This window comes from Delphinus delphis, chromosome 13, assembly GCF_949987515.2.
Source record: "Delphinus delphis chromosome 13, mDelDel1.2, whole genome shotgun sequence".
Classification (NCBI taxonomy): Eukaryota; Metazoa; Chordata; class Mammalia; order Artiodactyla; family Delphinidae; genus Delphinus; species Delphinus delphis.
This window is the reverse complement of record NC_082695.1, coordinates 7728126-7796532: the sequence shown is the minus strand read 5'-3', so window position 1 is coordinate 7796532 and position 68407 is coordinate 7728126. Positions and strand designations below refer to the sequence as shown.

Here is a 68407-nt window from a genome sequence, read left to right as displayed (position 1 = left end):
CTAAGCCAGCTGAAATGGGGAGAAATGGGTTAGTCATGAAGGTCATGTCACAGCTGTCACGTTCTCTACTTAATCATTTTCATTCTCGCTCCACATGAGGCTTTTACTGCTGAGCTTAGCACCCTGTTTTCTAATATCCGGTGCTCAGTGCTATGCTTATTAAGCTTGGATATTTTTGGTTGGGGACCACTCCTGGGGCCGTTAACATGGTGACCCTCACAGGTCTTTCCTTCCAGGCTCTACTTAAATCTGGTTCTCGGCAATGTGAATGTGACCCTTCTCAGCAACCAGGCCAAGTAAGTATCCCAGACAACCCTCCACTTGGCTTTACAGAATCCAGGCATCTTGCTCTTGCAACTCAGGAGAAATGGGGCCAAGCTAGTATTTTTGCATAAATAAAAAAACGTTCACAGTTGGGAGTCTGGCTTTGGTCTTTTGGACGAGACTCTGAGGTCTCTTCCTCAGTGGGTAGACCACCTGGGGGAGGTTTCCTTCCTTCCTTTCACAGAGTCAATACCTGGGGTGGACAGGACTGCCACTTTCCCATGAGAAATGGCCCCTGCTCCGTTCCACGCCTTGTTACACACATTCCTCCTGGGAGGTAGGCAGTCCAGTCCTGTCCACCCCAAATCCATCAGTTACCAGGGGAAATGGAGCCGTGGCTTTTCCACTGAAGTAGCTGGTCGGGGGAGGAGACCCTGTCTCTGCTTCCTGCCCATCACAGGCTTGGAACGTTAAACCAGGAGTCCAGGGACATGGAAGCTTTGCACACTGGCCCTCTTTCCCTAACTAATCATCACCGTTAATTCAAAGTCTCTCCCTTAGTGTGATCAGCAGGTCAAGATCTGACGGGGTCAGGGTCCTTCCCCCAGGTGGGCTATAGTTATGTGACCTTTCCTGGGGGTGTCTGTCTCTGCAGATTTGCCTACAAGGATGAGTATGAGAAGTTCAAGCTCTACCTGACCATCATCCTGCTCCTGGGTGCTGTGGCATGTCGATTTGTCCTTCACTACAGGTGATGGGGTGTGGTGGTGTGTGTGTGTGGGCATACGGGGGTGAGGAGAGGGCCATGAGAGAGGGATCCAAGATCTCTCTTGCATCTACAGCCTTTGGTGTGATAAGGTGTAGGGTAAAGAAGGACCATTTCTTTTTTTTTCTTTCATTTTTTAAAAAATTAAATATATTTATTTTTGGCTGCGTTGGGTCTTTGTTGCTGCGCGCGGGCTTTCTTTAGTTGTGGCGAGCGGGGGCTACTCTTTGTTGCGGTGCGCGGGCTTCTCATTGCGGTGGCTTCTCTTGTTGCGGCGCATGGGCTCTAGGCGCATAGGCTTCAGTAGTTGTGGCTTGCGGGCTCTAGAGCACAGGCTCAGTAGTTGTGGCGCACGGGTTTAGTTGCTCCGCGGCATGTGGGATCTTCCAGGACCAGGGCTCGAACCCGTGTCCCCTGCATTGGCAGGCGGATTCTTAACCACTGTGCCACCAGGGAAGCCCAGGAAGGACCATTTCTTATGGGAAATAGCAGTCCTGTCTGCCCTACATCTGTCCAACAAGTATCTACTAAACGGCTGCTGAAGCGACCTTTTAACGTAGTAGTTAAGAAAGAGCCCAAGTGGTCCACCCATACAATGTAATACTATTTGGCCACAAAAAGGAATGAAGTACTGACACATGCTATAACGTGGATGAATCTTGAATACATGATGCTGAGTGAAAGAAGCCAGATGCGAAAGGTCACTTACTGTATGAACCCATTTGTATGAAATGTCCAGAATAGGCAGATACCATAGAGACAGAGAACAGATTAGTGGTTGTCAGGGGCTGCGGGGAGGGGAAACGGGGAGTGACTGCTCTGGGCGACATGGGTTTTTATTTTGGAGTGGTGAGAATGTTCTGGAATTAGATAGTGGTGATGGGTGCACAACTCTGTTAATATACTGAAAACCACTGAGTTGTATACTTTAAAAGGGTGAATTTTATGGTATGTGAATTATATCTCAGTTACAAAGAGAAAGGCAGTGGGGGGTAGGGTGGGGAGAAAGGAAGGAAGGAAGGAAGGAAATAAAAAGAAAGGAAGAAAAGAAAGAAGGAAATAGATTGACCACAGACTGCCCATGTTTGAATCCTGGCTTTGAAACTTACTGGCTGTTGCCATGGGCAGCTTCCTCTGGATGCCTCAGTCTCCCCATCTGTAAAACGAGGGTGACACCAGGCCCTGCCTCCCTGGGTTGTCATGACAATTCAGTGTGTTAACACGGTGCGTGGCTCTGCCCAGTGCCTGGCACCCAGCATTGTGGTTGAGAGTGCCGGCTGCTCTGTTAGCATAGGACGAGGCCAGTGAGCTGAGGCTGCGCTGCCCCGGGGGTTTCGTTCCTCTCTCTGGCCCTGGCTTTTCTCCCCAAGTGTGGCTTGGGCATTTGGCCCACGTGTCAAGGGTTTATTTCCTGACAGGCGCTTGGCTGGGAGTCCAGTTGCTGGTCTGCCCACTTGAGTGTCCAAACAAAGGCTCTTTCAGGCCCTGGGCCCGTGGCGGCCTGCTGCCTCAGACCTGGCGCATTTCCCTGGAGGGCAAAGGCTGCTCACGCCAGTAACGCCTGCTCACATGCCCCCTGAAAGGGGTAGAAGTTCTTGATGTGCAACCAGATTGCCTTGCCCTGGGGCCTCTAGGGCCCTCAAAGGGCAAACCTGTGGTGTGTTGTCAAGATCTAAGGCTCACTGAGGGCCTGGCATTTCCATGTCTCCCATCCCTTTCTGTATTCATTTCCTGGGGCTGTCGTAACAAGGCACCACAAGCTGTGTGGCTTAGAACAATAGAAATATATTTTCTCACAGTTCTGGAGGCCAGAAGGCTGAAATCAAGGTTGAAATCACAGTTGGCAGGGCGGTGCTCGCCCTGAAGGCTCTAGGGGAGGATCCTCCTTTGCCTCTCCCAGCTTCTGATGGTGACCGGCAGTCCTTGGCGTTCCCTTGGTTTAAGACTGACTCCAGCCTCTGCCTCCGTCGTCACGTGGCTATCGTCCCTGTGTCTCTCTCATGGTCTTCTAATGAGGACACAGTCATTGGATTTAGGGCTCACCCTAACCCGGTATGACCTCGGGAATTTCCTGGCGGTCCAGTGGTTAAGACAACACGCTTTCACTGCTAAGGGCCCGGGTTCAATCTCTGGTCGGGGAACTAAGATCCTGCAAGCCGTGCGGCATGGCCAAAAAAAAGTAACCCAGTATGACCTCATCTTAACTAAATTACATTTACAAAGATCCTATTTCCCAATAAGGTCATATTCTGAGGTTCTGGGTGGATATGAATTTGGGGGGGGGGACACTGTTTAGCCCACTACGCCTTCTGTGGGTTAAAAATAGGGCAGGCGAGGGGGCCTGGATGGGCAGCTCATCTCTGAACCTCAGTTTCCTCATCTGTAAAATGGGAAGTAGTACTGTCTTAGTTTGGGTTCCCCCAGAAGAAACCACCCCCACAAGACAAGTATTTGAGTGCCCATAGTTTATTTGGGAGGTGATCCTAGGAAACACTGGTAGGGGAATGGAAGTGAGACAAGGAAGGGTTATCCTGTGGGCACCTGGAGTTCAGTGCTGCTGGGGAACTGTGGGACAGCGAAGGATGTGTCTCACTTATCCCACCCGAGGGGCGAAGGAGCAGGTGGTATTTATCCTCCGACTGCTGTCAGTCTAGGAAGGATTGACTCCAGAGAGTGTTAATCCCTCTGCCCTCCTGCTCTGCCTCTGGCACCAGCAGGGTGAGCTCTGGTGGCCTGAGAAAGCCTCTAGGCGCACCAGGAGTTGCACGTTCCGGCTGTTGGAAGCCATGCAGATGGGAATGGGTGGGGTACATGCACCTGCCATGAGAGCCAGCCCTGTGGGGTTGTTCAAGGGTCCAGAGAGATCGTCCACGTAAAATGCCTGCAGCGTTGCAAGTTCCCAGTAGTTAGTGTTCGCCTAGTGTGTCAGGTTGAATAACGGTCCCCAAAGATGTGCGTGTTCCAGTCCTCAGAACCTGCGAACGCGTGACCTTACATGGCAGAAGATCTTTGCAGATGATTCAGTTAAGAATCTTGAGATGGGGAGATTCTCCTGAATTATCCGGGTGACCCAGTGTAATCACAGGGGTCCTAGTAAGTGGGAGGTAGCAGGGTCAGAGTCGGAGATGTGATGACAGAAGCAGAGGTCAGAGTGATGTGAGGCCATGAGACAGGGAATGCGGGCGGCCTCTGGAAGCTGGAAAAGGCAAGGAAGTGGATTCTCTCCTGGAACCTCCAGAAGGAACACGGCTCTGACCTGATGACCTATTTCAGACTCTGACCTCCAGGACTGTAATAGAATAAATGTGTTCCTTTAAGCCACTAAGTATGTGCTCATTTGTTACAGCAGCAACAGGAAACTCAAACACTTTGGCAGGGCAGACTGAGACCAGCACCTCAAGCATGTCCCTAACGTGCCAGGGCCATAAAACTATTTTCACTCCTCTCTTTACTGATATAGGAAGGGACCAGTGGAAACTATGCTGGTAACCACCGCTCGCTTCTGGGGCTGCCTCCTGTCTGGAGATATCTAAGTGACCCTCTGCAGTGGGAGGCCATCTTCACTCCCCCGTTTCCTGTGCAAGTCAAGTAGGCCTTTGATTTCCTCAGAGTTAGGCATATGAGACTCATTTCTTGGACTCTGGGCGCTCTGTGGTGCTTCCCAAGTTATTATGACGGGACACCCATGGCTCTTCCTAGGCTGCAGGCACTGTTCTAGATTCAGCAGATGCTCTCAGCAGCTTACCCGGGAGGTGCTGTGACTCTCCCCACTTTACAGATGGGGAGGTGACGGCACGGGAGAATCACTGACTTGTCCTTGGTCCCACAGCTGGGAAGAGGCAGAGACTGGCTTGGAACTCGGGCCCCGTGTCTCCAGAGTCTGTTCCTGACCCTCCCGAGACTACCTCTGCAGGCAGTGGTTCAGCGGGGCTGAGAGTCTGTCATCTGTGACCATGAAACAGGGTCACATAGCTTAAAAGACACCTTCCAATGTCTTTTTTAAAGACAGCATTTAGTATATCAAATTGATTATTTGGTCTAAGATTTAAACAGATATTTTAATATACACATTTATGCAATATGTAGCATTTGTGCTATAATTGTCTACAAAATAAAAAGCGGAGCATGGGACTTCCCTGGTGGTCCAGTGGTTAGGACTCCACACTTCCAATGCAGGGCACGCAGGTTCGATCCCTGGTCGGGGAATTAAGATCCCACATGCCTCACACGGCGTGGCCAAAAGATAACAAATAAATAAGTACATAATAAATAAAAAGTGGAACAATATAAGTGAGCATAATAGGTACAAGTATCCATTTCAACAGGTCAAATTTAGTTATTATCAACACTAATGAAAGCACATTTCCGTATATTTAACCTTCAAGGCCCTACTCAACTGTCATCTCTTCTTTGGGGACTTTACACATTTAAGTAATTAGGAGTCTCTCATCTTCATTCTCACAGACTCTCCCAGACGTCTCCCAACGTCTTTTATTATTGTTAAAGTTGTATCCTCCCATTTCCCTCCCAGGGCCTTTGTAGTTGGGGAAAAGGATCTCCCAGTTCAGGGATAGAATGGAGGAGATCGGGGGTGTTCTCCCTCCCCATGCAGTCATTTCTGTTCCCACGACAAATGGATCTGTGTGACACCAGGAGGTACAGAGCTGCTTCCTGTTGGGGTCAAAGATAGAGTCTTTATCGAGGGCCCGTCAGACAGAGCCAGTGGCAGGGGAGCCCTCTGAGGGGCTGTCTGTTGCTGGCTCTGTCCCAGGATCCTTCACCCAGGAATGCTCATGGAGGGGGTCAACCTTCCCATTGTACAGATGGCAAAGTTGAGGCCAGTCAAGGTCACGCACAGCATGTCTAAGGCTCTCCCCTCTGACCAGGGCACAGCACGACTCTAGCTGCCATGTTCTGCCTGCCTTTAAGGCCTGTTCTGCCCACTGTAGAGGAGGCAGGGGGGTTTTTTAATTTATTTATTTTATTTTTGGCTGTGTTGGGTCTTCATTGCTGCGCGCGGGCTTTCTCTAGTTGCGGCGAGCGGGGGCTACTCTTTGTTGCGGTGCGCAGGCTTCTCGTTGCGGTCAGTGGCTTCTCGTTGCGGAGCACGGGCTCTAGGCATGCGGGCTTCAGTAGTTGCAGCACGCGGGTTCAGTAGTTGTGGCGCACAGGCTTTGTTGCTCCGCAGCATGTGGGATCTTCCCGGACCAGGGCTCGAACCCGTGTCCCCTGCATTGGCAGAAGGATTCTTAACCACTGTACCACGAGGGAAGCCCAGGGAGTTCTTAAGTTCATCTTTTTGTATGTGCAGCAAAGTTTACAGACGGTTTAAGGGGATGGAAGGAGTTTACACTGGAGTTAACACTGCAGATAGTTTAAAATTGCAAATTAGGTTTCCTGCTTAAAGTCCTTCTCTTGTCATCCCACCGGAAATTTCATATCAGACAGATGTCAAATTTAGAAGGGAAACAGGTTGTCGTGGGCTGAGCGGTCAAGGAAGGAGGGGAAACCTCAGCTAGAGCCTTAAGGGCGGGTAGGATTCATGTAGAAAGGTGAGCGGGGGGATGGGCATTCTAGGTGGAGAGAAGACACGCCGCCGCCTTCCCGGGGTCACTGGGGGTTTCTGGAGGCATGCCTCTGTGGGCGGTTCTCGTCCTGGTTTGCTGTCCAGCTGTGGTGGCGGGGACAGCCGTCCCTGGTTCTCATGCCTGCCCCCTCCGCCCCGGGCGCTGTTTCTCTATGCCAGGGTGACAGACGAAGTCTTTAACTTCCTGCTGGTATGGTATTACTGCACCCTGACGATTCGGGAGAGTATTCTCATCAGCAACGGCTCGAGGTAATTGGGGGCCCAGCTTTGTGGCGGGTATGGGGGAGCCAAAGGGAAATCTGTCATGGAGGTGAGGGCTGTCACCCTCGCCTTGCGTTCCCTTCCTCCTTGTGGGGGTGGGGTATTCATGACCGTTCAGACCCAGGGAGGAGGAAAACGGTATCGGCTGCTGCACCTCATTTGCTGTGCTCAGTCTCTTGCTTACAAGAAACCCTAACTCAAATGCACTACTTAACACAGTAGGAAATTTATATTCTCATATCAAGGAATGGGTCCATTGGCACTGACTTCAGGTAAGGCTTAATCCAGGTGTTCAGACAATGTCATCAGGACCCAGTGTCTCTCTGTCTCTCACCTTTGCCTTCTACTGTGCTGTTTTTATTCTCAGATTCCAGGTAGGAGCCCCCGGCAGCTCCAGGCTCACATCTTTATTTCTAGCATTCCCAGCAAAATAGGGCACGTTCCTCTCTTCCAAGAGTCTCACTGGGTCCTACTGGCACTCACTGATCACGTGCCCATCTCTGAACCAATCGCTGTGGCCAGCGAATGCGCCGCTGTGATTGGCTGGTTGTGAGCCTTGTGCCCACCCCCAGGGCTGTCAATGAAAGCCTAGAAGCTGAGTGTCAGGAGAGGAATGGTTTCGCAGAGGAAAATCAGGGTACTGTCACCAGAAGGTTGAATGGATTCTGGTGAGAAAAGTGGATGGTCCTCTCACAGGGCAATGAGAGTCTCGGGACTGAGTTAAGATCCACGACTTGCCACTTGCAGGACCCATTTTCCACAGGTCGGATGCCTTTTGGGGGTGTCCATTTGAACCTCTGCACACCATTCTTGTCCGTTTTTCCTGAAACAAAAAGTAACAACCTCCCACCCCTCCCCACTTCCTCCTTCCTGGGGGCTGGTAAGGAACGGCCAGGAGCTGTGTGTTTAAGATTGGGGTGTTTGCCAAACCCCCAAATAATTTGCCACCATCTTACTTCTCTGCCCAGTGGTCTCTTATGGCATATCCCTGCCCTGCCGGGCCTTACCCTGAACGTAGAGCCAAGAGGTAAGGACCAGGGGAACAGCAGTTCTTAGGTATGCAGCCCTGTAGCATGTAGCCCTTTAGAAAAGATCAGTGTTTCTCAAACTGCATTCATTCTTGTCCCATGCACACCATTTTTACCATGTCCAATATCACCTGGATGATAATTTTCTCACATTTTAAATCCATCCTTCCTTTTTTTTTTCTACTTAAATAAACATTAATTTATTTTAAAAGGGAACTATTTCACCACCATATGTGGAAAAGCAGCATCAATTGCAGGAAAGAGGAAATAGTGTAAAAATAGATTTTCATTTTCATTGTCTAATTTATTGAAGTCAGTAATCTTCCTTCCTGAGGCCTGCTATTTCTCTTCAGCGTGTGTATGTGTGTAAAAAGGGAGATGAGCAGATCTCGAGAGGCATTAAAGGTGTCCTAGCATTTAACTGAGACTCTCTCCTTGACTTAATCAGGAGAATGGAAAGAAGAGAAAACATGACTTCTCACCACGTGATTCAGTATCATCTAGTGTTACACTCAGGTACCATCTAAAACTTGGTGGTACATGCCCCATGCTTTGGGAAACACTGAAGTAGAAAATCTTACCAAATAAATAACATTTGTAGTTTTCCTTAATTGTAGTGAATAGTGTCTTCCAGCTTTTGGGTGGGGTCGGAGGGGACTCAGAGTAGTACATAGTGGGGAAATGGGCCCAGGACAATGGGCCAGGCTTTCTTGTTACTAATTCTCTTTGTGCATCCCAGGGCTTGCTGTCGGCCTTGGAGTTTCCTCCTTCTGCTGGACTCATATTAAGAGTGTTCAGGGACATGCTACATCTCTAACAGTCACTAACACTTTAGTAAGAGTTATCCTGGTCACTTTTTTCTGTGGATGTGGTTGGGGAGGGGGTGGTGGTCCCCGAGAGGAGGGAGCAGGACTGAGTGGAGGTGCCTGCAAGTGTGGGGCACACCCAGAAAACAGGGAGGAGGGCTGAAGGGGGAAAGTGGGGTTCCAAAGCCCCCTCACTTTCCTGACACTTTAATGGGGCCTTTTCTGGGGCCTCCCTAGGGCTTGTGCTCTGATGGGACAACAGATGTGTTGGTGGTGGGAGTGTGGAATGAGTGGGGTGGGCCCGTAAAGGTGTCTCGTTTTCTGGAATGACTGTGGGAGTTGTGGCCAGTTTGTGGGGGAGGGAGGCACGGCAGGTGGATGGAATCTGGGTGATTAAAACTTGTGACTCATCCTCAACATCTGTTGCGTATTCAGCCTCCATCCTCCCCCAGCTCCTTCTCAGAGCTGATTCCTCTCCTGGGGGCGGGCAAGGGAGATGCCTGTGAGGTTTCCCCTCACACTTGGCACTTATTAGGGAATAGCTAAGAAACCCTTTCAAGAAAGCACAGTGAGGAAGAGGGAGTGGGTCCGGATTGGTATGAATACTACCTTTCTTATTTCTGAAGCATCTCAGGGCTACCTCTGGAGCTCACAGTCGATACCCAGTAAACACCCCAGGGTCTATGTAGAAATGAATTGAACCCAAGCTCTGCAATGAGGGGAAGGTCATTGGAGCCATACCTGTGTTCGAAAGACAGCTGGAACTGAGCCATATGGGTTTCCTGAAGGCCTGCTGCCCAAGTTTTGGCCTGACGGGGCCTTTTTCGTCCTGTTCCCAGTTGCATCCAAGACCTGAATTAGGGATGTATTGGGGGAAGAAGGCCTGGAGAGGTGGGGTGTGGGGAGGATGCCCCCCATCATGGGCTGGAGCCACCCTTGGTTTGTGTCTGATGCTTCCCATGTGAGATGTAGCTCATTAGCTCAATTAGTGTAATAAGCAAGTCAACCTCCCTTGCAAATTTTGCAAATGACAGAAAACCACCTGATAGGAGTAAACATGAGGGGTATTTATGGGAGCATATGAATCGTTCAAGGAGGTCAGAAGGGCTCAAACAATGTAACAGCCCCCCTCCTTCTCCTTATTCTGTTATCTCCTTCACTGGCTCCCAGCAGCCCAGGCCAGCATTCTACCAGATCAGCAGTCCGAGAGGAAAGAGCATCTTTCCTCTACTGGCCTAGGGGTGATCTTGAGACAGACTTCCAATTGGCTAGGTGCAGGTCACATGCTCATCCCTGCCCCAATCACTGTGGCTGGAGGGATGCAGAGCCCTGATTGGCTGGCTCTGGGTGATGTGCCCAGTTACTTAGCTCCACTGAGCCACCCAGACTGAGTGTGGGGGTGAGGTGATTCCCCGAAGGAACGATAAGGGGGAGAACCAGAATAGGGAGTGATTGACAGGCAGTCAAAACAGATGTCCTCTGCCCTAGTTCCGGGCCAGAATGAATAATGAATCAGGAATCACGCTGGCTTTTCTGGCAAGCCAACCCCACCAATGCCTAGATCTGATGGGTTTTTATAAGGGCCTTTCCTAGGATACAGAGGTGTAGGGGTGGCAGGGGCAAGAGGGTGCCTCCGTGTAGAAGCCATTCCCCCAGCCGCCCAGATTGACCCAAAGCTCAAAGCCAGCCAGGGGTTGAATAGTGACTGCTGCCCAGGTCTTATGCACACACGCAAACATGGCTGAAGGGCCCTGAAGGGAGCTCTCCGGCCACAATCCCCAGATACCAGGACATGCTGTCCCTACATGCTGGCCATGCAGTGTGCCACCCTTCCTGGGGCATCTACCGTCTGCTCATTTAAAAAGCCCACAGGCTGCTGCAGGCTTCGTTTCTGTGGCAGAACGGGCCAGAGGGTGACTGCTAACGGGTGCGGCTTTCTGTCCGGGGTGATACGGGTGATACAAAATGTCCTAAAACTGATTGTGGTCGTGTTTGCACAACTCTCTGAATATACTGAAAACCACTGAGTTGTATACTTTAAATGGGTGAATTGTACAGTGTCTGAATGACATCACAGTAAGACTGTCGTATAGACACACACATGTGAACGAAACCAGCCCAGAACCCTGGGGTGTGCAGATGGACCATGGGGCTGCTGAGCGCACGCTGGGAAGAGGCCATTTTTAGCCTCTCCCAATGCCGCTGAGCTGGGTTTATTGGTGGCATCTGTCAGCGCTGGGCTCTGGGCACAGTGAGCTGTGAAATTAAAAGCTGCTGCCCAGCCAAGCTTGTGGCCCAGAGCCTGTGTCTGCCTCCAGCCGTTCCCGTACAGAGAGGGCATTTCTCAAGGGACCTTTGCGGGTAGGACAAAGGACAGTGGGGCTTGCCAGGCCTCCAGGGCTTGCAGAAACTTCTTGGTAGCTCTTCAAGCTGAAAGGCTAAGGATGGGGCCAGCTGTGTTTTCAGTCAGAAAATTAGAGCCAGGGGTCCTTGTAGACTCTTGACGGGCAAGACAGGGACACAGGGAAGGGGAGACTGGGAACAAACAAGTGGACGGATGTCTCATCCTGTCCCTGAACTCCCGTGGCACCTGCATCAGTCTCCTGTCACCTCTGTGCTGGTGGCATCTAGACCAGCTGCACCTCCTGGACATCACTTTTTTGGTTTCAACATTTCTTGAGTACCTACTGTTTACCTGATGCTGTTAGTGGTGGGAATAAAGAGCCACCTAAAACCTTGCTCGTCAGCACAGCCCCTCAAGCATCCACAGGCCATTGCCTTAACCCCCAGTTTATGGCCAGAACTTGTTTTTTTTTTTGGCCACACCCTGCAGCATGTGGGATCTTAGTTCCTTGACTAGGGATCGAACCCACGCCCCCTGCATTGGAAGCACAGAGTCTTAACCACTGGACCGCCAGGGAGGTCCCTTTCATTCCTTTCTTTCTTTTTATTTTAATGGCCAGAACTGTTGAAGGGCTGCAAAGAGAAGACAGGGGTAAGATGCTGTTCCTGCTTTTATGATGTCTGTGTTCGGGCTGGAAGGTTTTAAGAGCAGTCAGATCCACTTATGAGGACAATGCAGATTAAAGCCTCCACGACACACCAATCGTCACATAATAAGACTGGGAGAAATTTTAAAACTGGGTATCCAACATTGGTGAGGGTTTGGGGAGCTCGACAGGCTCCACTGAGGATGGGAGTGGAAATGGGGATAGCCGTTTTGGAGGGTAATTTGAGAAGTAACCACGCACGTGCCCACCGACCCAGCCATCCTGCGTACTTCCTGGTAGCTGCCGTGGAGAAACAGCGTCATCGCACGGGGGGCTTCCACAGTGTGTCGTGGCATCATGGAGCATGATAGCAACATTTCAGGAACGGCAGAGCCACATCCTGAAATGTCGTGTCGCATTTAAGAAGTCAGTGACAGGTCCACAGATAGCTGCCTGGGAGTCGAGACAAGAAAGCAAGTTGCAGGATGATTTTAGTTCCAAAGAAAAGTCTAATCCAGCAGCTCGTCCCCCAAACCAGCAGACCCTCAGGTGCCACCGTTTGGTGAGCAGGAGCGCCCTGGACCCCATCTCCCCACTTGGCTGCACTCCAGTTCTCTCCCGAGAGAGTTCTGGAAAGACAAAGGTTGAGTGCTACTCGCACGTGGATGCCTCGGGGGTCCCAATTCCTGGCATCCCAGGGTGCATTTGACAGGGCAGATTGCTGCCACATCATGTTCCGATAACTGAGCTCCTGGAGAGGGGCCGGGGAGCCCAGCAGAGGCCTGAAACACTCGGGGACTTCGAAGGATAAAGGCTGCCTGTGACACTGCGGAGCGGGTGACAGCCAGGCTCCCTGTCCTGCTGTGGAGTGAGAGCCCTGAGCTGGGGGACCGCTGGGCTCTGACGGCACGGTTCCCGCAGCTTCTGGACTGACTGGGGCGAGGGCCTGCTGTAGACGGAGGAGCAGATGAGCCTAGGGCATGGGGCTCCCAGAGAGAAGCTGCGTCGGGGATGGTGCGAGATGCAGCGTGTACAGCCCGTTGTCTTTCTGCATCTGTGTGGGGTAACGTAGGTAGCTACAGCTCTGCATAAACGTGTGCGAGTGTTCTGTGTTTATTCAACACGCTTACTGAGCACCTGCTCTGAGCCAGGTGTCACAGATGAACAGACAAAATCCCTGCTCTTTTGAGCAGGGAACGGGGTTCAGGAAACAAATGAGAAGAAAATAATTTCAGATAGCGCGAGCACCATGAAGAAAATGAAGCAGGGTAGTGTGTTACAGATCGGGGCTGTCTAGCTGTTTTATTTATTTATTGTTAACATCTTTATTGGAGTATAATTGCTTTACAATGGTGTGTTAGTTTCTGCTTTATAACAGAGTGAATCAGCCATACATATACATATTCCCCATATCCCCTCCCTCTTGCGTCTCCCTCCCACCCTCTCTATCCCACCCCTCTAGGTGGTCACAAAGCACCGAGCTGATCTCCCTGTGCTATGCGGCTGCTTCCCACTAGCTATCGATTTTACATTTGGTAGTGTATATATGTCAATGCTACTCTCTCACTTCGTCCCAGCTTAACCTTCCCCCTCCCCGTGTCCTCAAGTCCATTCTCTACGTCTGCGTCTTTATTCCTGTTCTGCCCCTGTCTAGCTGTTTTAGATAAGGTGGTCAGGGAAGGCCTCTTGGAGGAGGTGACAGTTGGTCCGAAATTTGAACTTGGACCAGGAGCCAGGCAGGCCAAGGTCTTGGAGCAGAGAGGACAACAAGTTCAAAGACTTTGTTAGTCTGCTCAGGCTGCCATGAAAAGATACTACAGACTAAGGGACTTGGAACAACAAAAATTTATTTTCTCACGACTCTGGAGGCTAGAAGTCAAGATCAAGGTGCCAGCAGGATTGGTTTCTCCTGAGACCGCTCACCCCTGGTGTCTCTTCCTCTGCTTCTAAGGACACCAGCCCTGTTGGATTAGGGCCCCACCCTTATGACCTCATTTAACCTTAATTACCTCTTGAAAGGCCCTGTCTCCAAATATACTCACATTTTAAGGTACTGGGGTTAGGACTTCAACGTAGGAATTTGCGGGGGGGACACAATTCAGCCCATAATAGACCTCGAGGTAGCAATGGGCCTGGCAGATTCAAAGAAAAGGATGCTTGGAGCCTCTTAGGGTGGGGGGAGGGGGGACGGGGAGGCGGGGCTTGGGGTCATGAGGAGGTTAGGGATGTGTTCTGAGGGTAGTGGGAAGCTGCTGGAGGCCCGAGTGCCTCTCTGGGTCTCTGTGTGATTGTGCATCTTGTTGGACAGAAAGAGAGAAGTCCTGGCGTGGGTACGTTTCTTCCTCCAAGGAGCTGTCTCTGGGTCACAGGGCACCCCCCCGCAGACACAAGCTGGGAAGCAGGGAGACACTTGCGTTTCTCTCCCGGCCTGAGCTCCTTTTCTTTCTCTTCTTTTAAGAATCAAAGGCTGGTGGGTGTCTCACCACTACGTGTCCACGTTCCTGTCTGGAGTGATGCTGACCTGGTGAGTGTCCCCCGCTGTGCCCCAGGGCCTCTGCTCACTCTCCCCAAGGAGCCAGTGAATTGAGCACTGGTGGTGGCTGAGGGGTCCAGATGCAGGGGCCTTATGGCCTGACATCTGGGCCATGACGTAAAGCGTGAGCTTACGATGGGGCTGCAGGGACACCCCAAGTCGGCTGGGGACTTCTCCGAGGAACGTCCTGTCTGCCTCCTGGCCGGGGTGACAGCAAGCGAGTCTGGACAGAACAAGCACAGGGACGAGGCTGTGACTGATGGAGGGTTAGGGGGAATCGGTGGGAATTTAGGCTTCAAGATGCCTGCCTGCACTCCCCTGGTTGTAGAATGGATTAAAGCAGTGATGGAAATTACCTGGTCCAGCCCCAGGGACATGGCGATAAAGAAGGTAGAATTGGGTTTTAAATCTTCTTTTCTCTTCTGGTTGGAACAGAGATGGGGTGGGGATGAACAAATGGTTTCAGAGCGGGGGCTCATCTTTGCTTTTCCCCCACTTCTCTGCAGGCCTAACGGACTGATTTATCAGAAGTTTCGCGATCAGTTTTTAGCGTTCTCCATTTTCCAGAGTGAGTGTCTCTTGCTTGGATTCAGGGGAGGCTTGGTGTGGCTTTCACTGATGGAGTCTGTTTTGTGAAGGGTGTGTCTTGTGTGGAAGGGAGGTGAGACTGGGGGAAGTCCCTGGTCGGCCAGGGACAGGGGAGGGTCCCAGAAATCCAGAAGGAGCCATCCACCCCCCATCAACTCCATCCTGCTGCCCAGCCCCTGGCCTTAAGAGAGCAATGTCTGACCCACACCCACGCCCTGGATCTCCAGCCACTGCCTTTTTCTTCCCTGGATCAGAACTGGACCAACTGTACCCTTCAGGAACTGAGGGGTGTTGGGGGCACTAACTCTGTTTTCCTCAAAATGGAAATTTATGTTCTTTTTCTCATTTAAGATAGCTCTGGATTTATATACAACGAGGGGTTACCTCTGAGAAGCAGAAATTGGGTGGTTGGGGGACAGGGAGAGAGTTTTACTCTCTTTACTGTTTGTTCCCCTTAAATTTGATGCCAAGTGCATATTACCTATTCAAAAAATACAATTTAATTTTTAAATAAAACCCTGCTTACAGGCAAATACAAACATAAGCCAAGAAGGAAAATTACATATAATTCCACCCTTAGGGTGTTAATTGATCTATGTCCTTTCAAACATTTTTATTCATAAATATATATATATACACACATATACTGCATTATGTGTAGTCTACAAACATGGGATCCCTCTACACAGCTTTGTTTATAACCTAGTTTATATTCTATTAACAATTATCGTGGGTATTTTTCCACGTCAACACGGAATTCTGCCTCCTTAATTTTTAGTGACTACAAAGTACCCCATTGTATGGAACTGTCTCTTTCATGTCTTGGTGCTGGGAGCACACAGCTCCCAGCATGGTGCCACCATTCCAGCAAGCATCTGATGAGTGCCAACTGCATGCCTAGGAAAGCTCCAGAAGTTTCTAGCCTAGTTGGGGCTTAGTTGCAGTCTCAGATAACCTGAGCTCTCTTTGAAGGAATAAAAGCAGGTTCAGACGCGCGCGCGCGCGCGTGCGTGCGTGCGTGCGTGCGTGTGTGTGTGTGTGTGTGTGTGTTGGGGGTGGGAGGAGGTTGTACCCTCTGGGCAATGGAGACCTGCCAGCCTGCAGTGCAGGTGTCGCTGGGTCTTCCAGTCCCTGAGCTGGGCGCTGGGCTCCCCCTGCAGGCTGTGTCCAGTTCCTGCAATATTATTACCAGAGGGGCTGCCTCTACCGGCTGCGGGCCCTAGGGGAGAGGAATCACCTGGACCTCACGGTGGGTGAGTAGCCTAGCCTGGGGGGTGGAGGGGCAAGCACCGGCCCTCCCTGCTCCCCCAGACCTCGCCCTGCACTCCTCACTGGGAACAGGTGCCAGTAAGAACCTGACAAGACCTGCCACACGCGAAGCCAGTCTGCCGACCTCACCCCAGTTGCTTTTCTTTTTTTTTCTTTGGTTTGACATATATACACTAACACAGTTGCTTTTCATAATTCGTCGTGGGATTCCATTTCAGCTGACAAGTGCGAGACCAGCTGTGGGCCAGGCCCTGGATGCTGGCCTCTAGCTTCTTTTTAAATGGATATTTTGTGTCTGTGTCTTATGATGTACATAATCTTAGGCTAGTGTTTTTACACTTATGCAATTTATGTGTGCTTAGCTTTCACTCAGCAAGGTGGGTGCCCCATTAGGAAAAATCGGAGACTCCTCATCTAAACTTTCAGGGGAAAGTGTGGTTAATAAAAACCTTCTATCTTTTAAGATGGTCATTTCCATCGAATTACTCTGCACAGTAGGCTCTATTTCATCAAGACTCGATTGAAGTGATGCATGCAAAAGCCAATTATAAAATGCAAAATCCCGTGCAAATTAAAGAAATTACTAGAAAGCTAGTGCCGGCACATCAGTGTTCTGTAAGAGTTGTCAGCCCACTTGGTTCACGGTGACTTGAGGCGTGAGGGCAGTCAGGCCTGGTGGCAGGTGTTCTGCATGTTTTTTCCTGGGTTACTTTCCTAGTGAGCGCTCACCCACCTGGAGGAGGTGAGGGCTGTGCCCCTCCCCCATCCGTGCGTTTGAACCTGGCTAATCTCAGAGTGACTGGCCTGCCTGGGCCACCTCACACGGGCCCTTCGCTCCCTCCTTCCTCCCCACAGAAGGATTTCAGTCCTGGATGTGGCGAGGCCTCACCTTCCTTCTGCCCTTCCTGTTCTGTGGCCACGTGAGTCCCCCTGGAGTTTGTGGGTATCCCCTACACTGGGCAGACCCCCCGGGAACAGAAGGTCTTCAGGGCTCTCCCTCTCTCACCAGCCATTCCCGAGCTGGGCCCCACGGGGTCCTGGGGCTGAGACGGCCCCAGTGTCCAGGGATGCCAAAGGCAAGAGCCGGAATCGGCCCTCGGGACCAGCACGCCCAACCCCAGGCGGGGTGCCCCAGGTTCATTTTGGGGGGGCTGTCAGTGTCTCAAGGGCAGTTGACGGCAGAAGCTGCGGGGCTTGGCGCTCTCCCTGGGCTTTCCCACGTGGGTCTCCAGGGGACTCCGGTGGGCTGAGCAGTGCCTGTCTCCCCTCTCTGCAGTTCTGGCAGCTCTACAATGCCATCACGTTATTTGAGCTCTCCAGCCACGAGGAATGCAGAGAATGGCAGGTATGGGGGTGTGTGTGTGTGTGTGTGTGTGTGTGTGTGTGTGTGTGTGTGTGTGTGTGTGTGTGTGTGTGTGTGTGTGTGTGTGTGTGTGTGTGTGTGTGTGTGTGTGTGTGTGTGTGTGTGTGTGTGTGTGTGTGGAGCGTGTGTGCGTATTGGTTGGGGGTTTCCTGAGGAAGGTTGGGGCCGCTCGGGGAGAATTCCTTCCTCAGCTCCCCCTGCCCCCTGCCTGCCCTGTAGGGCCCTGCAGTCCAGAGCTCGCTGCAACTGGGGCCTGGGAGACCGTGGGAGGGAATTCGGGAGACCAGGGAGCCCCTCAGTGGTCTGAGAAACCCAAGGAGGTTCGCGCTAGGAGGGGGGCCGCGGGAGGAGCCCCCCAGGACTCTGCCTGACCCCGTAGGACTCACACCCTTCACCCAGTTAGCCCAGATCTCTCTTGTGCCAAGGGGGTTCTGAGCTCCCGGGGGGCGCGGGGGGCATTTCAGCAAGGAGAGCTGACCCAAGCCGGCGCGGCCTTTGCCTTCTTTCTCTTGTGCTTTCTGCCTCGCCTTCCCTGCCCTGGGCACCCCCTTCTCTGCATGCCGCCCGCCCAGGTGTTCGTGTTGGCGCTTACGTTCCTTGTCCTCTTCCTCGGCAACTTCCTGACCACACTCAAAGTCGTGCACACCAAACTCCAGAAGAACAGAAGCGAGGCCAAGAAGCCGTGAGCCACGGGGCCGGCGCCCCTCGACCCCCGGACTTTGAGACTGCAGGGGATCCCTGGCGACACCCTCGCTGCCGGGTTCCTCCCAACCAGTGCCAGTGGCCACTGGCAGCAGTGACCTCAGGGGCCAGCGGCATCGCTGGGAGCAGAGCCGAGGCCCCGGTCCCCGGCCGGACAAGAGGAATGTGACCCCAACCTGTCCGTGCAGTATTAGCCCGCCCCAGCCTCCCTATTTATGACATATTTAATATCGGCTCACCCCCTTCCCTAGAATCTGCCGCCTTCTTACCCCGCTGCTCTCCGCGAGACTGCGTCAGTCTTCCTGGGGGGTGGGGGAGGCTTAGCCTCAGGGTCCCCCTCTGTCCCCCATCCTGTCGTTTGAGCCCTTCAGGTTGGGCTTCGGACGTGCCTCGCTGGGGTTGGGTTTCCGCTGACCTGCTACTTACTGAGTCCCAGGCGGGTGGAAGGAAGCCCTTCCGTGTTCCGGGGAGCCGCCCTCCCCGGGGCACCGCTTCTGCCGTAAGCTCCCGGCCTCCGCGCGTCCGCCGCGCGGGTGTTCAGGTTCTCGGAGAACCGCTGTCCGTGTCTTTGTGCCTCGTACTCTTTGTGCTTCCTGAGTCTTCAGCCTGCTGGCCGCCAGGTGGCCCTGCCTCCCACAGGCCCAGGGCTTGGCCTGAGGCGGGAGGGTTTTCTGAGGGTCACCACCAGAGGGCGCCCCTGCATCGTCTGGCTGGTGTGAGGGCTATTTTTTTTTTTCTCTCTCAAAGTTTGGGTCCACTTTTGGGGGCTTCATGACTCCCACCCCTCAGCCCACCTTCCCAGATTCTCTCCGTGAGCACTCAGGGCGTGGGGTCAAGCCCCTCGGCAATGGTTGGGACGTAAGCCAGCGTGGAGGTCACCCACGCTCAGGCTTCCTCCCTTCACCTCAGAGCTTCTGGAACGTGGGGGGCGTCTGAGCAGGCTCACTTCGAGGCGGCGGCCACACTCTAGAGGCCAGGGCAGGTCTGTTGGTCACCTCACGTTAGGTTCTGTATCTGTGGGGAGGGTGAAGAAGCGAACAGTTTGGCTACATTTTCTGCGTCTTCTCATATGGGCCTCAGCCGTCCTTAACGACTTACTTAGAAATCCCTGTCGACCAGAGTACATAGATGGTGTCCCTAATCATGCTCTGGGTGTCAAAGGGGTTTAAACTTTTAAAGTATGAAATTTCCCCTCCCCTCCCCTCCCCCCAGTAAGATTCCACATAAAAATCCAGATTTCCACTTTCCCTAGAGAAATGGAAAGATCTAGAAACATTCCCACAGAGCAGCATCTGGCTGGGCTGAGCTGCCTTGTCTAGGGTGGGGTGCTTGCTTTCTAATTTGCCACAGGCCCCACCACTCCCTTTCATCCCTGCCCTACTTCACTCATTTGGGTCTCCCATCTGGCCCCTTAGGCACTCGGGTTTGCCCTAGACTAGGAGTTGGCGAACTTTTTCTGTGAAGAGCCAGATGGCAAACATTTTAGGCTTTGAGGGCCAGATGGTCTCTCACTCTAGTCTAGTCTGCAACTGGAGGGCAAAAGCAGCCAACGCGTAAACGAATGGGCTGTTTTTCACTAAAACTTTATTTACAAAAATAAAAGATTTGGCCCACAGACTGTGGTTTGTGGACCTCTGTCCAAGACCATCATTTGTCCACGGAGCCTTGGACTGAATGCTCTCTTGATTCCCCAGGGCGCGGCAGGGCCTTGGGGAACCTAGGTGGGGTGGGGTAGACTTCAGAAGTCTCTTTCTCAGGCCTAGTGGGCGCTGAAGCACTGGGCAACGGAGGAGGCTGAGGCAGGAGATACCGGGGATGGCAGGACCACCTGAAGCCATTATCTCATCTTAGGTAACGCTGATCCCTGGGCTTACTCAGGAGCCACCAGCTCTCAATCTCTGGGGCATCAGAATCACCTGGGGCACTTGTTTCAAAACTCTTGGGCCCCTGACCCCAGACCTTCTAGGAGGTTCAGTGAATCTGCACTGGGGGTTAATCAAGTCTGTTCTCGCAGGAGGCCAGGATGGCCTTGGTTCCAGATCTCCACATCTTGGCAGAATTGGAGGCTGTGAGAGACGGGAGCTCGATGACTCTTTAAATGAGCCAGTGCCGTCCTTCTGCAGACAGTCTGTAGAGAGACCTGACTTGCCCAAGATCACTCGGAGCTGGTGTCACTTTTCATCTCGGGTTTCTGGCAAGTAGTGGCGAGCGGAGGGGTTGCAGGTGAGGAGACACTGAGCAAGCGTCACATGGATCAGCCAGATAATACTTTTTGCTTTTTGAGAGAGGTTCTTCTCTGCCTCATGTGCGTCCAGCTCTGGAAAGATGGCGGCCAAGCCGAGGGCTGAGACTTAAGTCCTCTGTTTGGCAGGGAGGAGGGAGGGGGCTGGTGCCGGCCCCCCACGTTTGGGGCTGGGGCCTGTGTTCTTGTGATAGGCCTCGGTCCCATCCTGGTGCCTGAGTTCCTGCAGGGAGGAAGCAAGAAGCTGGAGGATGCAGCCGTGCCTATCTCAGGAAACCAGGGAGGCGGGTGACTGGGGAGAGCAGGCTTGGGGGCTGTGTGGAACGCTGCCAAGTCCACATTTATCCTCATACCAGACGTCATTTCTCATCTCAAGCACAGGCTTTGAGGACCTATTGGGTGTGCAGAAGGGGACACACAGCTGGGGGTTGGTAGTGATGAGGGCACTCCTGAGTCCTGGGGACAAATGCTAGTTCCAGGGTACAGAGGGACTGAGTCCAGCACCCTCGCTCACCACCACCATGCAGGCTGGAGGGGAGCTCGTGGTCAGAGCCCCAGCTGGGAAAGGAGAGAGTTCCAGAATGTTCCAAGAGCCTGGCCACAGGCTCTAGACACCAGGCCCTGGAGACGCCCGACTCCGAGTGCCCTTCGAGAGCTGGGGAGGGTGCAGGATCCGGGGAGTAGTCTGGAGCTGGGGACCTGCGTCCTCTCAGTTCTATCGTGAGGGCCGTGGGCCCCGCCGGGAGGTGTCAAAGCAGCAGGCACAGGCGGTGTTGTTTCTGCCGCTGTGCTTTCTTCAGAGCACTGAGGGCAACTTTGGCGGCCTCTCGGAAGACGTCCTCCACGTTCTCCCGAAACTTGGCAGAACATTCCAGGTAGAGGGCAGCTTGGATCTGCTCGCAGGCGCTCTGGCCCTGGTGGGGGGAGGGGCCGCGATTAGACGAGGGGCCTGGAGCATGCGGTCTCCTGTGAGACCCCTCACAGATTTGGGGGCTTGCTGGGGGCGGAGGCCTCGGTGTGGGGACGCTTCACCCCAGGGCCAGCACTCCCCAGTGTGTGCGGATGGACCATGAAGGCCAGTGTGGTGTGGCCTGTGGGCTGTAGCTGCTGGGAGCTCTGTCCTGGCCTCCTGCCCACGCTTCCCCTGAACTCAGGCAGAGACGGGGGCTGACTTCAGCCGAGAACTGGGGTGGTGTGTTGTGTCTGCCAGGCCTGTGAGGAGAGTTGAAGGCCTCAAGACAAAAGGGCTTCCTACGTGCTTCTCTCCCCTGCTCTTCCCGAAAGCGCAGTTAGGGCAACTGAGCTGGCTATTAGAGTAAAAACAGTATTTCTAACACAAATTTATTAATGCCTGTTCCTTTTTATTAAACTTCATTAGTTTTCCTTCGTGTTCCTTTTATTCTGCCATGCCTTACCCAGAAGCCCGCAGGGTTTGGTCAGGCTCATGAAAGGAACCCTGCTTTCCAACGCAGGCCTGCCCTTCCAGGCCTCTGGGGAGATGGGACAGGGTGGTGGTTAAGGGCTCAGGCTCTGGGGCCAGAGCGACTGGGATGGGATCTTGGCTCCACTTCAGGTTAGCTGTGTGACCCTGGGCAAGCTACTTAACCTCTCTGAGTCTCCATCTCTCCTCTGTAATATGGGGGGCGCTAATAGTACCTGCCTCAAGGTTATAAGGATTACATGAGGTAAGTAATGTAAAGTGCTCAGGCAAGTGGCCTATCATTATTAATATCTAAAAATTATTATTCTTAACCCCGGCAATCCAGTGGTTAGGACTCGGTGATTTCACTGCCGTGGCCCTGGGTTCAATCCCTGGTCAGGGAACTAAGGTCCTGCAAGCTGCTCGGGGCGGCAAAAAAAAGAAAATCATTATTTTTAGAATCCTGCTGGCTTCAGCTCCCGAAAGGCTGCTAAGGCACACCAAATGCAGAGGCCAAAGACCTGGGAGGCTTTCTGGCCATGGCTGTGTCCTGGGCTCCTGGCGATGGGGTGCAGCGGAGCGGGGCGGGGGAGGGGCCCCTGGCCCACCTGCGTGTAGGTGATGGGCTCCAGCTGGGCCGCCCGGAGCTTGCGCAGCTGCTCCTTGTCTTTCCTCAGGTCTGTCTTGCAGCCAACGAGCAAGATAGGGATCCCACGGCAGAAGTGGGTGACCTCCGGGAACCACTGTGGAAGGAGAGGGCGGGCATCAGGGCTGGGGCCCCGTCCGTAGCCCCTCCTCCAGAGGCAGGCAGGCTGGGAGAGGGGCCTTACCTTGATGAGAACGTTGTCATAGCTGGTGGGGTTCATGACGTCATAGCAGATGAGCACGAGCTGGGTGTTCTGGTAGGACAGGGGCCGCAGCCGGTCATAATCTTCCTGCCCTGAAACCAGACAGCAGGTGGAGGTCAGGGAGGTACCACTTACTTCTCTACCTGAGTCCCCTGTCTGGACTCCGATGCATGAGGGGTTGGGGGTCTCCTGGGCAAGAGACTCTAGGCCTCGGTTTCCCGTCTGTAAACCAGAGGTGGCGGGCTTCCCTGGTGGCGCAGTGGTTGAGAGTCCGCCTGCCGATGCAGGGGACACGGGTTCGTGCCCCGGTCCGGGAGGATCCCACGAGCCGCGGAGCGGCTGGGCCCGTGAGCCATGGCCGCTGGGCCTGCGCGTCCGGAGCCTGTGCTCCGCAACGGGGGAGGCCGCAACAGTGAGAGGCCCGCGTACTGCAAAAAAAAAAAAAAAAAAAAAACAGAGGTGGCAGCCCGCAGTCCTACACGAGATAAAAGCCATGCAGGGACTTCCCTGGTGACACACTGGATAAGACTCCACGCTCCCAGTGCAGGGGGCCCAGGTTCGATCCCTAGTCAGGGAACTAGATCCCACATGTATGCCGCAACTAAGAGTTCACGTGCCACAACAAAGGATCCCACGTTCTGCAACTGAGCCTGCCTGCTGCAACTAAGACCCATCACAACCAAATAAATAAATATTAAAAAAAAAATAGCCATGCAGTGATCAGAGATAGGCCTGATTGCAGGGTAAGTGCTGGAAAAACTGCTAGTAATCATGCCAGTGATGATCACCCCTCCCTCCCATCCTTATCCCTGGTGCTCAGGTTAATAGCGCAGACTCTGAAGCCAAATCTGAAGTGAAGCCTCCCCTCCCTGAAGTTTCAGACCAGTGGGGTTGGGTAGGCCCAGGACACTGCAGTCAACCGTGGAGTGCGCCCCCCGCCCCCCCTCCCGCCGGCTGAGAGGTGCATGGCCTCTGGTTGAGCTCCTCCTGCCATTCCTGCCAACACTAGGAGGAGGGTGGGGGCATGCTAGAGGTGACAGACCGTGCGCCCATCCAGGTCCACTCGGCACAGTGGCTGTCAACCCCTCTGCATACCAGACTCACCAGGAAGAACTGACAACTTCTGACACTCGGTCCCTCCCAGCACCACCTGAATCAGAACCCAAGGCTGGGCTTGGGCGACGGTTGGTTTAAAAAAAAAAACTTTTTTAGTAATTTTTTATATTGACAATTTCAAACTTACAGAAAAATTACAACAGAGAGCACAGAACTCCCTTACTCAGATTCACCGAGGCCTTACGTTTTGCCCACTTGCTTTATCTGTATATATACACTTTGAATCACGTGAGAAGGAACTGCAGACCTTCGGCTCCCCCGCCCCCGCCCCCACCCCCACCCCCGCCCCCGCCCCCACCCCCACCCCCACCCCCACCCCCACCCCCACCCCCACCCCCACGGGAGAGTTCCTATGCGGTTTTTCTAAGAACAAGGACGTCCTCTCACCTACTCAGGACAAGTATGAAACTCAGAAACCAACACTGACATTGTACTCTTCTAATCCAATCCATAAGCTGTATTCAGATTTCACCAATAATGTCCTGTAGTATTTTTTCCCTAGTTCAGAAGCAGGCCCGGGATCACACACTGTGCGTGGTTGTCATGCCCTATTTTTTGTTTAAAACTACCACAGTGAGAACTGAGAGTCTTTCAGGCCCTATGGCGACCCCTGGCCCCCTCTGCAGAAAGACCCAGGCGGTGACTACCTTCCAGGGAACACAGAACTCAGAGCCCAGGAATTCCTGCCCCTTCCTCTAGCCTGTGGGTGCCAGGGAGGTGCCACCTGCCCTCTGATCCCTCCGTGCCAAAGGCCTCTCAGGACAAGCAGCCTCTCCCAAGAGCACAAACAGGACACATCCTGCTCCCAGACCCCTGCTGATGACAGGACACGGCCGCCATCTCCTTTCCCACTGGCCCTCCTCAGCCCAGGGATCCTTGATGGTGTGCAGTGACTGGGAACCCAGATCTAATGATGGCTGGGCCGGGAGGACTGTCTGTGCTGTCACTCAGCCAAAGTTCCCTCAACACTGGAGAAGGGGTGAGGGGTAGTCAGGGCCCCGCAGACTCAGGCCCTCCTGCCCTCATTACCAGAAAGCTGGAGAGATCCTTGTAAGATGGTGGGAAACCGGCCCAACGTGCTCTTCCAGCCCATCTCCCCTTCCCATACATGTCCCCTCTCCTGACCTTTGTCCACATCTTTCTGATAGGGTAGTCACTAGCCCCATGTGGCTATTTGAGTTAATTAACATTAAAAATTCAGGTTCTCCGTTGCATTGGCTACATTTCAAGTAATTAACTGCCCCACGGGGCTAGTGGCTACCGTAATGGGCAGTGCGGGTGTGGAACATCTCCATCATTGCAGAAAGTTCTGCTGGATGGCATGGCACTATCCTCATCCAAGCCACCGTCAGTCTTCTGTGCCACCTCCTCCCTGGCCTCCTGCTGCCCCTCAATCCATTATCCACCTGGCAGCTGGATGGATGGTAACACAAGTAAAATCACACCCCTCTCCCCTCAACTGAAACACCTTCAGTGGCTCCCTACTGCCCTTTGCAGAGAATCCAAGCCCCTCCCAGTGGTCCACATGACCCTGCTGCCCACCAGTCTCGACTTCATCCCCCTTCCTCCTGCCCCACTCACTCGCTGCAGTACAACCAAGGCAGCCTCCTTGCTGTTTCTCAAACCTATCAAGCTCTTGTGCCACACCTGGAATGCTTTTCCCTCATTTTTTCCCCCATTTCCTTCCTAGCATTTCATTTGTAAACATTCAGACTGACCATCCACAGTATTTCCTTTTTCAAGATACTTGCCTTCTCTCTACTACTTACTGGTAATGCCACCTTATACGTCACACTTTTTCTTTTGGCGACCGCGCGGCCTTGGGATCTTGGTTCCCCAACCAAGAATTGAACCTGGGCCCTTGGCAGAGAAAGCCCAGAATCCTAGCCATTAGGCCACTGGGGAACTCCCATCACACTTTTTAGAGTGCCTTTGCCTATAAATGATTAAGAAACCTTTACAGGAACTTCCCTGGTGGCGCAGTGGTTAAGAATCCACCTGCCAATGCAGGGGACACGGGTTTGAGCCCTGGTCCAGGAAGATCCCACGTGCCACGGAGCAGCTAAGCCCGTGCACCACAACTGCTGAGCCTTCGCTCTAGAGCCCGCGAGCCACAACTACTGAGCCCGCGAGCCACAACTACTGACGTCCACGTGCCTAGAGCCTGTGCTCTGCAACGAGAAGCCACCGCAGTGAGAAGCCTGCAAACCGCAATGAAGAGTAGCCTCCGCTCACCGCAACTAGAGGAAGCCTGCGCGCAGCAACGAAGACCCATGAAAAGAAAAAGAACAGCAAAGACCCAACGCAGCCAAAACAAAGGAAACCTTGACAACAACCACCTGCCTGATGTGCTAGTCAGGGATCTTATGAATACTCCCATTTACATATAAAGAAACATGAGATGTGAACTGACCCCTCTGAGGTCACCGAATCAGAGCCAGGCCTGACTCCACATTCATTCAAGTCCAAGGCCAGCGTTCCTTCTGCTGATACGCAGCAATGCTCTATTCTGCTCTGTAGTGTGCAAAAACAGGTTCTGGGCCTCTACGATGTAATGATGCGGCTCAGAATTCTGGCCTCACATACACTCTGATTCCCTTTTAGAAACACGGCAGGAGGAGACAAGCAGTTGTAAAATGGGGCTACGGTGTTCTGACGTCTCCTCCCATCTTGCCCGGCTGATTCCTCAGAGAGGCCTTCCCTCACCACGCAAAGTCCATCCACAGCCTGTACTCACACATTTGTTTACCGCCTGTCTCCCGGGAGACTGTAAGCACCCTGAGGGCAGGGTCCATGTCTGTCTAAAAATCATTCCTGGCACAGGGTAGGTGTCCAGTCACTATTGGCTGGTGGGTGGTTGAGAAGTTGTTCATCTCTTGTCAGACTTAGCAGAGACGAGGGCTGAGACATGCCACTGGGCTTTGCAATTAGGGCCTGTGCTGACTGCAGCAAGCTTGATGAGGGCGGAGCCAGACTGCAGTGGGTTGAATGAGGAAGTCAGACCAAGCCTGCTCCTGGCTCAGGGCCTCTCCCTTGCTGTTCCCTCTTCTAGAAGGCTCTTCCCAGGTAATAGCATGGCTCACTCCCTCCTTTCCTTCAGGTCTCTGCAGAAATGTCACCTCTTCCAAGAGAACTTTCCAGACTGCTCTGAAACAAGAGCCTCCTTTGCAGTCTGTCCCATGACCAGCTATGGCTTTATTTTTCTTCCTAGCAAGTATCACTACCTGACATCACAGTTGTTTTTGTTTGTGGGGGGAGATGTCCCTCATGAGCACGTAAGACCCTGAGGACAGGCCATCTCTGTACTCCTCACTGTTAGATCACCTGGCGCACACAGGCTCTATAAACATTTGGGGAATGAACGAACGAACAAACGAGCCGGTGAATAAAGTGGAATAATCATCTCTATGGCTTTCAGGTTTGCAAGGGCATTTCACTTCCATCACCCGTTAATTTTTTTTTTTTTTTTTTGGCCGCACCTCGCAGCGCGCGGGATCTTAGTTCCCCGACCAGGGATCGAACGCGTGCCCCCTGAAATGGAAGCGCGTATTCCTAACCACTGGACCGCCAGGGAAGTCCCACCCGTGTTAATTTAAGCAGTCGCCCCCCCACACACCCCCCCGGGAAGCTGGGCGGGCAAGTTCTTCCTGTTAGGAGCCCACGTGGCTGGGGGTGGGGCTGCAGGTTTCAAGGTCACTGACAGGCTCCCTGTGAGCTGAAGCACCAACGCGGTTCCCAGCTCCAAGGCCAGTTTCCTGCCCAGACGCTGTAAAAGCTCCAGTCCTCCCGGGAAGCCTTCCTAATTGGGAATTAATCTCTGGACCTCAGTTTCCTCATCTGTGAAATGCGTATGTGAGGAGCAGGTGAGCCTCGATAATAACAGTAAAAATGGTTAGTATCAACAATATTTATTGGCAGTGCTCTCACTCATCACATGCCAGGCCCCATTCAAAGCCCTTTACCTGCATAGACTCATCACTCCTCACTATGATTCCTCACTACTGGCTACTGTTTTTGTTTTGTTTTGTTTTGTTTTTGTCGAGTCATGCAGCTTGTGGGATTTTAGTTCCCCGATCAGGGATTGAACCCAGGCCCTTGCCCGTGAAAGCGCGGAGTCCTAACCACTGGACCGCCAGGGAATTCCCACTACTGCTATTGTTATCACCAATTTACAGATGCAGAAACTGAAGCACAGAGAGGTGAAGTGACTTGCCCAACGTCACACAGCCAAAGGGAAGCTTCATAAAGGACAGAAGACCATAGGTAGAACTATTGGGGTGCTTCTCTCTCAATCCACCCCAGAGGATAGGGAGCTGTCCTCACTCTACAAGCCCCAACCCTGACCCAGTGAGGAAAGGCTGCCAACAAGGGGATCTTGAGAGGGAGGGACTCTGGGAGAGGATGGGTAGCCAGCCCAGATCCCATCATCTCTTCCCAGTTCTCTTTTTTTTTTTTTTTTTTGCAGTACGCGGCCTCTCACCTTGTGGCCTCTCCCGTTGTGGAGCACAGGCTCTGGACGCGCAGGTTCAGCGGCCATGGCTCACAGGCCCAGCCGCTCCGCGGCATGTGGGATCTTCCCGGACCGGGGCACGAACCCGTGTGCCCTGCATCGGCAGGCGGACTCTCAACCACTGCGCCATCAGGGAAGCCCCCAGTTGTCTTCTTGACTTGACTGTGCCTGGCTCAGCTTTCCCCAGGAGTTCAGTGTGAGCCTCCACATAGGGACCACGCCTGCAGACTATGGACTTCTGGGTGCTGTCGACCTCATGGCTCCTTGGGAGGAGTGGAGTGTCCTGGACACCCCACCCCTATGAGTCAGGAGAGCCAAGCTCCACTCAGACTCATTTTCCATGATCTTGGCACCTTCCCTCTCTGGGCCTCAGTTTCCTTATCTGAAAAAGGGGGTGATATTGGAAGTAAAGGACTTGTAGGCTGAGCAATGCTGGGCAAAGGTGTGGGCCTGCGGTTACTATTGAAATAGAAACTGAATGGGGACCTGGGTGGGGGATTCTAACCGCAGATCTTGGGACCCACGAGCTCTAGGAGGCCTCCCATCCACTAGGTGATACAATTACCCTCCCCATTTACTCACAGTGATGCCCAGGCTTAAAGGGGGCAAAGTCATCTGCCCAGAGGCGAACAGGGGTCCCACTCTGGCCTCTGCAGATGGGCTTGAGAGGTTAAAAAAGCCCCCCGAGGGCTTCCCTGGTGGCGCAGTGGTTGAGAGTCCACCTGCCGATGCAGGAGACACGGGTTCGTGCCCCGGTCCGGGAAGATCCCACATGCCGCGGAGCGGCTAGGCCCATAAGCCATGGCCGCTGAGCCAGCACGTCCGGAGCCTGCGCTCCACAACGAGAGAGGCCACGACAGTGAGAGGCCCACATAACGCAAAAAAAAAAAAAAAAAAAAAAAGCCCCTCGGGTTATGTGCAAAAGGACACATTTGCTTCTGGAGAGGAAAGGTCTTCTGATCCACAGCTCCCCCGGAAGCTGCCCATCTTCCTGAAGCTGGCGGTGCCGCAGGGCCTGAGGAAGTGAGGCTCATGCGAGCGTTATTTCCTTTGTGGGAAGCTCTGCCATGACAGTCATCTTCCCGGGGGCATGGTCTCTAAGACCTGGTGCCGGGTAGAGGAGAGGGTGTCATTGGGCCACAGTGGTCCCCAAATCTGCCAGAGGACATCTACAGGGCACGTGGTTCCCATCTCTGGCCGGGGTGTTGGTCAGGGGAGGGAGGGGTGCAGGCAGCGTGAGAAGGGGAAGCTGCCAGAAGAGGAACCCACTTTTACTAGTGCTACTGGGGCCCGCCCACCTGTGTCTCCTAACCACGGTCTGGAGCTCAGACCACGCATGCGCCATAGACCCACAGCGTCAGCTCCCCCGCCTCCAGGGCTCCTGGCTCCTAGGCACCCCTCTTGTCCGTGATTCCTGTCTCAGCGACTTCTTTGCGCCCCACTTTTCCTACTGTTCCCATCTCTGGCTGGGAAGGGGACCACAGCTCCCCGACCTCCCGGGGCAACTCCAGCCAGTCCTGTGATGCCCCACCCCAAAGCCCAGATAGCTCTGTCTCCGGTTGGTGTCTTAACATCCCACCTCGCCCCCACCTCCCCTCTCTCTGCCCAGGAAACTTCAGACTTCACCGCAGCTTCCTGCCTCTGAGGGTGTCTGGGCAGGCAGATGAGCTGCTAGGGCAATGGGTGCTCACAGCGCCCGCCCCCTTCACCTTTGCGCACTGCACTGAGAGCTCCATCACCCCTCCATCCACCCTCCCGCCGCAGTGGTGTCTGTAACTGCTTCCGCAGGACGGAGACAAGTAGCCAGACTCTCCTCCCACACGGACCCCTGTGGCTGAGGTCCTGGGTGTGGAGAAATTCAGCCTCTCGGGGGGGGGGGGGGCACCCCATCCCACAGCTCTGAGCACCACTGGTTGGCTGGAAAGATGCTCGCTCCCCTGCCCCCCACCTCCCACCATAGGGTCTAGCCCATCAGGTTCTAGAACCTTCTACCATAACCTTTACTAGACTTGGGGCTTCCCTGGTGGCACAGTGGTTAACAATCTGCCTGCCAGTACAGGGGACACGGGTTCGAGCCCTGGTCCGGGAAGATCCCACATGCCGCGGAGCAACTAAGCCCGTGCACCATAACTACTGAGCCTGCACTCTAGAGCCCGTGAGCCACAACTACTGAGCCCGCGAGCCACGAGTACTGAAGCCTGCATGCCTAGAGCCCGTGCTCCACAACAGGAGAAGCCACCGCAGTGAGAAGCCCACGCACCGCAACGAAGAGTAGCCCCTGCTCGCGCAACTAGAGAAAGCCCACACAAGCCCACACGCAGCAACAAAGACCCAACGGGGCCATAAATAAATAAATAAACAGATAGATAAATAAATAAATAAAACCACCATTACTCATCTCTACCTGGGCCACTCCCTTCACCCTGTCTCTATCTTTTTCTAGTTGATCACCTGGCCATTCTTTCTGCCACTTTCTTCGGATATCTGTCCACCCCAGAGAGAGAGACGAATCTCATCACCTTTATCACAAAGGACCTTCTCCAGGGGTGTCTCTGCACCCAGGTTTCTTTTTCATTCATTCATTCCACAAGCCTCGCTCTAGGACAAGCACCACGCTGGGCACTGGCGTGTGGAAGAGGAGTGACCCAGGCTTTCCTTCATGCTCCTCCTGACAGTGGGGCTTCCCAAGTCACAGCGGGACACCCTTGAGGGAACAGCCACGTTTCTTCCCCCCAAAATATCCCTCCTGGGCCGTCCTGCTGACTGTGAGGCCAGTCTACTCCCCCAGGGATGCCACTGAGAGGTTCAAACCCCAGCTCTGCTTTTCTGCCGCCTGGAACAGTCCTGCTGGGAAAGCAGAGGGTGGGGGCCGGCACAGAGCTCTGCAGGCAGCGGGTTCAAAAGAATAGGCTTGGGCTGGGGCCTGGGCCTGAATGGCAGGAGGTTAAAAAATCACAATGACAGTGAGCCCTTTGCAAAAGCCAGGCCCTGCACTAAGTGCTGCATGTCACATGAATTTGATGTAATCCTCACAACTATTTTAGCCTTGATTACAGAGAAGGAAACTGAGGCCTAGGTGCCCCCACTGACACGCAGCCAGGGGGGCCAGCATCAAAGCCCAGGTCTGACTCCAAAGCATGTGGCAGGAAGCTGTGGACAGGTAATCATCGCCCTGAGTGGTCACTGCTCCTGGTGATTTGGGAAGGAGCTCTCCCCATCCCTCCCACAGTAGCTCTTAGTGAAAATCATTCCTTATACCAAGTAGAAGGTTTCCAGAACCTCTACAGGACAATCTACGCTGATAAGTTCTTTGAGCATCTTTCTCTGGGTGAGGCCAGAAAGACCAGAAGTGATCCTTACTCTGGGTCCGATGAGGGAGGCTGCGGTGAAGCCCTGAGGGCAGAGGAAGGAAGAGAGTGAAATCTTCCCTCTGACTCTCCCTGCCCCACCAGCACTCCACCCACAAAGTGGGGTTAATGAACCTGCCCCCACCTGGGTCCCGGACAGGAAACATGTGAAACTGAAAGTGTCCCAGACACACCACGATTTTTACTGCTCTTGTGGCCACGCCCTTGGGAATTCCTCAGACGCCTTTGGCTTTCCCAGTTCAAGGGGCTGGAGGCATGGCCCTGTTCTGGGGGCAGCCCTGCAGGGCCCTCATCCAACAAGAGAGGGCCCTTAGAGGCCACTATAGGGGGGACACACCCATATGGCAAAGTCAGGAATGAAGGAGGGGTTTGGGGCTGGGAGAGGCCCTTTCCTGAACCTCTCCAGAGTGGAATGAGAGATGTTACTGGCAGCCTTATGGAGCGGTGGGCAGGAGGGGGTGGTCCTGGATTTTGGCCCTATCCAAGACCAGCTGGAAGACTTGACCTCATACATACAAGGCTTGGCCGACAGGGGAAGGGACACCTGATGACATAGTCCCCTGCAAATTACTGAACACTGAGTCACAGAGGCTGGGTGAGGCCCCAGCTGGGATCCTGAGCTTTGCTCCCCAAAGTTGATTCAGCCCAGAGGGGCGTCAGGGCAGGATGGAAGCTCCCCAAGGGTACCAGTACCAGCAGTGTTACCCAAATCCTCCCGTTGGCTGTGCTCCTCCACCCATCCCCCAACAATAGGAACGCTGATGACTGTGACGCAATTAGCATAAATACACTTGCCTTAGGAGCTGCAGGTGGCAGAGAGAACCTTATTTTGAACGTACATTCCCTAGAGCTCTGTTCCTTCTTCAGTGCCAGGAAGAAACAGAACTGTAGCCACAGAATCCTAGAACCACAGGCTCAAAATTATAGACCATAGAATTCAGAGTCATGCACCATAGTCCATGGAATTCCAGACACATGGGACTCAGAATGTGTAGCTCTAGGGCCCTAGAGCCTCAGGGCTGTTGGCCACAGAATCCTGGAGTCACAGGCTCTGATCTATAGCCCAAAGTATTCTAGAACATAGGACCCAGAAATGCAGCCCACTGAACCCTAGCACCAGGGGACTCAAATCTGCAGTCCACGGAATCCTAAGAGACCACAGCATGTAACACGAAATCCTGGAACCATAATAAGCAGAAGCAAAGCCCACGGTTTTCTAGAGCCATAGGAGAGGAAGGAACCCGTGAGCCCTCAGAACATCAGCGCTAAGAGGGTGGCTCAGGAACTCACCTCTTCCAAATACCCTCCTTTTACAGATGGGGCGCCTCTGTCGGCCTCCAGCACCACCCAGTCAGGCGGTGGTCAACCGGTTCCCAGCCAGCGCCCCTCCGCGGCCTCCAGGAGTGACGGGATGTCAGGGCCCCGGGAGAGGCAGAAGGGCGGGCGGGGATGCCCGGCGGGGAATGCCCCTCAGGGGAAACGCTCCTGGCGGACCCTAGGACCCTCGCCGCGCAGACGCACTCACCGGCGGTGTCGTATAAGTTCAGGGTCACCTCCTTGCTGCCCACGGTCACGCTGGCCGTGTACTTCTCGAACACGGATGGGGCGTAGTGCTGTCGGAGAACGGGCAGTGTTGGTTCTTAAGAGGTGCGGCGGGGACCCAGGGTCCGACTGGATCCCCACCCCCACCTTCACCCCATCCGGCTCAGCCCCCCTCACTCTGCTGGGCTCTGGAATTCCCGAGGGGGCGCCCCGGGGTGACGGCCGCCTCTCCGTGCGCAGGACGCCAGGGACCTGGGGTCCGGGTTCGGGGCGCAGGCTGAGGTCTGTCCCTCACCCCCAGTGGTCCCAAGCCCGTCTCCCTCGCCCCCAGCCTGCTTCCAGCCCCCCGGCGGGCCTCACCTCGGGGAAGGACCCCTGGCTGTACACCATGAGCAGCGAACTCTTGCCGCAGCCGCCGTCGCCCACAACCACGATTTTCAGCTGCTTCTTGCCCGGGCCCGGGGCGGCAGTCGGGGCTGGGGCCCCAGGGTTGTCCATAGCCGGGAGCAGGCAGCACTGGCGGCGGCGCCCTGAGGAGAGCGCTAAGGTTGAGCGACCCGGGGCGGGCGGGGCGCGGGCTGGCCCCTAGGGCGGGGCTAAGAGAAGCCCCGCCCTCGAAGGCGGCACCTCCTCCGCCAGGCAGCCAGCCGGGGTCGACCTCCCAGACTATTTCCTTCCTGCTAGGCTCTCGGCCCAGAGTCTTCACCTCTCATTCCCAGGGAAACTGAGGCAACTGAGAAACGGAGTGCTCAGCGGCAAGCGCAGCTCCCATCTCTCCTGCGAGTCACGGCGCCCCCCACACCCCAACCAGCAAGATCTGATAGTTTCCGCCCCTTCCCGCCTGGCACCCTTGATTGGCAGTCTCTGTCTTCAGGCAGGGACCCTCTGATTGGCCGACTCGGCCTCCTCCATCGGGCAGGGTCTCTTTGATTGGCGGACTGCCCCCCAGCCCTCGGGTTCGAGGAGCCTTGGTCTCAAGCTCTGGGAAAAGCCCCCCAGCTTCTCCCCGCCCCAACTATGTGGCCTCGGGGAAGTCCACTCTGACCTGTTTTCCCCCAGAAGGTAGCGTCGGTGGTTCCAAGAAAGATCCTGGCATAGGGGTCCTGTCTGCCCACGTGGTCTGGCCCTATGGGAGTGAGCCCTTGTGTGGGTTGGGGAATAGCGGTTCCGCTTACCTATCACCTCACCTCCCAAAGGTGGAGATCTGGCGCCCTCTGCCGAGCGATGGCCTCGGCGCGGCAACTTTGGTAACAGGTGAGTGGCCCCAGAACCCTTTCGAGGGTTGGCCCCAAACCAAGCGGGCGGGAACCTCTTTCTAGCAAGGCCCAGAGGCGTGGGAACCAAGCAAGACGCCGTCGAGAAGGGGAAGGGGAAGGTCAAGGTAAATCTAGTTGAGATCAGCTGGGCCCCCTTCCGTCCACTTTGGAGACTGATAACCCTGCTCCCACCAAGAAATTTGTGTTCTCCAGCCAGCAGCCACATATCCTTCATCCCAAGCTTTCTCCTCAACCCCCGGACCCAAACTGCTATTTACTGAGCATTCACTCTGGCCAGGTACTATCAGGGCGTCTGGGCAAAACCACCCCTGCCTCCCACCCCTTCCCTCCCTTGGACTGTCTTTTGCACAAACCAGGCCAGTGGTCAGGAGTGGCAGAGGGACCCCCAGGATCAGGCATGTACCAGGCAGGCACTGGGACATGGCTAGGTGAGAGAGCAGAATCTTTCCCAGCTGGGGTAGGACATCTGAGAGTTTCCTCAGAGAAGGGCTGGCAGGATTCAGGATCTTCTTGCCCTCATCCCACCCAGAAGATTCCCCACTTTCAGGTACTCAGCAAGGATCAGGTAAATTTTACTTCGGAAAGGAAATCGTCAACCTGGCACCATAAATGCCAGGTCAACGTTTTCAGAGACTGCAAGGCATAATCTGACCACCAGATGGCAGCAGAGACTGCCCCAGGAAGCCCCCAAAGAGCCCAGAGCTGGGAAGAGAAGACCCAGCTCCAGGTTCTTAAGCGGAAAGCCCTACTCTGTCACCGGGCCAGAGGGCATCTGCTGGGTCAAGCACCCCTAGACAAATATACAGCAATTCATTCATTCCTTCTTTGCAGCACACGTTTATTGAGAGGCAATTGTGTTCCTGCCTTTGAGGAACTCAGTCCTGGGGGAAGCAGTCTAAAGGAGTCTGCGAGACGAGAACAATTCAGACACCGGAGCCCCCGTGGGGTTCAGAGGAAGTTGAGAGCTGGGCAACACATGAACTAAGCTTGGCAGTGCTGGCAGGAAGGGCCAGTGGAAGTAGGATGGGTACCCAGCCTGAGTAAATGCATGGTGGCTGGAAACCCCATCAGGTTTGGCAGTGGCTGGGGCATGAGGAGGGAGACCAGACATGGTTGTCAAGGTGGTGAGGGTTAGATCACAGGGGCCTGGCTATCAGGCTCAAGATGGGTGTCAGACAGAGGCTCTGAACAGAGGAGCCCAGCCAAAGCTCTTTCCGGTGACCAGGGGGGAGCTGTGATTGGCTGGTGAGGACAGAGCTGGGGCCATCTCTACACAGTGGCAGCCTGGGGCTGGCAGAAGAGGAGGGGGAGGAAGCCATCACTCAGGGAGAGGGAGGATGGAAGAGGGCTTTGAGGGAGGGGAGGACCACTTACCTTTGAGCCAGGCACAGGCCTGACCTCACATCAGATACCCTGAAGCTCAGGGAGTGACTGGGAGAGTAAGACTACCTCATCTGGGAAGGGCCTTGAGAGAACTCACTTAGAGTTTGCCCATTCTGAGCAAACTGTGGGAACTGCTCCAGCCCGTAGGGAGAGGGCACTTAACTTTTCCTCAAAATCCTCAGACCTCGGTTTCCACCTTTTCTGTCTAACTAATGGATTTCAACTTATAACAGAAAAAATGACTTACACGAAAGCAGGTCTTCCCAGGCCGGCCCAGGTCCAGGCAGGACAGCTGACACTGGCCCCAGCCTGCCCACCCACCCCTGCCTGGCTGCGAGGCTGGCACAGAGCCCCAGCCCCACCCTGCCTGGAGCGTGTTTGATTTGGACCTGGCTCCAGTGGTGGTGTAGGGGCTGGATCTGTAGCTAAAAATACCCGGCAGCCAGGCTAGCTGCTCGGAGCTTCCTTGGAGGTGCTGTGCCAGGGCAGGCCAGCTGAGGCACTGGGAACACCCACAGGCCCGGGGAGCCCTACTCCCTTACCTGCAAAATGTTCCGAGGACCCATGCCATTCTTCTATTCACCAGGAATTCCTGGAGAGATTTAGGAGGGTAAGAAAAAATTCTTTAAACTGGTTCTTGCCACAAAGCTGTTGAGACACAGAAGCCTAGGGGAGCTGGCAGGTGGCATCTGCGGGGGTGAACTGATTTGTGCTCACATCTAGGCCTGGGATCTAGTGAGGCCAACTGACCACAAGAGAGAAGTAGGGCCAGATCCACTTCTGTCTTGTCAGGGCAAGGTCTGGCCAGCACAGGTCAGGACGGGGACGTTAACGACAATGCTAATGGCTTCCACTTCCCTGGTGCCTCAGCATACTCTGGGAGGTCACTACACACCTGAGGGGTCATCCACCCCACGTGAGACAGAAGTAACTGACCATCCTCTGGGGCCCCAGGGATGGGAGGTGGCCCAGCGCAGCCTGGGGGATCAAGGCTGTCTATCCCTGTCCCAGGACTCTCTCCAGGCTCAACATGTGGTGGTGGGCTCAGGGGAGTCACCACCAGAGTACAAAGAGCTACCTCCACAAAGCCAGACTGAGAGACAGGTCAAAGGTTATCTGCCAACCTCCTCCTCCTGATTCACAGGAGAGACCACGACTCCTGGAGGGGTAGGAACTCATCGAGGTCACTGGCCAGATGGAGACAGCACTGGACCCAGGCGGCCTCTGAGATGGCAGGGTGCCCATCTCCACAGTCCAGGCAGAGGTTCAGTTTCCACCCAGGGGGTCCAAAAGGTCGTACTCCACGCCTCGGCTCTCGCCCAACGGGCCGGAAGGGGCGGGCCCCTGGAGTCCAGTAGGAAGGCAGGTCCGGCCACCTCCGGCCGCCCTTCCGCTGGCGTGGCCCTCTCCAGGCAGGCTCCACCGGCTGGGCGCCAGGAGCAGCCCCGCCCCGAGCTTGCTGGGCGACCGGTGGGTGGAGCCACGCTCTCGGCAGAGGAACCAGTCTGAGGACTGATAGGCTGCCCCGCCCCTCCCTTCACCTAGGAGGTACTGGCGTGCCAGACAAAGAAATTAGAAAGGGGGTGAAAAAAGGAAGCGGGGAGGGGTACGATCCTTCCAGGTCATCGGGACCCCTCTCCCTTCCAAGAATCACACCCGGACCACAATGGAGCGCCTCATTGTTCCCTAATTGGTCCGAGGGCGGGAGTGGAGGAACTGGCTGTAACCCTCCAAGCTGCTGCTGGGAGGGAGAGGTTTAAATCAATTATTTAACTATCCAACGCCCACGGGAGATAAAGACCCCAGCCCCGTGGAGCCCCAAGGGCTCTATCAGAAGGGATGCAGGACACCCTCAGGGGGCAGAAAGGTCACCTGAGAATCCAGGGAGTTGAATGAACTCATCAATGGCAGAGCCGAATTTAAACCGCCGGAAGGAGGGAAAGGCTCGTATGATACTAATAATGTGAGCCTCGCCAACTTTTACAAAGTGCTCACCCTGGGTAGGGGGAAGGGAGTCTGGTGCCAGGTGTGGTCGGCTGCACCCCTTGCCCCCCAGCAAAAGACAGCATGGACCAAATCCAGCTTATCTGGAGACCCTCATGGCGCCAAGGCATGACAGCCAGAAGGACCTAAGAGTACCACGCTGGTTACTTTCAACCAAATAGCTTTCCCAGCTCCCAGGCGGTGACGCCAGCAGACAGCTAGCACTGGCAGGAGCCCAGAATAACCCAGCAGCTGGGGCTAGGGGGTGCCATGCACACAGGTGCTGGGCTGGAAGACACCTGGAATCTCATCCTGACTGCCGGTGATGACCTCCTGACCTTGGGTGAGTCACGTTACTCTCCGGGTGGGGGGAACCCCCCAAACCATGACCCATCATGGAACAACAGCCTGTGGACTTGAGGAAAAGCCACCATCCCAACTCACACACTGGAGTAAAAATGGAGCTGGCTCCCAGCCTGCAGAATGTCAGCCTTCCCCTTTGCCCTGAGGCTGTGCCACGTGCTACGAGGTGGGCTGGTGGGGGAGGAGCTCTCGGACAGCCCAGCCCCACCCCCCGCAGCCACCTCCGAAGGGGGGCCAACTGGTGTGAAGCCTGTGAGGCCGGCCCCCTTAATCGCACTTAATCCGCCCTCCACCCTTTACTGCAGGCTTCATTATCATCACTTTACACAGGAGACTCGCCCAAGGTCAACCAGCACAGGGGAGAGTCAAACCCACAGCTGCCTGCCTTAGAGCCTCCCTCGATTAAGCACCAACACGCCCCCAACAAAACCTCTGGGTCAAGCCCTACGGCTCCCCCAGTCCTCACTCCAGCCCCCAAACTGAAGGACGGGATAAAAGTGAGCAGAGCCTATTAGACCCGGAAGTCAAGCCTCGGCCCGAACGGGGGAGGCGGCGCAATCAGCAGCACCTGGACCCAAATGGCTCATCAAAGTAATCACAAACTAAAGATCACGTGGGAGAGGGGTCAGAGATCAAGGGCCGCACTGTCTCCAGCTGCGGAGCTTCCTGGAGATAAAGAGAATGGGAAACTGCATGCTGTCAGCTTGCGTAAGGAGAATAAGGAGAGAGCTGCCATCTCTACGAAGCGACACCTCCGCACCAAGAAATAGTTCGGGGTTCCAAGAGCACATGCTTGGATCCTCACAACACCCCAGGTGTTACCTGGCCCAAAGGTTCTCAAAATGTCTCCACAAGGCAGCATCAGCATCACCTGGGAACTTGTTAGAAATGCAAGCTCTCAGGCCCCACCTACTGAATGAGAAACTCAAGGACCGGGCCTCGGAGTCGATTCTAATGAGCCACCCGTGTGATTCGGCTGCACACTCAACTTTGACAATCACTGACCCATCTGTGCAGATGGTGAAACTGGGGCTGAGGATCTGTGCTGCTTACGCAAGGTCACAGCAGGTGAAATGGCTAGCCAGGTTTCAAATCCGGGTTTCTCCCGTTCTACAAACAGGGCTTTTTCTTTTCTTTTTTTTTTTGGTGGGGGGGGGCCTGGGTGAGGTGGAATCGTGGGAATTCCCTGGAAGGGGAAGAGTCAAGAAACCTCTTTCTTAAAGAAAGCTGGCCCAGATCTCAGGTCTTTCTGTTCTTCACCTCCCTAGCAGCCAGACATCAGAGGGGAAGAGGCCAGCTCACACAGTCACCCCACACGCCCCCAGCGGAGGCCGGAAGGGAGGGCCAGGGCCGGGCCCGGTTTCCTGGCAGCTGCCTGTGTCTTTCAGAAGAGGCATCCAGGGCACTCCACCCACCAAACACACAACTGGGAAATATTGGGTTGGCCAAAAAGTTCGTTCGGGCTTTTGTAAGATGTTACGGGAAGACCCGAACTAACCTTTGGGCCAACCTAATACATGCAAGTGCAGCCTCTCCTATGCTCCTAAATATGGCAAAGAATTGCACGCCCCAAACTCCTGACAACGGAAGCTGACAGGCGGGGATGGATGGACCAAGCAGGCCCAGCAGGCAGCCGATTTCAGTCCCACACATCTGTGGGGGGGAAGGGCTGCAGAACCAGACTAGCAGGTTTGGGGTGCCCGCCCTCCCTGGGCTCCAGGCCAAAGCCCCCCAAATATCTCTCGCAGGCTGGGAAAGGGCTCACACCTACCTTGGTGGGAGGACTGTCAAACTAGGCCTGCTTCTGTCCAAAGGAGGACGGTCCACTCTGGGGGTACCGGGCCCCTTCTCCGGTCATGATCCTGGGGGGAAAAATCGGAGAGTGTTTTAGGGCGTCGATGGCCACAAACCGGATACGGTCTCCATGAGGGAAGGGGAGCCTTACAAATGCCTCTCCCCCCTTCCCAGCTGCCAAGGCAGTCCTCACTCCAGAATGAATAGGAGGGGGGTGTGGATGAATCACCAAGGTTCAGCCGGGGCGCCGAGCAGCAGGCGGCGGCTCATCTGCATTTCCAAAGGCCCGCCCCGTCCGCATCCCCTCCCCCAGGAAGGGCCGGAGATGCGAGGGTTTACCCCAGAGCCCTCCGCCTCTGGGGATCCCGGGGAAGGCCCGCTCGGCTTTCCCAGGCCCCAAACCCCACCCCACCTTCCAGAGCGCCGGCTGGCCGGCTGTGCCTGGACGGCCACCTAGGGACGTCGGCGGCCAGCGTGAGGGCCTCACGCCCCAAGTGGGGACAAAAGGGGCCCACCTGCCCCTCGGGCTCGGCTATCAAAGGGCGGTTGGAAGCCGGACGTGGGCGCCGAAGCTCGGGGTGGGCAGCAGGGACGGCCTGGGATCAGGGCCGGGCCGCGGGGAATAAGTCCACGGCCTCTGGAGGAGCCGGTCGGGGTCAGGGGGTGGCCTCGAGGCCCCGACTGCCCCGGTGGCCCTTTGCTACTGGCTCCCGCGCGGGAGGGAAGAGAAAAGACCCCGCGACCGCGCCGGCCTCCTCGTGCCCCCGGGGGCCCCCAGGTCGGGAGCGGGGTCCGAGGACGTTGCGGAACCCGCGCTCTTCGTCGAGGTTTCCCCGGGCCAGGGGCGTCCCCGCAGGCGGAGGCCTGGAACGCGGGCGGCGCCGCGGCGGCCTCCCCTCCCCCCACCCGCGGCCCCGCCGCCTCCTTCCCTCCTCCCGCCTGGCGCGCGGCGGCCGCCACCGCCCGAGCCGCGGGCGGCGCGCGAAATGGCGCCCGTCTGACCGCCTCGCCCGGCAGAGGCGAGCGCGAAAGCCGCGGCGCGCGACGCCCCCAGGCCTGCGGCCCCCAAAACGGCCTCCGTGACCACCCCTCGACCCGGGGCGCTGTGTCCTGCGGGCTCTCGGGGCCCGGCCCGGCCGAGGGGCCGCCGCCTGCTCCGGGCTCCCAACGACAACCGGGAAAGGAGGGAGGAAGGAAGAAAGCGGCCGCCATTAGCCACCCGCAGTCCCGCCCTGGCTCCTGCCCCGGCCTCGGCCTCGGCCCCGGCCCAGCCGGCGGCTCTGCTCTGAACCTGAAAATAAAACTCGTGTTTGGGAGGGAGGAGCGAGCGCGGCCGGGAGCACAGGCAGCGCTCGGGCTGCAGGCGGGAGAGATGCTGCGTCATGGTGCCAACATGGACGCCGGCCTTTTGTCCTTTTTCGCTCAGGAAGCGCAGGCGCACCCCGGAGCCCCGAAAAGCCGGCTTCGGAGGGCGAGACCCCCACAATCAAAAGGGAAAGAGACCCCAGGCCCGGAAGGAGAGGCTTCCTCGGCTTTTGTGCCCCCATTCCCCAAAGCACTTCAATTTCTTCTCCCCCCAAGGCTCAGACCTAGAAAAGCGAGGACGAGCGCAGGCGGCTCCGTGGATGCCCCACGTCGCTGGGGAGACCTTCCTCTCGCCTCCGGGGCAGAAGGGGCAAAAGGGTCTGAAGAGCCCTCCTCGTTCCCACCCCCCCACCCCTCCCGATCCGGCTGCCAAACATGAAGCTCCTGAAACCTTCTCCCCTCAGCTCCCAAACATTTGCAGCCCTTGGCCTGCTCGAAAAAACATTTCCTCGAAGGGGTAAAAGGCAGTTTTGTTGTTGTTGTTGTTGTTGTTTTTACTTACCCGCTCAGCCCGGTGCCATGGAGTCTGGAAGATCAAGCTGGGCGGAGGTTTTGGAGGTGTTATTGTAAAAAATATCTTTTAGGGGGATTGTTTAGTTGGGAATATTTGGAGTAGTGGTGGTGTCTTTTTTGTTGTTGTTACCTTTTTAAAGTTACACTCTCATGGCATTTTCAGCTCCTTCCACTTCTGCAAATTTTCCAGGGTTGGGTTGGCAAAAGGCGGCTTCGCTGAGGACTGTTTACTGCTCTGGATATAGCAATGGTGTGACCGTCATTAAGAGACAAAAGGCGAAAATACACAGTCAAATCAAACAAAAGGCAAAAGACGCACCGGCCATCCCAACCACCATAGAAAATACCCCCGAGTTAACGATGGTGTTTGGCTCGAACCAGCTAGGACTTGTTTTCCAGTTTTAATCTAGTTTCCTGTGACGGCTTTAGTCTCTTTACACAAAGAGGTCTTCCTTTCCCTCACCCACCCCCCCTACCAAGACGAGAAAAACAGAGATGTTTTTCTTCAAATAGATAGATTTTCAAAGAAAGTGTACATGTTACTGGGAAGAAAGCTGACTAGCATTTATTGCTATAAACATTTTCAAAAGCTTAAAGCTAAAACCCTAGCTGTATAAAAGCAAAATCGTCTAAAAGCATTTTAACTGTTTTATGTTAGACAAGAGCGACAAAGACATACATGCAGATGAAGGTTCAGAAAATTAAGGACATCTCAGCAACATTAACAATGAAAACTGCACTGCGTAAGGACAGAATGGACTGGGTACTTACAATGTAAAAGGTTTTTAAAAAACTTAAAAGAGTAACGACTGCTTACAATTTTTTGTTGCTGCCATTTCGCTAGTCCTAAAACTATACATTTAAAACATTACCTTGTTAAAAAGAGAGCAGAAGGAGTTAATAAGATGGCCAGGTTTAAGTGTTTAATAGAGGAAACTATATATATATAAAAATTTATTGTTCAGTCAAGAGAATACAGATTAAGACAGCTCCAAGCTCCCCCCACCCACCCAAGAAAAAAAAAAAGAGGAAAAAAATTAAATATGTCGTTTACTTAGGTTTTTTGGAATTCAAAATTGTTAACTGCTGACATTAATGGTGTGCTATGACCTAGTTATACAAGACAAAGATGGATTCCAAGTCATAAGGAAAAATCCAGATCTTTTTAAAAAGTCTTCTTCATTCTTCCAATTGTGAGTCCTTTAGCCTGTTGACAAATGTTAAACACAACACTGAGGCGTCCTGAACTGGATGGTGGAGTCAAAGGAAAAACATTCCCCATTTGCAACAAAGGAAAAACCCACTTGGCCATTTAATTCCATTGCAGAAAAATGGCTCCCCTCATCTGTTGGCCTCTCCTTGGTGTCTGATGAAGGATGTTTTGAGAGCAGCGTCTAATAACTCAAGCCCTATAGAAGCCGCGCGCTGATTGGCTGCCGCACCCTGCCGCCCTGCTCCAGCCAATTACCTACCCACGGCCAAATTACAAACCCCGAAAAGAGCCCCAATGTGAAATACACCACCACGAAGCCCCAGCGAGGCGACTTCCTCGCCTCGGCCGCCCGACAGGAGAGGCAGAGGGGGCTACAAACGCGTCCTCGCGAAGCCCGGGAGCCTTGGAGTTGAACTCACAAAATGGAAGCCGCGCGCTGATTGGCCGCCGCCACTCCCGGACCTTTAATAAAGAAAGGGGAAGGAAAGATAAATGCAAAAAAGGGGGACTCTCTCCTTCGTCGGTGACTGGAGGAAGGGGGGGTGCGGGGAGAGAAGCATGTGTTCACAATTACAGGGCGCTCCTCTCCAAAAATAAAAACAGAAAAAAGCTTCTATCACCCAGGTCCAGGCAAGGGCTGCATCCTCCCAGGAATGTGAATGCTAATTTGGTTAAAATCCTGGTTTCCCTTCCCCAGCTCCGCTCTGGGGGGAGGGGGTCGCGGGGCAGAAGAGGAAGCCGGAGCCGAGATACCTCGATTGCAACTCGTCTTGGAGCCTCCTTGCCGCCCCTCACGGCTCCCAGCGTCCAAACACACAATCAGACACACACCCCAAAACCCAGCCCTTTCCCCTGAGCCCCCACGCGCCCACCTCCGGTTTTGGCAGTTTGGAAACAGTTTTGGAGGCCCCAGGCGCACGCCGCGGCGGCCGCGGCTCGGAGGGTAACCCCAGCCGCGGGAGGTAGAGCTCGGGGAGACCCCCTCCCCCGCCAGCCAAGCCCCCCACCTAAGTCCCAGCAGAATAAATAAATTAAAAGGCCTTCCCCCCGGGAGGGGGGAGGCAGTGTGGGAGCGCGAGAGTGAGGGGTGGGGGGCCGCTGGGGCCCGGGGCTTTGGCGGCGCAGCTGCCGCCGCCGGGAGAGTGCCTGGGGAAGCGGCGAGGAAGGAGAGGGGAGGAGGAAGAGGAGGAGGAGGAGGAAGAGGAGGAGGGTGAGCGCTCGGGTCGGGCTCCTTAGCGGTGTATTGTGGGATGTGCGGCTACTGGGAGCCGAGCCTCCGCCGCCAGCCGCCTCCCGGGCAGCAGCAGCAGCAGCAGCAGCAGCAGAGGCGGCGGCAGCAGCTCCGGGCCCGGCAGCCGCGGCGGCGGCGCTCCCCCCTCCCGGCCCCCAGTCCGGCCGCCCCGGCCTCGGTTCCCGCGGGGGACACCATGTACTGGCTGGCGGCGCAGGGAGGCCGGCGCCCGGCGGGGATGTAAGCGCGGCTCGGGGAGGGAGAGGCCGCTGCCGGCAGCCGGGCGGCCCGAGCCCCCAGCCCCCAGCCCCGGCCCAGGCCCCCGCTCCGGCCGAGCGGTCGGGCGGGCGGGCGGCGCCAGGCCTGCCGCGAACCCCGCGCCCGAGCCGGGCGGAGCGAGCGAGCTAGCGCCACGCCGGGCGGCCGGGCGGGTACCATGGGCCGGAGCCTGGGTCCTCCGGGTGCCCCGGGCCCCGCCAGTCTGCACCAAGGGCCCCCGGGAGCCCCTCGCAGCCGCCCCGAGATGGTGGCCGAGCGGGCGGGCGCCTAATTCTCCGGAAGGGTTATTCTCTCGCTCCATTCTTATTTTGGGGGGAGCCAGCGAGACAGCTCCTTTTGGGGCGCGCTGGTAAGGTGGGAGGGGGTGGGGGCTGGACGATTTGATTCCTTCGCGTGTGTGTAGAAGCGGCCGCCGCCGCCACCGCGGCGGAGACGACAACAACTTGCTCGTTTTCAGGTTGGGTTAACGGCATGGAGAACAGTCACCCCCCCCACCACCACCACCAGCAGCCCCCGCCGCAGCCCGGCCCTTCGGGCGAGAGGAGGAACCACCATTGGAGAAGTTACAAGTTGATGATTGACCCGGCTTTGAAAAAGGGGCATCATAAACTGTACCGCTACGATGGGCAGCATTTCAGCCTGGCGGTGAGTAGCCGGCGCGCCTCCCCGCCGCCCGCACCCACCCTCCGAGCCGTGGCGAGGAGGGTGGGGGCGGAAGGGTCCGATCGGCCCGGGGACCCCCCTCCTGACCACCCGGCCAACTGTCAGCCGGGTCCGTAGTCCTGGAGTTTGACAAGTGCCTGGAGAAGGGCGGGGGGGGGGGGGGGGCGCTTGCCCCTGTCCCTGGGGAGTTGGACCAGGCCACCCATTACGTCCCTCCCCACCGCTTCCTCCCCACAGATGTCCAGCAACCGCCCGGTGGAAATTGTCGAAGATCCCCGGGTCGTCGGGATCTGGACCAAAAACAAGGAGCTGGAGCTGTCGGTGCCCAAATTCAAAGTAGGGCCCCTCCCCCCTGACCCGCGCCCCTGACCCCCCTCCCCAAGCCCCGAATTCGAAAATAACGCCAGTCTTGACCGAGCCCAGCCGGATTCTGCGTTCCCGCCGTCCGGGGCCTGGGAAGTTTTGGCGGGGAGGGGGAGATGGCAAAGAGAGGGGTGTCCCCTCTCGGCTACTGTAAACAGAATAACACTCGGTGAAACTGTAATCAAGGCGCTGATACAGTATCCTGCCCGCCCAGCTGGGGGCTCCGGGTCCCCACCTGGCTCCTGCCAGCCCAAGGGCTCGGCCCTGGGACCCGCCCCCCTTCCCAGCCTTGTGGCTTTAGGGGTACAACTTCCTAGCCCAAGGGGTCGCCCCTGCGCTGGCAGCAGGGAGAGGAGGATAGAGTAGGGGGTGGGGAAAGAGAAACTGTTTCTTTTTCCCCTTTCCTTTCGAACCCAGAGGACTTCCACGTTCCAAACGATTTAATCCTCCGCTTCCCGGGCCCGCCCGCGTGCATTTTTTTTTCCAAAAAAAAATTTTTATTTTTTACCTTTCATTGTTTTCAAAGGGCGGGCGAGTGGGGAATTTTGTGTTTTCCATTCGGTTTCAGTGTTCTCAACCTCCCTTCCCCCTCGTCCCCTGCCAGATCGATGAGTTCTATGTGGGCCCGGTGCCTCCGAAGCAGGTGACATTTGCCAAGCTGAATGATAACATCCGTGAAAACTTCCTGAGGGACATGTGCAAGAAGTATGGGGAGGTGGAGGAGGTGGAGATTTTGTACAATCCCAAGACCAAGAAGCACTTGGGCATCGCCAAAGTGGTCTTTGCCACGGTCAGGGGAGCCAAGGAGGCGGTTCAGCACTTGCACAGCACTTCGGTCATGGGCAATATCATCCACGTGGAGCTGGACACCAAAGGTGAGTGGAGGCCCGCTCAGGACAGCCATCGCGGAGGAGCCACAGGACCTGTCAGTGTGACCCCCTCCTCTCCCAGAGCCCCTCTTGCAGTGTTGGGGAGCCCCTCACTCTTCCTTAGGTGCCCCCTACAACCTTTTCTTTTGCCCCCTCCTGAGGGTAGAGTCACGTGGAGCCAAATGTGTTGTCTGTTGCTAGGAGACAAGCTGTAATTTACCAAATGTGCCGGTCCTTGGCCACTGAACCCCAAGGGACCACCCGGAGGCTTCCCCTCCGCTGACACCCCCTCGGGCCCCGCGCGGAGCCCTGGTGGCCTGGGTTTAGGCAGTCCCCAGTGTTGCCGTCTGTGTTAGGAGAGAAAGCAGGGTTCGTTTATTTGTGGTGGGGGCGCTGACGGAGAGCCACTAGAACGCCTTTAAATATCCAAAGAGTACGTCCCTCCACTAAAAAGAGAGTCCTCCAGGGATCTGGAGTGCCCCTCCCCCACAGGCCGCCCCTTCCCCTTGGAAGTGGGAACCAATCTGGGCCCAGAGTGTGGTTTCATTGATAATGCTCCCGTTGGAGCTGGGCGGGCTGTTCCCTGTGCTCTAGGGTTGACACTGTCTTCCCTCCTCTCTCTTAAAGAGACAGCACCACCTCCCAAGCAGCGGAATCCCGCTCTGTGCTCACCGAGCCTCTGAGCGGCTGCTGGGAGAGCCGGGCTGGGGAAGCCATACCTCCCACCCTCAGGGTCCTGGGAGGCTTCTCCTCCGTGCTGGCTGGGGGGCTGGCAGGACTCTAGGGCATCCCCTAAAGTTTGCCTGTGACCTCTCTAGAGAAGTTCGTACCAATATAGAAGAAAGTGCCCGGTGCTCTGAGGCCCAGCCAGCCCTGTGACTGGGCAGGGACTGTTGGGTCCAGAGCCCCTGGGACGTCCCCTGGGAGACGCTGCATGGGAGGGTTTAGGTGAGTGGCTTCCAAGGGTTTCGTGAGCACGGGGTTTAGGGGCAACCCGGGCACACCAAACCCAAGACTGGAAAATGTAATCCTTTCTTTTTTGCCTTTAATAATGAGCACATATTGACTGTCTCTAAGACCTTGCTTGGGGATGCGGAGGGATACTGCTTCTGGGTGGGCACAGTTATCCTATAAACTCTTGCCAAACCTGTGCCTAATTCTGAGGTTCCTCAGGGCACAAGCCAGGTTCCTGTTCCAGTCACAGCGCCCTTCACCCCCCTTCTCTAGTTTCTCAAGTCTGTTGGGGAGACCCCTTGGGTGGTTGCAGGCTGACCTCTCCCTGAGAATCAAATGTAGAGCCCCTCTCCCATCACATGCCCATTTTAAGGAGTAGTCAGCCCTCACCAAAATTTCATTTCTGCAAAAAAAAAGAAAAAAGAAAAGGCCCTTAGAGACTGCCACCAAGTTTGTATTTCAAGAAAGAGACCGGTAAAGAGTAACTCAAGGAATGCGTCTCCTTTGCATATGTAAGCAGCTGCCTCAGAGGGCTCTATAAATATAGATAATCTGGCCCCCTGGTCTATAGAGGCCTCTCTCTGCCAGGGGGTGGGGCTGGGGTGGAGGGTTACCAGAGTGGTTCAGTGGGCCGGGGGAGGACCTTGTGGAGTTCACAGTAACGCAGTACTAGAGTGCATTTTACAAACTCTGACAGGCACCTGAGAGAGTTAACAACAAAACTGTCACTCCTGTGTCACTGGGTTTCCTCTTCACTTGCTACAAGGCCCTGGATGTTAAGTGGGAAGGTGAGAGGATGGGGATTACCCCTTTCTTTGGGTGGCATGGCCCAGGTGACAGGAAGGGGCTTTGTGTTGAGGCTGGCATTTCTGTATTTGGGGGAGTCCCAGCGCCACGAGGCATTAAATTCTGAATCTCAGGATCAGAAAAATCATACAGTTTAGGAGCTTCATTGAACAGATCGGACTCCGGAGTGAGGTACAAAGAGAGAGAAGTGGGAACTTGGTCAGGGTTACTTAGCTTCCCTAGGCCTGGGGTCCCAGGCACAGGGGCCCCAGGCACAGGGGCCCTACAAGGATGCCCACCTGTGCGGGCTGCCCCATCCTGGAGCCTCACTGAGTCCTCCCTCCCTTGCCTTTTCCACAGGGGAAACCCGCATGCGGTTCTACGAACTGTTGGTCACGGGCCGATACACACCCCAAACCCTCCCAGTGGGCGAGCTGGATGCTGTCTCTCCAATCGTGAATGAGACCCTGCAGGTGGGTTTATGGCTGTCAGTCCTTTCCCCGCCTCCCCACCCCATCACCAGCTCCCTTGATGTGGCTGGCCCCCACCCCACTTCACCATCTCCAGTGTCAGACACCAGGAAAGGAGCCTGGCTGTGCCCACCAAGGCTTCCAGCAGGGGGTCTGAAAGCCCTGTTTGCCAAAGCTGTCCTCTGGCACGGCCCCCAGCCCTCTCTCTGCACACGCTGGGATTCCCATCCCAGAGATCCAGAGTCCACGTGCTTTCCACGTTAATGCTGAAACACTGCTGTGTCCAGGGTCCTAGTCTCTGGTGTCCCGTGCACCCCTCTACCCCTGCCCCCAGAAAGCCGAGTTCAAGTCCCTCCTTCCAGAGCAAGATGGATTCCTTCCCCACCCACCGCCTCCCAGGACCTCACGTGGACCACCATCTCATGGGGAGGTTCTCATCCCAGCTCCTACCCCAGCATCAACCCAGCCACCCTCTGGAATAGCTTTTCCAGAGTGAACAGTCTTTGCTTACTTGCAAAGTAAGCTGTCAGCTGTTTATCAGGCACTTTACGTGTTACACTACTTTTTTTTTTCTTTTCCGGTACGCGGGCCTCTCACTGTTGTGGCCTCTCCCGTTGCGGAGCACAGGCTCCGGACGCGCAGGCTCAGCGGCCATGGCTCACGGGCCCAGCCGCTCCACGGCATGTGGGATCCTCCCAGACCGGGGCACGAACCTGTGTCCCCTGCATCGGCAGGCGGACTCTCAACCACTGTGCCACCAGGGAAGCCCTACGTGTTACACTATTTAAACCCTAAAACATCAAGAGGTTGGAGGGACAAGGCCCTTGGCCGCCCCCTCACTTCCAAGACCATCTTCTGCTATCTCTACCTGGAAGGTCTGTGATATCTGACAGCCTGGGGCAGGAAGGAAATCCCAGTTCACACCAAGATGTCAGGGTCTTATCTTTACTCTGCTTTAGGGATTAGGAAAAACCCTCAAGGTTCTCTGAGGATAATTGGCTACCCCAAGATTAGAGAAGGTGAGGACCATCCAGACACTCCTCTTAAATCTCCCCCCTTCCCTCTGCCACCGCTGCTTCCGTTCACTATGCTGCAGCTCTAGAGTGACCAGTTTGGCTCCGAGCTCCCCTGTAGCTGGAGTGAGAGGGGAAAACAGTCCCATTCTATTGCATGTTTTCCCCCCAGTGATCTCAGACCTCTCTCTCTCTCTCTCTCAAGCTGTCAGATGCCCTGAAGCGCCTCAAAGATGGTGGCCTGTCTGCAGGCTGTGGCTCTGGCTCATCCTCTGTCACCCCCAATAGTGGTGGGACACCCTTCTCCCAGGACACTGCTTATTCCAGCTGCCGCTTGGACACGCCCAACTCCTACGGACAGGGCACACCGCTCACGCCGCGCCTGGGCACCCCCTTCTCGCAGGACTCCAGCTACTCCAGCCGCCAGCCCACGCCCTCCTACCTCTTCAGCCAGGACCCCACAGTGACCTTCAAGGCTCGGCGCCACGAGAGCAAGTTCACGGACGCCTACAACCGCCGCCACGAGCATCATTATGTCCACAACTCTTCTGCAGTCACCGCAGTGGCAGGGGCCACAGCCACCTTCAGGGGCTCCGTGGACCTCCCATTCGGGGCAGTCAGCAGCAGTGGGGGTGGCAGTGGCCCTCCATTCAAGGCCCAGCCACAGGATTCAGCCACGTTTGCCCACACTCCACCGCCTACCCAAGCAGCCTCCGCTCCTGGAGTCACATTCAAGTCGGCTTTCTCTCCATATCAGACTCCTGTACCCCCTTTCCCCCCGCCCCCTGAGGAGCCCGCTGCCGCAACCCCCTTTGGGGCCCGTGACAGTGGGGAGTTCCGGAGAGTACCTGTGCCCCCGCCCCTGCCGCCCACTGAGCCCCTGACAAAGGAGAAGCCAGGCACGCCACCTGGACCCCCGCCCCCTGATGCCAACAGCATGGAGCTGGGCGGCCGGCCGACCTTCGGCTGGAGCCCTGAGCCCTGTGACAGTCCTGGTACGCCCACGCTGGAGTCGTCGCCTGCAGGGCCCGAGAAGCCCCACGACAGCCTGGACTCACGGATCGAGATGCTGCTGAAGGAGCAGCGCACCAAGCTGCCCTTCCTTCGGGAGCAGGACTCAGACACGGAGCTGCAGATGGAGGGCAGCCCTATCTCCTCCTCCTCCTCCCAGCTCTCCCCACTGGCCCCCTTTGGCGCTAACTCTCAGCCTGGCTTTCGAGGCCCCACACCACCCTCCTCACGCCCATCCAGCACCGGCCTGGAGGACATCAGTCCCACACCACTGCCCGACTCGGATGAGGATGATGAGCTTGACCTGGGCCTCGGGCCCCGGCCCCCACCCGAGCCAGGCCCCCCAGACCCTACCGGTCTTCTGGGTCAGACAACTGAGGTGGCCTTGGACCTGGCTGGAGACAGGACCCCCACCTCAGAGAAGATGGATGAGGTACCATGGTGTCTGTCCATCTCTGTCTGGGATTGGTTTTGTCTGTCTTGTGGCTCCCTCTTTCCTCCTTGAAACATTCTCCCCGTCGGATAACTAGCTAAGACACAGAAGCAGCAGGGCTAGAGCAGCCAAAATAACAGATCACAAATAAAAAGAGAATGAAAAGAGGATACGAAAAGCACCAGGGGCTATGACTGAGCAGCTGGTTTGCTCTGAGCTCCCTAGCAGCTTTGGTGAAAAGGGAAACATGACCTAGATCTGTTGCTCTCCTTGCTAGGTATGGGAAGTCAAGACCTTTTCCTGGGGATAAATTCTGACTTGAGCTTCTTTGGTTGGAGTTTGCTGAGATCCCAGAGAGGTGGACTGTGGTGATGGTTTGGGGCCTCCTTCTCTGTTGGGAGGCTGGGACCTGATCAGGACTGGTCCTGACACTCAGGCAGATTTGGGAAGAGGGATCAGCCAGAGTGTTCTGCTGAGCTAGGTCAGGTGGCAGCTCTGGAGCACTGTCTCCTAGAACCTGGTGCCCTCTGAAGAGATGGGAAACCATGGTGGGCAGGGAGGACATTGAAATGTTCCTCCTCCCTCTCCCCCTGCGTCCAGGACTGAAGGAGTTAAGGGCTAGCCCGGGGGAGGGCCACAGCCAGAACCAGGCTGAGTTGACCACCCCCCACCCTCTGCCCACCCAGAGATCCTCCTCTGGGGTCTCACTGCAGCCTGAGGGTTGGGGTGGGTGCTGCTGCATGCCACATTCCCTTGGGGGAGGATTCCGTCATCTTCCTTGGCTCTGCTCCTCCCCCCTCCTGGTCCAGGCACCTGCCCTGGCCCTCCTGGCCTGGCAGGCATGAACAGCAGGAGCTCAGACACAGCTCTTCGCCCCCCGTGGGCGGTAGGGAGGAGGGTCCCTCCTCCCCGAGTCCTTTGATTAGGCCGATGTGGCCGCCTCAGGGAAGAACAGAGAGGAACTTGGCTTGCCTGGGAGGGGATTGCAGGTGGCTGGGGCTCCTGGGGGCCTCCAGGCTGTTCTGGGGAAGTGGTTTCTGGCGCTAAGGGGTTCAGGCAGGGAGAGCTGACAGGTGTGCAGAGGTGGGGGGGCTGCTGGCCCTGCTGCCATCCTCCCTTCTTCCCTCCCTCTCCTGCCGGAGGTTAGGGGATGTTTATTTAACCATGCTCACTGGCTGATCCAGGGCCGGGAAGCCCAGAGGAGCCAGAGGGAATGAGCTTTCCCACGGTGTCACTGTAGGAAAGGGGAGACTGAGGCCCAGAGAGCTGGGGTCGGGGATGCCCCGGGACATCAGCCCAGGGAAGCCCGGGAGTACTGATAACCTCCAAGATGGCCCTCGGGAGCCCCCTGCTGACAGTCGGGAGAGCAGCTCCCGGGTTCCTCCGGCCTGAACCCGAGGGAATCCCAGCCTAGGCTGACCACATGGGAGAGCAGCACAGGGGGACACTCCCTTTCTTCACAGAGGCTGATAGTTAAAAGTTCCGGCTCCAGTCCTTAAGTCTTGAGCCCCACCCCTGTCACTTACTGGTCATGTGGCCTTAGGGAAGTTACTTTCCCTGCCTGAGTCTCAGTTTCGTCATCTGTGAAATGGGATAGTGAGAGTAGCTGCCTCACACTAATCTCGGCTTAAGTGAGGTGCCACCTGGGAAGCTCCAGGCACGGCTGGAGCTGATGCCGAATATTCAGCCGCCAGTTCCCGCCGGTTCTCTGCCCCCCGCCCCCGGACGCGGGAGGGGCGGAGGGAGGGGCAGGGCCGCGGGCTGGGCTGGATCAGGGTCTCCTTGTGATTGGCTGGCAGCCGTGGCGGCGTTAACCCTATGCGTGCTGCGCTTGCCTTGCTGGGCGCTGTCCAGGACTGATCTGGCGCTGTCCCTGAGTATCAGGCTGAGCCTGCCAGAGCCTCCCTCAGCATGTGTGTGGGACCCCGAGAGGCAGAGTGTGTGTGTCTGTAGAGGGGACAGAGCAAAAGCGGGGGCTTTCTTCTGCCTTAGGTTTGCTTTTCCTCTTCTCTCTCCCCCGCCCCCCATTTCCCTTTGAAGCCTCCCTCACCTGTACGTCTGACCTCTGACCTTACAGCCTGCACAGACCCTGCCCCCTCAGCCTTCAAATGCACTCCCTGGCAACCTACAAAGGCTCTGTCTTCCCAGCCACGTTCATCCAGGCCAGGGCCTGAGCCCCCTTCTCGCCTTGGGTCCTGACACAAGAGCCTGGGGGTAGCCCATCCCTCCTCGCCCTACCCCTGCTTTGCCTTCTTGCTCCACCTCTACCTTGTGGACCCCGTGCCCCCCTCCAGTTCCAGGCCTCTGCATCCACCTCCCCAAAGCCCCATGTCTGAATGAAAAGAAGTCCTTTCCCGTTTCACAGCCAGGTCATGCTCGACTCCTCCCATTCACGTGGTGCCACGGTCCTGGATTCCCACAACAACCCCCTGACGCCTCGCTCAGCAGGCACCCTGGGCTCGCATCCCAGCCCGCTTTCTGACTGGCTGGGCCTCTTGGGCCAGTGATTTATGTATAGCTCTCTGAGTGTGTTTCCTCACCTGTCAAAAGGGATTGGACTAGAGCCCTACGTTGTGAGGTTAGGGTGCGGATGAGAAATACGAGATATTATGTGCTGACAACACTCAGCCCCACCGCGGCCCGTACTAAGACTATATGAAAAGAGTAACTAAGGAAAAACGTAAAGACATACCTCCTATTCGTGCACCCTCACTACTGCTAAACGCCCCCGCTGCTCGTGTCACCTTCTCTGCCAGGCCCTCTCTGCCACAGTGAAGACTACAGGCCAACTGGGAACAAAGGCTAGTGAGCCACTTCCTGGTTCAAATCCGGGCTCCATCTCTTAGTGGTTGTGTGGCCTGGGCAAGTTACTTAAGCTCTCAAGTGTTCCAACTTCCTCATCACTAAAACTGGTGATAACAGACCTACTTTACAGGGTTGTTCTGAGGATTAACTGAGTTAAGGTAGGTAAAGTGCTTAGAAAGGTGCCTGGCCTGTAGAAAAGGCTAGAGAAGTTTCAACTATTAGTATTATCTTCTCTGAATGCAAATTGAAACAGAGTCTCTCAAATTGAAACAATCTTTTTCCCTCTTCACACCTCACTCCCCTTCCCAGCTTTCTTTTTCTCCATGAAGGACTATATATTTCACATTCCTCCTAGTTATCCTTTGCCTTGTCCCTCCAGAAGTTCAGCTCCAAGACAGCAGTAATTTCGTCTGTCTTGTTCACCACTGTGTTCCTAGCACCTGGAACAGTGCCTGGTACACAGCAGGTGCTGAGCAAATGTTTGTTGAATGAATGAATGAGTGAATCTGCATGATAACCCCGTGAGGCAGGTACTGTGGTGCTCATCATGCAGATGGGGAGACTGAGGCTTAGAGAGATTAAATCACTTGCTTGAGGCCACGTGGCTGGCAAGGGAGGGGACCAGGATCAGAGCTGCGGAAGCCACGTTGCTCTCTCTGTCTTGTAGAAGGCTTCTTCTCTGACCTGCGGGTGTTCAGCAGGGGGATCTGGGAGCCTGCTGGGCCACCCGGGCTCACCCTCACCTCTCTCTCCTTGCTCTCCCTGCAGGGGCAGCAGTCCTCGGGGGAGGACATGGAGATCTCAGATGATGAGATGCCCTTGGCCCCCATCACCAGCGCTGACTGCCCCAAGCCCATGGTGGTGACCCCCGGGACGGGGGCTGTGGCAGCTCCCTCTGTGCTGGCCCCGACCTTGCCGTTGCCCCCGCCTCCTGGCTTCCCACCACTGCCCCCGCCCCCGCCGCCCCCCCCGCCCCAGCCTGGCTTCCCCATGCCCCCTCCTCTGCCCCCGCCACCGCCCCCACCGCCCCCAGCCCACCCCGCTGTGACAGTGCCCCCACCACCGCTGCCAGCACCACCGCCCGGTGTCCCACCCCCGCCCATTCTGCCGCCGTTGCCGCCCTTCCCACCGGGGCTGTTTCCCGTGATGCAGGTGGACATGAGCCATGTGCTGGGCGGCCAGTGGGGCGGCATGCCCATGTCCTTCCAGATGCAGACGCAAATGCTGAGCCGTCTGATGACGGGCCAGGGCGCTTGCCCCTACCCGCCCTTCATGGCCGCCGCAGCCGCAGCCGCCTCCGCTGGGCTGCAGTTCGTCAACCTGCCGCCCTACCGGGGCCCCTTCTCCCTTAGCAACACTGGCCCCGGCCGCGGGCAGCCCTGGCCACCCCTGCCCAAGTTTGACCCGTCAGTGCCACCACCAGGCTATGTGCCACGCCAGGAGGACCCGCACAAGGCCACGGTGGACGGTGTCCTGCTGGTGGTGCTCAAAGAGCTCAAGGCCATCATGAAGCGGGACCTGAACCGCAAGATGGTGGAGGTGGTGGCCTTCCGGGCCTTCGACGAGTGGTGGGACAAGAAGGAGCGGATGGCCAAGGTGGGTGGGCGGCAGAGACCCGGCCAGGCAGCCTCTCTCCTCCCCAGGCACGTACTGGAAACACCGCCACCCAGACCCCCAAAGCAGAATAGTGTGAGTGTTATTTTGTGAAAGCAGTGTGTCGATGACACAGGTGTGTACTTACAATGCGTTCCTTTTGGGTTCCAACCTCCAAAGCGCGAGGGCCCCTGCTCCGGTGCGGGCAGCTGTAGTAGCCGCTTTGCAGGTGAGGAAGCCGAGGGTCAGGGAGGCAGAGTGGGGCCCTGGGGGCGTCCTGAGTAGTCGGCACAAAATGAGGTAGGTTCCAGGAAAGGAAGTGCCCAGTTACCACGTGGCTGTCACTGTTGAGAGGACGGCAGGCTGCTCAGGGGACAGGGCTGGTGGCAGCGCCGTAACCATGGTCACCTCCCCCTCCTCTCTTGCACCCCAGGCCTCGCTGACCCCGGTGAAGTCCGGTGAGCACAAGGACGAAGACAGGCCGAAGCCCAAGGACCGCATCGCCTCCTGCCTGCTGGAGTCGTGGGGCAAGGGCGAGGGCCTGGGCTACGAGGGCCTGGGCCTGAGCATTGGGCTGCGCGGGGCCATCCGCCTGCCCTCCTTCAAGGTCAAGAGGAAAGAGCCGCCGGACACCGCCTCGTCTGGCGACCAGAAGCGGTTGCGACCCTCAGCCTCCGTGGATGAGGAGGATGAAGGTTTGCGCCCCTCCGCTCGCCGGGTGCTGGGGTCTCCTCCTCTCCCGCGCCCCTGGCCCAGCTCTGACAGCCCTCCTTCCCCACAGAGTCTGAGCGGGAGCGGGACCGCGACATGGCGGATGCCCCCTGTGAGCTCGCCAAGCGGGACCCCAAGGGCGTGGGTGTGCGGCGGCGGCCAGCCCGGCCCCTGGAGCTGGACAGTGGCGGGGAGGAGGACGAGAAGGAGTCGCTGTCGGTGTCCTCATCGTCGTCGGCGTCCTCGTCCTCGGAGTCCTCGACAACCTCGCCCTCATCCTCAGCCTCCGACAAGGAGGAGCGAGAAAGCGCGGAGGAGGAGGGGGAGGGGGAGGAGGAGGAGGGGGAGGAGGAGGAAGGCCCCAGGAGCCAGATCTCCTCCTCCTCGACCTCATCCCTGTCCGATAAGGTACCGTTCGGGCTGGGGAGGCCTGGGGTGCTGGGCCAGGGGAGGAGGCCCTTCGGCTCACCTTTCCTCCGTCCCTCCCCCCCCCAGGATGACGATGATGAAGACAGCGACGACAGGGACGAGTCTGAGAATGACGACGAGGACGCAGCCCTGTCGGAGATGAGTGAGAAGGAAGAAGGGGACTCAGATGGAGGTGAGCGGGGCTCCCGGCCCAGCCCGGGGTTCCTCTGCAGAGCGCAGAGCCCGTGCAATAGTCAGCTATACTCTGGGGGCAGATCTCTTGACTTTGAAGTGTGAACTCAGTAAAGCACAAACAGGGCATGGCCTATGATTCCTTTCTCGTGAAGTGTCCAGAAGGGGTCAATCCATAGAGACAGAAAGCAGACTAGTGGTCGCTGGGGTTAGGGGACAGTGGATAGACGGGTGATCGCTAAAGGGAACGGGCTTCTTCGAGACAAGGGCTAGTTATCCACATTGTGAATATACTGAATACCACTGTATCGTTTACTTTAAGACGGTTAGTTTTATGTTATGTGGATTTCACCTCAGTTTAAAAAAACGTGATGACTAGTTAGTACCGACACGTGCACGCGCGCACGCACACACGCACACACACACGCGCGCACACGCACACACACCTGAGGGCTATGTTCAGCCCAGTGCCGCCAGTTGTGAGACGTTTGGTGAAGTACCTGGCTGGAGCACAGCAGATAATGACAGCGCCCCTGCCTGTGTCCCCCGCCCAGAGGAGACAGTGAGCATCGCCACCTCCAAGGCTGGAGCTGAGTCCTCCAGTGAGAGCTCTGAGTCTTCTGACTTCGAATCAAGCTCCGGGTCCTCCTCATCACCTTCCGAAGATGAAGAAGAACTGGCAGCAGGGGAGGAAGATGAGGCGGAAGGGGAGGAGGCAGCTGCAGAAGAAAGCGTGGCTCCCGCTGCCCCTGACGAGGACTTTGAGGACGTGGCCACAGGAGCACCCGTGACGGAGTCGCTGGTCCCAGAAGAGGAGGTGGACATCGAGGCTGAGGACGAAGCCTCCGAGGCGCGGACCCCGATGCTGGAAGAGCCTCCCTTGCCTGTGGGTGTCGAGGAGCTGGCTGGCTGCAAGGAGCCCCCCGACGAGCCAGGCCTGAACCAGGAAGGGGCCAGGTTGCTGTCTCCAGAGCCCCCTGCTGGAGAGATGGAGGCCCGGCCCCTGCCATCCCCGGAGCCCACCCCAGGTAACACTTGCAGCCCCTGGGAGGGCGGTGGGCATGGAAGCAGGATGTCCTCACCGTGAGAGTGAGCCCAGCCTCCTTTATACTAATCACTTCACCTTAACTAGTCAGTTTCCTCATCTGTAAAATGGGATCCGTGTGTTGTGCTTCCCCTATGAGGTCATATGGGAGGGCAGAGTGAGATGACTTATGACGTGCCAGCATGGAGCCTGGCACCTGTTAGATCCCAGAGGGGTCTGCTGCTGTCACCATTCCTCTGTCAGTATTTCCCTGGGGTTTAGTCCTTGGACCATTAATTAGTCCCATGAGATGCTCCCAGGAGAGGGCGTGTGGGTGCATGCAGGTGTGTATGGTCATTTCAGTGACAGAAAGCAGCAGAGAAGGCCTCGGGGTGCTGGGCCAGTTGAGAAGAGGCCATGGACGCTGCCCCCTCCACCATCTTGGTGGAGCTGCACAAAGCATGTTAAAGGCTCTAACAACGCTGTCCAATGGAACTTTCTGCAGTGATAGAAACGTGCTGTCCAATAGAACTTTCTGCGGTGATAGAAACGTTCTCTCTCTGTCCTGTCCAATACTGTAGCCACTAGACACTGTGTTGCTAAGAGCAGTTGAAAGGTGGAGAGTGCCACTGTGGAACAGAATTTGTGACGTTGTCTCATTTTCATTAGTATAAACTTACATAGCCACATGTGGTTAGTTTGTACCGGTAATAGTCCTTGAGGAAAGAAACCCGTTGTATTTTGTTTAATTCTGTGTTATTTGGCTATAGAACCACAGGTCTTTGAATATTGTTAAACGTATTAATTGAGCCTCTATTGTCGTCCCCAGTACTGTTTTATGAACTGATAATACAACAGTGGACCAAACAGACAAAAATACCTGGGGCTTACACTCTGGGGCAGGGTGATGGATGACAGCAGATAAGTTAGAAAATGTATTCTGTGACAGTAGAGATAAATGCTAAGAGAAAACCTTAAAGGCTCTGAAAAGTCCTGCAGCAAAGAGACTTGTTGGATTTTATTTGATAGAGCTCATTTTTTTGGTCCATGGGATGTTCCCGGTTCACAGGAACACCGTTCTAAAGACAGTGTTGAGGGCTACAACCATGTCTCCTGCATCTTTGATTTACTTCCACCAACATTTATCAGACACCTACTGTGTGCCTGACACTGGGCCGGGCGCTGAGCGGTCCTTGAGTGGCTTAGCTGGAGGAGGACAGTCCATATACTCACAGAACCCCTAGGGACCCAGAGGGTATGAGTGCATACCCAGAGACGTGTCAAGTGCATAGTAGGGCAGCATGAGTAGGGCGCTGAGGGACATCTGAATCAAATAATAAAGGTCTGGTTTTTGCCCACCTCTCTGCAGAGAACAACCTGGAAGCGGAGCCTGCGCCCCCCGCGCTGCTCTCCTTACCCCTGCAGCCACCGTTGCCGCCCGCTCGACCACCCCGGCCACCCAGCCCACCACCAGAGCCCGAGACCCCAGACCTCCCGCTCCCAACAGTCCCTCTGGAGCCTCCCCATGAGGACCAGCCCCCACGTACTCCAGGCCTCTGTGGCAGCTTGGCCAAGTCGCAGAGCGCAGAGGCCGTGCCGGCCACACCGAGTGGGGAGCCCCTGCCGTCGGGGGGCAGCAGTGGCCTGCCCCTGAGCTCCCCGCAGCTGCCAGGCAGCCCCTTCTCCTACCCATCCCCATCCCCCGGCTTGAGCAGCGGGGGCCTCCCGAGGACACCTGGCCGGGACTTCAGCTTCACACCCACCTTCCCTGAGCCTGGTGGGCCCCTGCTCCTGCCTGTCTGTCCCCTCCCAGCTGGCCGGCGTGATGACCGGTCTGGCCCCCTGGCCTCCCCTGTGCTCTTGGAGACAGGCCTGCCGCTCCCTCTGCCCTTGCCCTTGCCCCTGCCCTTGGCATTGCCCGTACCCGTCCTGCGGGCCCAGACTCGGGCCCCCACCCAGCTGCCACCCCTGCTGCCTGCTCCGCTGGCCCCCTGCCCACCCCCCATCAAGAGGAAGCCGGGCCGGCCCCGGCGATCCCCGCCGGCTGTGCTCTCCTTGGATGGGCCCTTGGTCCGGGCGCCAGGAGGGCCCCCCCTGGGCAGGGACCTCCTGCTTCTGCCAGGCCAGCCACAGACCCCTGTCTTCCCCAGCACCCACGACCCCCGGACCGTGACCCTGGACTTCCGGAACGCGGGGATCCCGGCTCCCCCCCCACCCTTGCCCCCCCAGCCTCCTCCGCCCCCACCTCCGCCACCTGTTGAGCCCACCAAGCTGCCCTTTAAGGAGCTAGAGAACCAGTGGCCCTCTGAGGCCATCCCTCCGGGTCCCCGTGGGCGCGACGAGATCACCGAGGAGTTCATGGACCTGGCCAAGGTGCGAGGGCCCTGGCGCCGGCCACCGAAGAAGCGCCACGAGGACCTGGTGGCCTCAGCCTCCCCCGAGCTCTCACCGCCGCAGCCCCTCTTTCGGCCCCGCTCAGAATTTGAGGAGATGACCATCCTGTATGACATTTGGAATGGCGGCATCGACGAGGAGGACATCCGCTTCCTGTGTGTCACCTACGAGCGTCTGCTGCAGCAGGACAACGGCATGGACTGGCTCAATGACACGCTCTGGGTCTACCATCCCTATATCCTGCCAGGCAGGGTGGGGGGGCTGCACCTCCCAGGATAGCGCACATCACTGTCACTTACGGAGCAGTGTCTATGCCGGCACCGTGCCAGGCTCTGTACAGAGTCATCACTGGCACTTTTAAACACTGCCCTCTGTGCCAGAATTGGCAGGTCTGGGGGCTAAATGTAACAATGTGATTGTACAACATGACAGAAGCAGGGGCTGACAGAAGGTTCACTCTCCCTGGCTCCCTCTCATCGCCTAATTTAATCTTCCCAACAGCCTAGTGAGGTAGGGGCTGCTATTATTCCCATTTTACATCTGAAGAAGCCGAGGCTCAGAGAGGTTAAGTTACCTGCCCAAAGTCACACAGCTATGAAGTAGCAGAGTAGAGATTTGAACCCAGGCAAATGTGGCTCCAGAATCTGCGTTCTCAGCCACGATGCCACGCCACAGTCGGTTGTTACCACAACCCTATGAAGTTGGCGCTGCTTTTATCCCTGTTGTACCAAATGAGTTTATTGAGTTTATTTACTCTGTGTCAGGAACTCTGCTAAGCAGCCTAAGCATCTGTAGTCATTCCACGGGGCATCGTCATCCCCAATTTGCATATGGGGAAACTGAGGCAGAGAGTGGTTTTAAAAAAAAAAAAACACCCAAGGCCATGCAGCTGGGTACCTGTCAGAGTTCTGACCACGGTGGAGTTGGCCAGTGGGCAGGTGCAGGGAAGTGGTGTAGGTGTGGGCTGTGGAGCTGGGCGTCCTCGGCCTCCTGCAGATGGGTCTGAGGGTGGAGAGGCCAGGCCCGGGAGGGCGGGTCTCCAGGCAGGACTGGGAGGGGCTCTCCGAGAATGTCCATGTGGCCCTTGACCCACACCCACCCACCAGCCTCTCTTCAGCTAAGAAGAAGAAACGGGACGACGGCATCCGGGAGCACGTGACAGGCTGCGCCCGCAGTGAGGGCTTCTACACCATCGACAAGAAGGACAAGCTCAGATACCTCAACAGCAGCCGCGCCAGCACCGACGAGCCCCCCACGGACACCCAGGTACGGCCATCGGGGCCTGGACACCCCGGAGCCTCCCGGGCTGCGCAGAGGGTGGGGCCCTCCTGGAGGGGGTGTCAGGCACCGGGAGCGGTTGTGGAGCCAGAGGGGCCGGTGCATGGAGCACGAAGCATGCCACCCCTGGGTGCTCAAGTGTGAGAGGTGAGGTGAGGGGCGGGTAGGGGAGAGCCTCCGAAGGGTTTTAATCAGGGATACGAACAGAGTTGAGTTGCATTTCCAGAAGTTTCCTTCATTCTTCTTGAAATTAAGGAAATAAATTGGGTAGGTTGGACATGGGGGGCCGTGTGGGAAAAAGAAGATGCATTTGAAAGACTCTCAGGAATATTCGAACATTAGAAGGTCAGATGGATGGGACTGGGGGGCCTGACTGGTTACAGGAGGCAGAATGGGGTGGGACGCTGCTGGGTCCGGCCTTGGGGACTGCGTACCTGGATGCCAAGCACTGAGGTGAGAAGGAAGGTGGGACCCCCACTTTGGGATGGTTTGAGTTTCGGGGTTTGTGGAACATCCAGGTCGTGAGGTCTGGCGGACGGTTAGATATATGGGTACAGTAGAGAGCTTGGGAGAGGGACGTCTGGTCTGGGGACCTAAATTTGGGCATCATGAGGATGGAAATGTTAGCCAAAGGCCACAGCAGGGGTGAGCCGACCCGGGAGAACATCTGGAGGGGAGTGAAGCTCCAGGTGTCAATGGTGGGGACAGAGGAAGAGGGAGGCCAAGAGAGGGAAGGGATGCGAGGCTGCTGGGAAGAACCGTGATTTTGAATGAAGCCACGGGGTGTTAGGTAGACAGACACCCACCATCTCTGTCCAAAAAGCGGAGATGCTTTCAAATCTAGCTGAGAAGGGAAACGACAGCAAGAGTGAAGAGAACGCTGCGTCGTCTTAAGATTAGAGGAACTTGATCACGTTCAGATTCCGACGGGAAGGACCCCGTAGAGGAGAGGTGGCTATTAGGAAGCTCGGAGCAAGGAAGCTGGGAAGCTAGGGCCACAGAGCTCACGGTGGGGTTGCCAAGGATGAGACGGGGATGCGGGTTCCCTGTGGCCAGCTCCCCCAGGCGGCCGCGCCCCTCTCTGATCTGTCACCCGCCGTCCCCATCCTTGTACCCATCCTCACAGGGCATGAGCATCCCAGCGCAGCCTCACGCCTCCACACGGGCCGGCTCGGAGCGGCGTTCCGAGCAGCGCCGCCTGTTGTCCTCCTTCACTGGCAGCTGTGACAGTGACCTGCTCAAGTTCAACCAGCTCAAGGTGAGGCTGGGCCCCACCTGGGGCGGCCGGGGCGGCCACAGAATCCGGAACCAGGGCTCTCACCCCCATCCCCTTCCCTCCCCCAGTTCCGGAAGAAAAAGCTCAAATTCTGCAAGAGTCACATTCACGACTGGGGCCTGTTCGCCATGGAGCCCATCGCAGCCGACGAGATGGTCATCGAGTACGTGGGCCAGAACATCCGCCAGGTAAGCGCTGCCGGCCAGGACAGGTGTCGGGGTGGGGCTGCGGCCAGCCCCGCCCAGACTGAGGCCTCTTCCTGGCCAGGTGATTGCGGACATGCGGGAGAAACGTTACGAGGACGAGGGCATCGGTAGCAGCTACATGTTCCGGGTGGACCACGACACCATCATCGACGCCACCAAGTGCGGCAACTTCGCGCGTTTCATCAACCACAGCTGCAACGTGAGTGCCCGGCTCGGGGCAGCCGCCCCTGCTGCTGTGCCAGGAGGACCCGCAACCGGAGGGCACAGGAACCGGCGCGGCCTCCTTCCCGAGCTCGGGGCCCACAAGGATAGCGGGGAGGGAGGTGGAGGTGTGAGGCCTTATCCAAGGAGCCGTTCTCCTCTGAGTTTCAGTTTTCTCATCTGCAAAATGCGCATAATGAGACCAGAGGTGCTCGTGACATGGTCCATACAGCTGGTATTAACAGAGTTCCTTCCCCGTGCTGGGCGTTTTCGATGCCTCTGGGGTATTGCTGGCCAGTAGAACTTTCGACAGTGACGGAAGTGCTCTGCATCCTTGCTGTCCACTGATATACACGTGTGGTGTTGAGCGCTTGAAACGTGGCTAGCGTGGCTAAAAAACTGAGTGTTTTTTTTTGCGGTACGCGGGCCTCTCACCGCTGTGGCCTCTCCCGTTGCGGAGCACAGGCTCCGGACGCGCAGGCCCAGCCGGCCATGGCTCACGGGCCCAGCCGCTCCCCGGCATGTGGGATCCTCCCGGAGTGGGGCACGAACCCGTGTCCCCTGCATCGGCAGGCAGACTCTCAACCACTGCGCCACCAGGGAAGCCCCCAAAACTGAGTGTTTAATTTAACTTAAAGAGTCACACTCGGCTACTGACGGCTGACATGGCACAGGTCTGGGCGTTGATAACAAGGGTGGTCCTCTCGTGAATATAAGCACGGGGAGCTTCAAATGGAGGACAGGCACCCCTGGCTGTAGGTTCAGGTCTTGGCATCGCTACTTAGTGAGCGACTGTAGCCAGGTCACTTCATGTCTCGGTGCTTCAGTTTCCTAATCTGTAAAACTGGGATGATAACAGTCCCTCCTCGTGGGGTGTTGGGAGGACCAAGCGGGTTACCGAGGGCAGGCCTTCTGTGCAGATATAGCGGGCGCTCAGTACGTGCCAGCTCGCATGACTGTGACTTGATCATACCCTGGGGCCCGTAGGGACTTCGCTGTGCGTCTCCTGTGAGAGCTGAGGGGTAAGAGGGAATTACCCGGGTGCAGTAATGACTGAGTGAGGTGAGGCCTGGGGCAGGGAGGGAGAACACCTGTTTGAGGGGCAGTGGGATGAGGTAGGGGGCAGAGGGCAGGGTGAGAGGATGAGGTTGGCGGGGTTGGTGGTGGCTGGGTCACTCAGCCTTGTAAGCAGAGCTGAGAACTTTCTCTAAAAGCCGAGGCCGGCTATTGCCCTGGGGTGACGGGATTTGCTGTCCCTTTGGAAACATTTCCCTGGCAGCTGGGTCAGGAGTTATTCCGAGTTCAGAGAGGCAGCGGGAGCCGCTGCAGTCCAGGCAAGCGATGACAGAATCAAGAGGCCCTTTGAGGCAGAAGCCGCTGGGCGTGGTGGGCTGGATCCAGCACTGCTAGAGGGGAGGCGGGGGGCAGATGCTTGGGGGACTGGGTGCGTGGAATGGCCGCTCCCTAGGTCTGAGTTTACTGACTCAAAGTTGTCTCCTTGAGCTGCCAAAAGGTGGATATGGAGCAGCTAGTTGGATCTGGGGGCCTGGAGTGCAGGCAGGCAAACCTTTTCTGTAAAGGACCAGGCAGTAAGTATTTTTGGCCGTGTGGCCCAGACCATCTCATAGCAACTACTTAACTGCCATTGTAACAAAGGTAGCCATAGGCAATATGTAGTGAATGAGCGTGTGCCAATAAAACTTTATTTTCAAGAACAGGCAGCTGGGGGCCGGAGTTTGCTGACCCCTTCTCTAGAGCTCAGAAGTAGGGCCTGGGCTAGAAACATAAATTTGGGGATCACCTGCGGTATAAAAGTAAATTGGATATTTCCCTGCAAAATTTATTATTATGACAATCATGATTCTTATTTAATATCAGAGATAGGGGGCCCTGGTCCGCCAGATGGGGGAGCCGAGGCCTAGGGCAGGTGGCCAGTGGGCAGTGGGGTCATGGGGCCAGTACATCAGGCCTTGAGCACGGGGCTCGGTCGGGTTTGGGGGACTGCGGTCAGGGAGGGCCCGGGTGGGGTCCCAGGTGGGTCGGCTCACCCTCCCCCCCACATCCCACCCACAGCCCAACTGCTACGCCAAGGTCATCACCGTGGAGTCGCAGAAGAAGATCGTCATCTACTCGAAGCAGCACATCAATGTCAACGAGGAGATCACCTACGACTACAAGTTCCCCATCGAGGACGTCAAGATCCCCTGCCTCTGCGGCTCCGAGAACTGCCGGGGGACCCTCAACTAGGCCCGGTGCCTGGGGATGTCAGCCGCCCCCGGCGCCCGAGCGTGGACCCCTGGCCCCGGGGCCAGACCCCACCTCCCACCCCCATTTCAGGTGCTGTCCCTCTACCCAGCAGCCGTGCCAGGGCCTGGCGCCCCCAACACTACCCCCAGGACCCACCGCAGCTCCGGCCCCTCAGTGGGAAAGGGCTTCTCTGTCTCTCAGCCCATGTCTCTTTCATTTTTTTAAAGAAATGCTCCTTTCGGGACTTTGGTTTCCGGTGTAAATGTCTCCCCCCACCCCCCTACCTCCCCGGCGTCTCCCCTTCCTCCACCTCTTTCTCTCTGTCTTCTCTGTCCAGCCTTCCCTTCCCGGTCAGCCTCTTCCCATGAATGCTGCTACGTTGTTTTCGTCTTCTCATTCTTTTCTTCTTCTTCATGAGAAAAGACGCTTTAACCATTGAAATGTGAAGGCAGAATCAGAGAGTGGGGACCCCAGGCAGGGGCTGCGTGGTTTGATGGTGTGTCGGTCCACGTTCTGGAACCCTCCGGGCCCGGGCGCCGGGCCAGGTGCTGCAGAGGAGGGGGGTCGGGCCAGGCGGCTTTGACCTCAGAACACTACGGAAGGCCCGCTCTCTGCCGGTGGCGGACTCAGTGAGAAGACCCCCCTCTTTCCGACCCCCCTCCAGTCTGTTCCTTCCCCAGCAGCCTGGGGGTACCTTCCCCCCTCCCCCAGCAGACCCTGGTGGAGCCACGCTGGTCCCAGGCAGGAATTTCCCCGGGGGCTCTCCCTGCCACCCCACACCCCTCCACCCCCCAAATCTTGGGTTCAGTGTTTACTTTCTCATTCGAATGCCAGCGGGGGGGCGGGGGCTGGGGGGAGCTGGAAGGGTTGTGTTTACTTACCCTCTCCTGCCCTCACCTTCACCCCCAGGGGAGAGAAGCACCTCCCACCAGGGCAGGCGGGTCCTGAGTCCCGCCACTACGGGTGTCTGACCGAATGCCTGACCGAATGCGCGTGTGGCGTATTTTTGTTTGCTTATAAGCTTCACCCGCTCGCCCCCAGCCTGTAGCCTGACTCACCCTGCCAGCAAGCCCCTCGCCCCAAGAAGTCAAGAGCATATTTATTTTCAGAGTGAGAAGATTTATTTCTCCCAGAGAAAGGAAAATCTTGGAAAAGATTTAAAAACTCAGATCTACGTCTGACAGGTTTTTGGTTTTTTTTTAACCCTTGGCATCATCTTTAGAGTTCCTTTCCACGGATTTTTTTTTTTTCTTGTGCGTGTATAAAATCAAAACAAAGGGGGAAAAATAGGTTTTTGAAGTTCAGAACAGATTTCTGTACATAGGCTGCCATAAAGGACTTTTTTTCGGGAACATTGTTTCTTGTAGAAACATGTGGGAAGACTTTTTTGCTTATTTCTTTGTACTTCCAAAAAAAACCACACACACACACACACACACACACACACACACACACACACAAGCAAGTCCCCCGCACCCCAGAAAGCAAAGAAGGCATGTAAATAATTTATGGAAAGTGACTGTTGTGACCAGGAGTCATCCTCACCAAGACGGGAGAGCTCCCGGCGGGGCTGCCCCGACCCTGCAGATGCAGGCCCGGAGCCTCTGGTATCTCAGCTTGTGTCAAGCTTGTTATCATGTAAATTCTGTACAAAGAATTGTTATTTTTCTCTTTTTTTTTTGTCGTTGGTGGTTTTGTTGTGTTTTTCTTTTCTTTTTTTTTTTTTTTCAATTTCTTTACCCCATGCCCTCTCTGTTTGAGACTATGTCCACCGGTTTCAATCTTCATGAAATCGGTGGCATTAAGACACGGAGGGGGACCTGGGCACAGCGGCAACCTTCTCTTCCTTTTGCGGTTTTCTGCCTCATTGTGCAACTGAGGAAATATTTATTTTTCACATGAGGAAATGTGTAGTTTGTAGAGATGGCCGATTTAAGTTACTTCTGGAGCCCCCAAGGGGCTGTCTTCAGTCTGTCCCCTCCTCCCGTAAAAGAAGTGGGGCAGGGGTAATGTGAGGAAACCAGGGTCCAGGGTCCTGCCTCACCCCTCACTCTGGCCTCACCTTGCCCAACCAGCCTTCCCTACGGGCGAGCAAGGGCCTGGACCCTCCCTGTCCCCAGGAACCACCACCCCCCCGTCCCACCCCTGAAATGGCTTGCAATAGCCAGAAATGTGTCAACTCATTTTTCTTTCAATGCCTTCATTTTCATTGAAAAATGAAAATGCTTTTGAAGAATTGGGGGTTTCTGCTTTTTCTTTTTCTTGTCCTTGCCCCCCGCCGCCTCCCTCCTCCAGCAAAGAAGAGAACCCGTAAGTTTTAGGGATGTTTGTGCATATAGATTCTCATCGTACGTAACTTGTTTTGAAGAGAAGTGTTTCCGTTGTGGGTGTGTCTTGCTGTAAATATTTGTTCATATTTTTGTGAATTCAATACTATGTACCATTGTATTATAGTAACTTTTATAAAGCAAACCATAAATATACTGACTTTTCTTACAGATACGCCATCTCCCTTGCTCTCCTCTCTCTTCTCCTCCTTCTTTCTTTCTGTTGGGGGCACACCCTGCTCGCTAAGGAGTGGGTGCTCCGGTAGTCAGGGGTAGGGGTGGAAGGAGCTAGGTGGGGTGTGGTACATTCAGACCATCTGCTTTTTTAAAAACCTATATATATTTTTCTTCCACTTTTATTGAGCTGTAATTGACATACAGCACTGTAAGACCAGCTGTTCTTAAACTCTAAGCCTGTAGGTGGATTCTTTGTACTGGGACAAGTTATAGTCAGACTAGACCTTCCACAGCTTTCAAGTTTTTCTTCTAGAACTCTTCTTAAAGCCTTAGGTATCTAACACTACTAATGGTCTACAATTAAAGGAAACAAGATCAAATATCCTATTTCTATTACTAGAA

At 55.9% G+C, this 68407-nt stretch overlaps 3 protein-coding genes across 9 annotated transcripts in view; 2 read left to right on the top strand and 1 right to left on the bottom strand.

Moving 5' to 3' along the window:
* Positions 1-18432, top strand: part of TMEM120B (transmembrane protein 120B) — a 46923-nt gene extending 28491 nt beyond the window's left edge. Inside the window, exons 5-13 of one of the 3 annotated variants that reach the window (XM_060027992.1) lie at positions 237-296; positions 920-1015; positions 6777-6866; positions 14161-14226; positions 14742-14803; positions 15984-16076; positions 16948-17012; positions 17369-17437; positions 18092-18432. In XM_060027992.1, the coding sequence (XP_059883975.1) occupies positions 237-296; positions 920-1015; positions 6777-6866; positions 14161-14226; positions 14742-14803; positions 15984-16076; positions 16948-17012; positions 17369-17437; positions 18092-18178 (688 nt within the window). In that variant the 3' untranslated portion in view covers positions 18179-18432. Of the gene's footprint in view, positions 1-236; positions 297-919; positions 1016-6776; positions 6867-14160; positions 14227-14741; positions 14804-15983; positions 16077-16947; positions 17343-17368; positions 17438-18027 lie in introns of those variants that run through there. The other 2 variants (XM_060027990.1, XM_060027989.1) reach the window with 2 other exon arrangements.
* Positions 18433-20107: 1675 nt separating this feature from the next.
* Positions 20108-43792, bottom strand: RHOF (ras homolog family member F, filopodia associated). 5 transcript variants are annotated; one of them, XM_060027995.1, is made up of 10 exons: positions 43514-43792; positions 42012-42116; positions 39981-40071; positions 36406-36455; positions 34249-34329; positions 33564-33733; positions 33187-33274; positions 22650-22759; positions 22428-22562; positions 20108-21313 (listed from the first exon to the last, which is right to left on the bottom strand). In XM_060027995.1, the coding sequence occupies exons 6-10, from the start codon at positions 33699-33701 to the stop codon at positions 21149-21151; spliced, it is 636 nt and encodes a 211-aa protein (XP_059883978.1). In that variant the 5' UTR covers positions 33702-33733; positions 34249-34329; positions 36406-36455; positions 39981-40071; positions 42012-42116; positions 43514-43792; the 3' UTR covers positions 20108-21148. The 5 variants fall into 5 exon arrangements, with proteins under 5 accessions (XP_059883978.1, XP_059883976.1, XP_059883979.1 ...); XM_060027993.1 differs by lacking the exon at positions 43514-43792 and adding an exon at positions 43186-43486; XM_060027996.1 differs by lacking the exons at positions 34249-34329; positions 43514-43792 and adding an exon at positions 43186-43486.
* Positions 43793-44115: 323 nt separating this feature from the next.
* Positions 44116-67999, top strand: SETD1B (SET domain containing 1B, histone lysine methyltransferase). Its single transcript, XM_060027988.2, has 17 exons — positions 44116-44565; positions 45062-45249; positions 45505-45603; positions 46235-46505; positions 48600-48712; positions 49928-51166; positions 54740-55567; positions 55998-56259; positions 56346-56683; positions 56771-56876; positions 57430-57903; positions 59269-60528; positions 61393-61559; positions 62698-62829; positions 62916-63035; positions 63115-63252; positions 65328-67999. Exons 2-17 carry the CDS (start codon positions 45076-45078, stop codon positions 65499-65501), a joined length of 5895 nt encoding a protein of 1964 aa, XP_059883971.1. The 5' UTR covers positions 44116-44565; positions 45062-45075; the 3' UTR covers positions 65502-67999.
* The last annotated feature ends 408 nt before the right edge of the window (positions 68000-68407 follow it).

Coding starts and splice junctions, on each gene's coding strand:
- RHOF (XM_060027997.1), bottom strand. CDS start 34,694: ATGAAGGATATGTGGCTGCTGGCTGGAGAACACAAATTTCTTGGTGGG. Junction 22,760..33,186: donor GAACTTATACGACACCGCCG/GTGAGTGCGTCT, acceptor GTCTGGTTTCAG/GGCAGGAAGATTATGACCGG. Junction 21,314..22,427: donor AGCCCATCACCTACACGCAG/GTGGGCCAGGGG, acceptor TCCCCCCACCAG/GGCCAGAGCGCCTGCGAGCA.
- SETD1B (XM_060027988.2), top strand. CDS start 45,076: ATGGAGAACAGTCACCCCCCCCACCACCACCACCAGCAGCCCCCGCCG. Junction 45,604..46,234: donor TGTCGGTGCCCAAATTCAAA/GTAGGGCCCCTC, acceptor GTCCCCTGCCAG/ATCGATGAGTTCTATGTGGG. Junction 51,167..54,739: donor CCTCAGAGAAGATGGATGAG/GTACCATGGTGT, acceptor CTCTCCCTGCAG/GGGCAGCAGTCCTCGGGGGA.